General features: G+C 50.2%; 18 protein-coding genes across 18 annotated transcripts; 8 read left to right on the top strand and 10 right to left on the bottom strand.

Moving 5' to 3' along the window:
• Positions 1-722: 722 nt before the first annotated feature.
• PtA15_18A285 (uncharacterized protein) lies at positions 723-1,351 on the top strand (the record flags this gene model as incomplete). Its single annotated transcript, XM_053164809.1, has 2 exons — positions 723-871; positions 976-1,351. The coding sequence occupies 2 exons, from the start codon at positions 723-725 to the stop codon at positions 1,349-1,351; spliced, it is 525 nt and encodes a 174-aa protein (XP_053028782.1).
• A 326-nt stretch (positions 1,352-1,677) lies between these two features.
• On the bottom strand, positions 1,678-2,224 carry PtA15_18A286 (uncharacterized protein; the record flags this gene model as incomplete). The annotated part of the gene is made up of 2 exons (XM_053164810.1): positions 1,678-2,088; positions 2,159-2,224. 2 exons carry the CDS (start codon positions 2,222-2,224, stop codon positions 1,678-1,680), a joined length of 477 nt encoding a protein of 158 aa, XP_053028783.1.
• A 5,409-nt stretch (positions 2,225-7,633) lies between these two features.
• Positions 7,634-10,649, bottom strand: PtA15_18A287 (uncharacterized protein; the record flags this gene model as incomplete). The annotated part of the gene is made up of 5 exons (XM_053164811.1): positions 7,634-8,014; positions 8,090-8,218; positions 8,301-8,345; positions 10,365-10,453; positions 10,571-10,649. The coding sequence occupies 5 exons, from the start codon at positions 10,647-10,649 to the stop codon at positions 7,634-7,636; spliced, it is 723 nt and encodes a 240-aa protein (XP_053028784.1).
• Positions 10,650-11,369: 720 nt separating this feature from the next.
• PtA15_18A288 (uncharacterized protein) lies at positions 11,370-14,307 on the top strand (the record flags this gene model as incomplete). Its single annotated transcript, XM_053164812.1, has 2 exons — positions 11,370-11,731; positions 14,016-14,307. 2 exons carry the CDS (start codon positions 11,370-11,372, stop codon positions 14,305-14,307), a joined length of 654 nt encoding a protein of 217 aa, XP_053028785.1.
• A 1,377-nt stretch (positions 14,308-15,684) lies between these two features.
• PtA15_18A289 (uncharacterized protein) lies at positions 15,685-17,292 on the top strand (the record flags this gene model as incomplete). Its single annotated transcript, XM_053164813.1, has 7 exons — positions 15,685-15,724; positions 15,811-16,134; positions 16,221-16,404; positions 16,501-16,585; positions 16,655-16,770; positions 16,843-16,913; positions 17,054-17,292. 7 exons carry the CDS (start codon positions 15,685-15,687, stop codon positions 17,290-17,292), a joined length of 1,059 nt encoding a protein of 352 aa, XP_053028786.1.
• Positions 17,293-25,312: 8,020 nt separating this feature from the next.
• Positions 25,313-25,805, top strand: PtA15_18A290 (uncharacterized protein; the record flags this gene model as incomplete). The annotated part of the gene is made up of 2 exons (XM_053164815.1): positions 25,313-25,383; positions 25,586-25,805. The coding sequence occupies 2 exons, from the start codon at positions 25,313-25,315 to the stop codon at positions 25,803-25,805; spliced, it is 291 nt and encodes a 96-aa protein (XP_053028787.1).
• A 2,767-nt stretch (positions 25,806-28,572) lies between these two features.
• PtA15_18A291 (uncharacterized protein) lies at positions 28,573-29,962 on the top strand (the record flags this gene model as incomplete). The annotated part of the gene is made up of 8 exons (XM_053164816.1): positions 28,573-28,587; positions 28,659-28,669; positions 28,774-28,897; positions 28,986-29,089; positions 29,191-29,279; positions 29,373-29,443; positions 29,534-29,663; positions 29,745-29,962. The coding sequence occupies 8 exons, from the start codon at positions 28,573-28,575 to the stop codon at positions 29,960-29,962; spliced, it is 762 nt and encodes a 253-aa protein (XP_053028788.1).
• Positions 29,963-30,935: 973 nt separating this feature from the next.
• On the bottom strand, positions 30,936-35,288 carry PtA15_18A292 (uncharacterized protein; the record flags this gene model as incomplete). Its single annotated transcript, XM_053164817.1, has 17 exons — positions 30,936-31,424; positions 31,521-31,656; positions 31,746-31,962; positions 32,057-32,115; positions 32,201-32,231; positions 32,313-32,389; positions 32,476-32,543; positions 32,638-32,660; positions 32,747-32,966; positions 33,062-33,106; positions 33,204-33,258; positions 33,352-33,394; positions 33,491-33,646; positions 33,763-33,782; positions 33,895-34,120; positions 34,793-35,018; positions 35,103-35,288. The coding sequence occupies 17 exons, from the start codon at positions 35,286-35,288 to the stop codon at positions 30,936-30,938; spliced, it is 2,277 nt and encodes a 758-aa protein (XP_053028789.1).
• Positions 35,289-36,642: 1,354 nt separating this feature from the next.
• On the bottom strand, positions 36,643-37,212 carry PtA15_18A293 (uncharacterized protein; the record flags this gene model as incomplete). The annotated part of the gene is made up of 1 exon (XM_053164818.1): positions 36,643-37,212. The coding sequence occupies one exon, from the start codon at positions 37,210-37,212 to the stop codon at positions 36,643-36,645; it is 570 nt and encodes a 189-aa protein (XP_053028790.1).
• Positions 37,213-37,384: 172 nt separating this feature from the next.
• On the bottom strand, positions 37,385-39,739 carry PtA15_18A294 (uncharacterized protein; the record flags this gene model as incomplete). Its single annotated transcript, XM_053164819.1, has 4 exons — positions 37,385-38,420; positions 38,514-38,581; positions 38,651-39,041; positions 39,165-39,739. The coding sequence occupies 4 exons, from the start codon at positions 39,737-39,739 to the stop codon at positions 37,385-37,387; spliced, it is 2,070 nt and encodes a 689-aa protein (XP_053028791.1).
• A 582-nt stretch (positions 39,740-40,321) lies between these two features.
• PtA15_18A295 (uncharacterized protein) lies at positions 40,322-40,741 on the top strand (the record flags this gene model as incomplete). The annotated part of the gene is made up of 1 exon (XM_053164820.1): positions 40,322-40,741. One exon carries the CDS (start codon positions 40,322-40,324, stop codon positions 40,739-40,741), a length of 420 nt encoding a protein of 139 aa, XP_053028792.1.
• A 560-nt stretch (positions 40,742-41,301) lies between these two features.
• Positions 41,302-42,412, bottom strand: PtA15_18A296 (uncharacterized protein; the record flags this gene model as incomplete). The annotated part of the gene is made up of 6 exons (XM_053164821.1): positions 41,302-41,413; positions 41,477-41,785; positions 41,924-42,031; positions 42,106-42,120; positions 42,186-42,278; positions 42,348-42,412. 6 exons carry the CDS (start codon positions 42,410-42,412, stop codon positions 41,302-41,304), a joined length of 702 nt encoding a protein of 233 aa, XP_053028793.1.
• A 1,114-nt stretch (positions 42,413-43,526) lies between these two features.
• On the bottom strand, positions 43,527-44,006 carry PtA15_18A297 (uncharacterized protein; the record flags this gene model as incomplete). The annotated part of the gene is made up of 2 exons (XM_053164822.1): positions 43,527-43,732; positions 43,856-44,006. 2 exons carry the CDS (start codon positions 44,004-44,006, stop codon positions 43,527-43,529), a joined length of 357 nt encoding a protein of 118 aa, XP_053028794.1.
• A 408-nt stretch (positions 44,007-44,414) lies between these two features.
• On the bottom strand, positions 44,415-44,719 carry PtA15_18A298 (uncharacterized protein; the record flags this gene model as incomplete). Its single annotated transcript, XM_053164823.1, has 2 exons — positions 44,415-44,447; positions 44,531-44,719. 2 exons carry the CDS (start codon positions 44,717-44,719, stop codon positions 44,415-44,417), a joined length of 222 nt encoding a protein of 73 aa, XP_053028795.1.
• An 83-nt stretch (positions 44,720-44,802) lies between these two features.
• Positions 44,803-45,229, bottom strand: PtA15_18A299 (uncharacterized protein; the record flags this gene model as incomplete). The annotated part of the gene is made up of 2 exons (XM_053164824.1): positions 44,803-45,008; positions 45,067-45,229. 2 exons carry the CDS (start codon positions 45,227-45,229, stop codon positions 44,803-44,805), a joined length of 369 nt encoding a protein of 122 aa, XP_053028796.1.
• Positions 45,230-48,249: 3,020 nt separating this feature from the next.
• PtA15_18A300 (uncharacterized protein) lies at positions 48,250-49,384 on the bottom strand (the record flags this gene model as incomplete). The annotated part of the gene is made up of 4 exons (XM_053164827.1): positions 48,250-48,324; positions 48,630-48,667; positions 48,882-48,908; positions 49,222-49,384. The coding sequence occupies 4 exons, from the start codon at positions 49,382-49,384 to the stop codon at positions 48,250-48,252; spliced, it is 303 nt and encodes a 100-aa protein (XP_053028797.1).
• A 197-nt stretch (positions 49,385-49,581) lies between these two features.
• PtA15_18A301 (uncharacterized protein) lies at positions 49,582-51,103 on the top strand (the record flags this gene model as incomplete). Its single annotated transcript, XM_053164828.1, has 4 exons — positions 49,582-49,702; positions 49,810-49,933; positions 50,042-50,166; positions 50,253-51,103. 4 exons carry the CDS (start codon positions 49,582-49,584, stop codon positions 51,101-51,103), a joined length of 1,221 nt encoding a protein of 406 aa, XP_053028798.1.
• A 1,854-nt stretch (positions 51,104-52,957) lies between these two features.
• On the top strand, positions 52,958-53,664 carry PtA15_18A302 (uncharacterized protein; the record flags this gene model as incomplete). Its single annotated transcript, XM_053164829.1, has 4 exons — positions 52,958-53,074; positions 53,161-53,289; positions 53,350-53,457; positions 53,527-53,664. The coding sequence occupies 4 exons, from the start codon at positions 52,958-52,960 to the stop codon at positions 53,662-53,664; spliced, it is 492 nt and encodes a 163-aa protein (XP_053028799.1).
• Positions 53,665-67,816: the final 14,152 nt, after the last annotated feature.

The following is a 67,816-nucleotide window of genomic DNA, read 5'->3' on the forward strand; positions in this document are numbered from 1 at the left end:
AGTTCATGATTGAGGCGGAGGCGGGCGGTTTGTTAAAATGGGTCGGTTATATCATGAACAACAATGTATATCCAAAGTCTCGCCCGATCACCCTTGATACCGAGGACGCCTTCGCCTTATTTGCCGCGCGGGCCGAGAAGGTTCACAAGTCTCCCTGTCATGTCTCGGTCTCCATGGCCAATCCAGAGAAGGGCAAGAAGGACGAGGCCACTGTAAGCTGCTTGAGTGTTTTATATTTGCATAAACCTTGGAAACAGTTTCTGATCCGGTCGCTTGCACTTAGAATACCGAGTGCGACGATATTCTACAAATGCAGTATGGGACTGCTGAAGAGCGGAAGCAAGCGGAGCATTTAATGCGGCGCAAAGAAGTTAATGTAAGTCTTATTTGACCGTTGCTTTGGGGGCCATTTCTGATATGGTTTGACCTGCAGCCCAAGGCGGTCTCGGCGTCCAACAGGCAGACGCTCTGCATGCAGATCCGGGAATCGTGCCTACAGCATCCGAATTCCGCCGCCGAGGGCCTCACTTTTACCTGCCAAGATAATCCAACGTTGTACATGGTCATTGGCAATGATCGGATTTGGAACTGGACCGACGCGCTGGAGCGAGGGGATGCAGGAGTCGACCTGACCCATCCGCCTGAGGAAGAGGACGACCCAATTTTTATCTGGCTGGAAAAGAAAACCAACCAGCCTCGACCCCCAAGACAAGCTCTGCGGGATGCTGCCACACCAACCGGTCGACGAGGTGGTCGAGGTGGGGGCAGGATTGCTCCGACCCCATCAGGTCGATCTCACAGCTCCTTCCGAACTCCACTGGCGGCCGGCTCCTTCCGAACTCCACCGGCGTCCCGCCAATCACCCCATTCAGTATCTTCGTCATTGTCATCTATCCCTCCGACGTCATCCCCACTGTCGTCAGTGTCTTTGGTTCCTCCATCCTCCTCAATGGGAGGATGGGTTTCTCATACTAGTCCCGGTACCGGTCGTCACAAAAACCCGCGATTGGAATTGGTATCCCCCTCCCAATGTAGCACCGCTTGCGAGTGGTGTCAAGAGCTCCTCCCCCTCCTCCCAGTCCTTGGTGTCGAACATTTGGGCACGTTAGACCAGTACCTTGGCATCTGCCAAATTGGTGTACATGACCATCATACCCGGATCCTCCTCGAGCACTACAAGATAACGCACTGGACGTATTTTCGCCGCGTCCATCCGGATACACTACTCATGTTGAAGTTTGCCGAAGGGCCTGCTCAACAGTTGTGTGATGGCATGGCCCTATGGGTGGCCACCCTCCAGAAGAACCGGCGAGAAATCGAAAACGAAGTCGAATACGCCTCCAATAGATAGTCTGTGATCTCTCCATAATCACACCACATTGATTGTTCTTTTCTTATTTCTTTCTTATTTTACCCGCCAATCTCTCCATGTTTTCTTATTTATTATTTTCCCCTCCAAACTCGTGTTTTTATTGGTATCCTATACATATTTTGTTGTTATTCTTGTGGCGGTTAGATGTACATAGTCTAGCCAGTATTTGATAGAAACAAACAAGCAAGCAAAAGTATGTGTGATGCCTGAATATTGAGTTCAAGTGAGGTTCGTCCGACGTTCTCGGGCCTCAACCATACTCCAAGAAGGATCGCGGAGCTCAACCCTTCTCCAAAATGGGTTGCTCATCTGCCTGCTATATGGATCGTACGGTCGGAGCAAATCTTGAGCTCAAGTGACCGGGTTCCTACGGTGATTGCGCTCGTCAACCAGTCGTCGAAATTGCCCCAGTAGGACAATTGGAAGTCATCATCAAAGTCCATATCCTCGCAGCCAGGGATGATGGCATTCCAGAAGACCAGCTGTCCTACCCGGCCCATCGAGTTGAAGGAGTCCATGAGAACCGCCCCAGCCCCAGGTGAGATTTCGTCGCAAGCGGCCGCCACGTCCGCAACAAAGTCCTCGAACTGTGTCTCTTTCGCTACTACATCTAGCGTCACTGCATGTGGCAAAAATACTCGGGTCCACCATGGCCCTCGTCCAGTTGAATTAGGGATGTAAATGTCTAATGATGTGTTGATCGTGCATCGGTGTCCCTACATTTTGAATTAATCAATAAGGCTGAATGATCTGCGCAATCAAACACACTGTTAATCATTAACATACCGCTCTGATGGTCATACCATCCTCATCTTCCAGAATTGGAGAACGGGTGCGGAACTGAGGCGGCATTGCTATTGAGCGGTTGGGAGTTTGGCGGCACCATCCTACAAGCGATGGCCCTTTATATTTCATGTCATGACTGATCAGCAGCTGCTCTCGTCCCGAGGCTACCAAGCAGGAGATCCTCAGATCCAACAGCTGATTGATTAACAGATCTATTGCGCTGATCAGTTAACTCACTTAACTCACAAAAAATCACACTAATAAAGTAAAAGTAAATTGAAACAAAATTATATACAAGAAAGGACCAGGTAAAGTAAAAATAACATAATATATACGAGGAGCAACAGTAAATTTGACTAGTGAAATACCATCTAAAAAGACAAGTGACCGCAATCGAGGTACAGAGATCGCATTAAGTTGGGGGTCGCCAACGTGCGCAGGTAATTGCTGATGATGTCGGCATCGCGGGCCTTTCCGGTTAAAACCCGATCCCGTTTGAGATGCATCTTGAGGACCGCAAACAGCTTCTCAATCGGATTAAAGTCGGGCGAGTAAGGTGGGAGGTAAATTACTACCACTCGTCGATGGTTGCATATCTTCTGAATTGTCCCGTGGTGTATTTTTGCGTTATCGAGGATGAGGACGCTATTTTTCGCAGGAAACAGAGACATCGTCGGTATCTGATCATTTTATTAGTCGTAATCAAAGCCACATGAGTATCAATACATATGTCAAGTAGATAAACAAAATACAAACATACCAATATATTAATCAGGAAAAACTCAAAGTCCAGGCGAGTGATTGAACCCTCCTGTATAATGCTGCCCAAGACACCGAAATCTAGAGATATCGCCGGCAGGACACTGTATCGTGTTGAGTTGCGGACCTTGCGAATCCGTTTTGAGCGAAATCCCTTTTTCGTCCAGCAAAATCAACGCTGCTGTACCTCCAAGCAGACCGCACTTTCATCTGGAGAGAGAAGAAGAGAAGAAATGAAATTCAGATTGATCAGTGTTGGAAAACAGGGCCATCAAAAACTAAAAACGACTCACCAGTAAAGACGAGGTAGTCGGCGGGTAGTCTGCCTACATCCAAGCAAAACTGAGCTTGCTTGACCGGACATTGAGCTGGGTTGACGGTGCGTGCAACTACACGTGAAAGACCCAACCTCGTGGTTAACTCCCGGTGAATAGTAGTGATACAGACGTTGATCCCTTCTTGAGCCAAACCGGATTGAATTTCATCAAGATACATAGTTGGATCGCCCAGGATCATCTCCCATACAAACTCGCTTTGCTCTGGAGAGAGCCGGAAAGGTCGACCGCGCGCTAGGTATTCAGATGGATCCCGCACGACCGCTCAAGTCAAGATGAAGAGCGCCTTCCACCGTTCGAATGATCGACTAGATATTTGATAGCCAATCGTAAGGTTGATTTGCTTGGGGGTGTATCCTTTCATCAGCAGGCGTACGCAAACGGCCTTGATTTCTGGTGCATACGTAACAAATCCCATGGCGACGGCGGGTTGAGATGGATTGGGATTCGAATGGCTGGCGGGAAGTGGACGAGAATGAATATTCGGTCGGTTGGTGGCAGCGGTTGGGGGGGAGGGGGGGGGGTACCTGGCAGGAAGCGAAGCCAGTAGTCGATGGCCTTCGATGGCTCATTTGCGTATGGGAGCCGGCCGGGGCTGAATTTTCAGGATTGCAAGTAGCGTCCGATATCTGCAGCCCCACAGTTAATATGCAGGCGCATGCACGACCTGCAGGCTCTGCTTTTTGGTTTTTGGTTTTTGGTTTTTGGGATCCACCGACATCCTTTTCCAAAAGTGTTGTACATCTGTACTCATCAGCTGATTGGAAGACCTCGATATGTTCAAACAACATTGGAAATTGGCCGTCAAACATTTCACCACCGATCAACTCGTCGACGTTGTCCAAAGTAAGTTTCTTGATATTCTTTGTGATCATGCGCGCATGTTTGATGGTGAAGTAGATGTCTGCTGAATATGGTCCATAGTCATTCATTCCAGCATCAAAGAATTCGTTAAAGTACCGAACCAAGTTCTGCGCAAAGGTCTCAAGAATCTGGTGCAATGGTTTTTTGCCAGATTCTTCAACCCAGTCCACTTGATCATTGAGCACATGTTTTGCTTGACTAATTGGATGCAACTCGGCTATGTCTTCTGGTGAGTCCGATATAAAGGAATCAAAGTTATCGATGTTTGCTCTTTTCAGGTTGCTGATCACCCATTTACTGCTTTCGGGTTCACATGTGGAACAGCTGCATTTGCCAAACTTCTCGACTTGACGTGCAGCTTCTTTCTTGTAGTTCGGATCGTCAAAGGACAAAGGAACATATCCTATTCTACAGTAAAAATTCAAGTAAGTGTTCAATCCATCTAATTTAGTTTGGAACTCAACATACAAATTATCAACCAAATAGGCAACCTGCAGGCAAACAGGTGTAATCGCTAATGCGTCCATCCTATCATTGTCGTTTTGGAACTCGACATTGGTGAAATCGCTGACAGAGTTCTTTCCGTTCTTGCGATGGGCCTCAACAAGCATTATTGCAAGGCACTTTTTACCATCTCTCCCGCAGCGTCCCAGAATTTGACATATAGACGCTGGGTCTCCTTGGCCGATATGGATGACAGATCGAACTCTCTTCCAGTTTTGGCCCAAGCCAAGCGCCATCGTCGAAGATACTACAGGAAAGACTCCTTTTGTGAAGTCGCCGGTGACATCGGCTTTATCCAAATCGCCAGTAACAGAGTGGTAGCGGCGAGAAAAGGTTCTGGAAGCATCACCCTCTTGATTTGACTCACGCGCGCAGTTGAGGACGTGCAGGACTTGTCTGGTAAGGTTTCTTGTAGTAGAATATATCAAAGTTGGTATTATTTTACTATCGGGTGTTTGTTCTTGGGTGCTGTACAGACCAGCCAGGTCCTCCGAAGACGCAAGGGAATATTCCATGTTGATCCGCAACATGCGAATCTCAGGTCGGGTGAGTTTGGCTCGGACAAATTCAACCATGTTCTCGGTGAGCTTGAGCGATTCGAGAATCTTTTTGATTGCAATAGGGCGACAAGTGGCGGACATCATAAGCAGCGGAGTTCCATTGGTTGCCATCAGCCTACCACCCATACCACCGTATCCTGGCCGAAAGCATCCGCGCTCCATATGTTTTAAATGGGATGCAAGCCCTTTCGATTCGCCACTGGCAACAAGGCCCCACACATTCACCATATGCGCTTCATCCACGACAACCAAGGACAGGCGGCTTTGAAATTTTGGATTGAATTATATGTCACGGAAGATTTCACTATTAAGAAAGGCTTCTGGGCTCTGTCAACGGGAAAGTCAATTGGGGTCAGTATCGATTCCTCTGGAGTCCTCTCCTTTGCCTCTTTAGATTCCTTGGAATGTAAATTTTGCACAGAGATGGATATCTTACCAGGTACACAAATTCAAACTCCCTGGCAACAATTTTTTTAGCCACTTTTGCATTCAAGACATTGCTTGTCAGGTTGATCGCTGTGATATGTCTACCATCTACGCCAACTGATTTTTTTTCTTCAACCTGTCCAGATGATGAACAAAAGCAATCAATGTAAAATAGGGTCATGAACCAAGGACACTGTATTTGTCAGAAATGCAAACCTGATTGTCTCCAAGTGAATCCAAAGGATTCAAGACCAGAACGATGGACTTTTGATAGGGCTGGAATAGATTATGATACATCTCAGCTATGCAAGTCTTTCCGAAACCGGTACCCGCAAGAACAAAGGTGTGCCGGTCATGGACTAAGGCAGCTACGGCGTCGACTTGTTCATCCTTGGCCTCATCTCCGTAGAGTTTTCTGGACTCGAATCGAATATGCTGTTTGAGGTCTTCATGGCTGAGCTTCAGGATACTTTGGGGCAACGTGATTCTTTACCTTGAAGCATCTTTCACTTTCAAACCGGCCAACTCATCGGGAAGAGATTCTCCATCATTAAGAGCATTGATATCAGCAGCGAACGGAGGCTCCGGCAAATTCCGGGTGGAAACTGAATTTTCCTGGTGGCTCGGAATCGGATCTCTCTGATTGGGAATGGGACGTTCCGCATTGCCACCATTTAGCTCGCCGTCGTGAACAGCAGGTCCCCTGTTGACGTTTGTGCTTGATTCCTCGGGTTCAGGGTCCATTTTTAAGATTCTAACGGGGCTGATGGTGATCTTTGATGACCAAGAATACACCTCTTTGCTATCCAAGGGCTCTGACCAACAACTGTATTTGCATTTTAAACAGTCAAGTCGTTGTGTTATACATTATGATGGCATTGTACATGATTGTGATTTGCTTATTAATTAGAAATCGAAGGACTGAAAAAAACTGTAAGAAGCGGGGCCAGCTAACTTAGAACTGGTAACTCGGGATGGAAACCAAGGGTTTTCAAAAATCATTATTAAAATAATGAGCAATGGGGAAAAACACTACATAACACGAAAACAAAGACAAGAAGCAGGCCTTCATTGTCTGGTAAGGAAATTAGGTGGATGTCATCAAGGAAGCGGCTACAGGAGGAAGAAGACGAAATATACAGTTTTCCCGCGAAATCGGGAAACTCATCACGCGGGAATTCCGACTTAAGGTATAGGCCTCCACTGGCGTGGACAGCTCCGCTGCTCGCTACACCCGGGGAGTCCATCCACGGGGAAATCACGCGGATTCCACGAGGACTCCACGTGGTAGCCGCGCGCGAGGTCGGACCAGCGGCTGGAGGTCCAGGGAATCACGGGGTCACCACTGGGAGGATCACCCGTGGATTCCACGGCAGCTTTCGGCTCCGCGTGGAATCCCCGTGGATTCCCTGTGATCACGACGTGAAGGTCGGGCCCACGGGTGGATCACGGGTCCTTCAACCGTGGACTCCCCGTGGATTCGCCGTGATACCCACGGGCGGGTCAAGCCCACAACAGGCAATCCGGACACCAGCTATAAAAACTGGATTGTTTTGCAGCAATTCATATTCATCTGGAGTACAGGGTAGCATATGCTGCATTCCATGGATTTAAAAAAGAAAAACAACAATAGATCCTATTTTACAACAGGAGAGAGAATAAAAATAGAGCCAAGAAAATAAGGCAATCATTGCCAAATCTCAACAATCACCACTAGTCCACCAGACTCCTGAAGAGACATCAGTGAGCGCGACGATCAACCAGTTGACACCGCAATGATGACCGCGGGTGGGAGTACAGGGGAGTACCCGGCACAATCTCCGGCGTGCTTGGCGTCTGTCTTCTGCTATTCTCGCTTGTCGTCCGATGATTGCTGTTGTATTTGTCAGACAAAGAGTGCTTGGGACGAGAGGTGGCTCAGAGGCCAAGTAACCCTCGGACAACCTCCTGGCCCATCTTGTCGTGCAGAGCTGCTCTGAAAGCAGCGTTGTTCAAGAAGCTCGGCTTGTTTTCCAAGAGCTCGGTCTCTATCGCAATGAAGACCTAGTTGAGTAAAGCGGGAAACCAGGGCAGGAAGGGAAGAGAGAGGCATCGAAGGCAGAGGGAAGGATCATGCGGCGGCTGCGATCACAGGGGCGGGCTTGGTGGCCGCCTGCGAGACCTCGGGCGTAGTGTTGGCAGGAATCTGCGGGGCGGCGTTGGAGACGGGCGCGGGCCAATGGTGCGGAAGAAAGCTGCTCAGCAACAGCGCCTCTGGCAGAGGGGGATAGTGTGCTTACCTCAGCGGGGGCTGCCGATTCGGCCTCTTCTTCCTGTGTGGGCTCGGGCTTCTTTGTGGGCTCTTTCTTTTTCTTGCCGACAGCGCCAAACAAGCGGCTGCTGAACTGTTGGGCCAGCTTGGCCAAGTCCTGCACCAAAAGAAGCATGAAGAGATGAGTGGACAGCTCTGGGAGAGAGAGAGAGAGGAAGATGGATCGGCTGACTTTGGGGGACTTTTCCTTCTTCTCAACTTTTGCCTCCTCTGGTGTCTCCGCGGGAGCAGCAGCGGCCTTGGCCGGTGAGGCTTTGACAGCCTCGACGGCGGGCGCTTGAGGGGATGCAGGAGCAGCGTCCTGGGCAGGCAACGTCAGCGTGCAGTCTGATCGGACCCAACAGATGCGGGGGGGGGGGGGGGTTGGGGGAAACAAGACATACTTCTGCAGGTTGGGGGTCGGTGGTTGGCTCAGCAGCAACAGGGGCCTTGGGCTCGCTGGCACAAGTCCCTTGTTGCCCTGGGTCATCCAGAGTAATCAAGCCGGACCGGAAGTTTGAGCCGCGGCGGTTATCATCAAATTAGCCCTAATCTCCCGGTGAGCTGCATTCTTGTTGGTTCCACCGGCAATGCAGGGCCAGCCGTGGGTTCCCCGTTGTTGAGAACGACGAGGAATCCACGGCTGCCCCTGCATGTTGTGTGCTCGTGGGCTCCACTGCGATCCCACAGGCGGCCGTGGAATCCTTGTCACTCTTGACGTGGAAATCCCAGGCGGGTGGAGATGACGGGCTTTCCCGTTGTCTCCACGCATTTTCCACGGGAGGGTGGAGATGACGGGGGGAGCAGTGAATTCCACGTGGGTTTCACGTATCCAGTGATCCCGTCGTCTCCACAAACCGGCGGGCCAGGAAGCACCCCCGCCGTGTAGCGCTCCCGCCCGGAGGCCTAGTTAAGCTCGGGCGGGCAAGTTTTGGCGGTGTCAGCCTGAACTTGGAGCATCTCCACCCTGGGCCAAAAGTCGGGGGAAACTTAGTCACCCGGGCGGCGGGCCCAGTTTTAGTCCCTCCCCCGGTGGTGCGCCGTGCGATGCGCCGATGGTGGCCGGCAGCATCAACAAATTCTGGAACACCTCCGAAGTCACCCTCGATCGCGAAGCAGTTTGAAGGCCATTTGGTCACTAGGTTGATATCCGCTCCCCCGAGCCAGCATCCTCGGTGATATTATCCTTTCTTTTGTTACAGCTAACGCGGAAAAGCTTGCGGCCAGCTTTTGGACCGCTGATTTCAGCCTCCAAGCCTGTATGGCTCCTGTACGTCAGGAATGCCATCAGAAGAAAAAACCTATCTGCTTTGTTTTCCACTTTGGGGCCTCGAGGGCCCCACCATTGGATTCCTGGAGCGATGTGACGTCGATCCGGCCCTCCACCGCTCTTGTCTCCCTGACCCCTCAACCGGCCCGGCACCCATGTCAAGCTAAACCAGCCGGCCGAACGGGTTTTGACTGCCTGTACAGTGAAGCTGTACAGGCCTGTGGCTGAAATGCAGAAGTCATTTCAGCCACAAAATTTGGCAAGCTTTTCCGCGTTAGCTGTATGAGGCAAACGGGTCGGATTCTGATTGAGACCCTTTCGCGCCAGCAGCCGAGCGGCATGCCAGCTTGATCCAAGATCCCAGCGTTCTACAAGATACATACCAGCTATTGACATACACGCTAAGCGCCGTGATCGGCCGGGTAAAAGAAGGATCCGCGCCCGCCGCCGGTCAGGTTCCGCATGACGATCGGCAGGCCGATAAAAGGAAGCAAAACTCGCGCCGCTGGCCCGCCAGATCGGCGTGTACCATCAGGTGGATGGCCTTCTCAGGCCATTGCGAAAAACATCCTCAGGAACGCGCATGTATGTCCTGCCACAAATCGTCTTCAACATTTTGGCCAAGTCCTAATTCAGCGATGGTACAACATAGACTGCGAGTCCCGGGAAGCTCTCTCGATCTCAAGACGGCACGTGTGTGAACTCGCGCTCAAATTAATACTGCTGTTGTCCCAGTTATTGGCCCAGCTGGTCCAGGGTGAAGCTATCAATCTTTCATATCATTACAAACCCTGGACAATTACATGCAAAATGCATTTCTTGTAAACAAACAAATTGGCTGAAGACACGTACGAAAATAAAGACCACATGATTGTTTTGCTTTCGTTGTATCCATTCCGGAGTACCTTCTATGGCAGCCTACCCGGATGATTGTTGAAATATTCATTTCTAACTTTTTACTGCTTCTTTGAAATTCAACCACATCTCAACGATTGCAAATGACTTGCGTGAACTTCCATTTCACTCACTGAGAAATTCTACTCCTCCAAGCCTCGCCCTGGAGCCGGGACAAAAGAAGAAAGTATTTTGAGCGCGACGCGCCTGTCCTGGGATGCCTTGGCGCGTGTTCAATTGCACCTATCTTCAAGTACTTCGTCGTGAATAAAAGAGCATACCGGACCACGGTGCAAAAACAAACCATACATTTCCTGTCGCCATTCCGTCCCCCCGCTCCGTTGAAGTCTTGGGACTTCGGGAGATGGAATTGTGCCAGGGCACCCTTTTTCCCTTTTTGGATCAGGATCAAATTTGAAATTATATGTGCAGATGAATCTCGAGACGCTACGAGGTAAAGATTCATTGGGCGTCTAAGGAAGTCCGCCGAGGTGCAGTGCCACCTCGTACCAAAAGGTGCGCCAGGGAAGAATATTAAAGCAGCAGGTGCTGCGGCGATGTGATACATCTGGAAGAGCCCAATCGGCATTGCGGCCGGTCTGTCCTTACCAAGCTCTAGAATTGGCGGCCTTTTTCTATGTTGACGCTCGAGTTTAAGCATGACCCTGGAATAACTGGCCCGAACAGGCTTTCTGCGACCTAGAACATCCGCCAGAGCTAGCAATATACAGTTTTGGTTTGACTACTTCATTCTGACCCCTCTATCCTTACCAAGATCCAGATTTGGTGGCATTTGTCTACATTGATGATGGGGATGGGGCATGGCCCTAAAATAACTAGCCGCTGTAGCCTTTCTGCGACGTGAAACACCTCCAAGGGCGAGCAACGGCGAATTCTGGTTTGGTGTTTCAATTCTGTTTAAGCAAGAAATCATCGAATTTTAGGCCTGAAGAATTGATAGGACTACGGCGAGAAGTAGAAAAAGTGTCTTCCAGACAAAGGGCCCCGCCGTTGGGCAGTTGGCAGGTAGTTGTACGCGACCCCTTTGAAACCTTAAAACCTTAATAAACCGCGACGATATGTGCTCTCTATTTGGTAGAGGCTGAGCACTCAGTTTGTGACTCTGCTGCACCGCGATTCTTCTTATTTGACCCAATTGATTCCCCCCAGGAGAATTGTTTGACCCCCTTTCATACCTAGCGGAGAACAGCACACTCTTGAACCGCAAAAATCTTTTAGTTGTCTCAATAACCACTTACTACTTATCCTCTAGCGCTTTACTATACATCCATAAGTACTATTCAAAACAATGCCTCTCCTCAAGGGGAAGATGCGCCAGGAGGAAGACTCCGACTCGGACGAATCCTTCCACTGCTGTGGAAGACCAGAGGACCTCCTTGAAGATTTCCGATCCTCGATGGAAGCTCCCAAACCGGATGGGAATGAAATATGTGTCCCCGAAGATCAAGAGTACTACCTCTACTCCGCCGGCCTTGAACGCCAGAAATCCCCTGGCAATGGACCAAACCGCGGCTCATGTTCCTCCATTCACGCCATCCCACGCTGCTCAACTGTCTATTCCTCTGATTCCGACCGCACTCGGGTCGCAAGCCCTCTCCTCATCATCAAGACCGGTGAGACGGTCTTGCCATCATCTTCACCCGACATCAGGTGAGTGAAAACATTGATCCTCCGGCCTTCCTGGCGCCTACTCCACTACGAAAACTTCCAGATATTAATCATTTCATTTGGGTATGTAGGAACAATCGAGTCCAATCAGGCCAACCTAGCGCGGCTCCCAAGCCAAAGAAGAAGCAAAAATGGAAGATCCCCATCCGTCCCCCCCAGAGCTTTCTCCGAATGGCCATCAGCCCGAGCGAAGATTGCCCGCCAAGCCCTGAGCTTCCAACTGCCGAAGCCTCAGCTCTTCACGGCCCTCCACCATCAACATCTTCTCGTCGTCGACGAGGACTCGTTTTTACTCCAAGCAGCCTTCCTCAGGAACTCAAGGAATTGGCCGAGACCCAAGATTCAGATGGAAGTGGCACTTGAACACATGGCCCAGGAGAATTTTTACAATCTTTCATCATTCCCGCCCGGTTAACACCATCCCACTTTTTCATACTTTGATTTTATGTTCTACTCTCCTTCACATCCATATGAAAGTTTTCCTTGTATTACCGCTACTTTATCAAATCTATCCATAATATCTGTATGTATACCTTGAAACAAATTATGTACCCATTCAAAAGGAATAAAAACTGGCACCCATCTTGTACTTCCAAATTCTATTTCGATTGAATCAAGAGCAGAAGTCCGGTGAATTTGATTGGGCTTCTCGAAAACTCCCAATATTAATGATAATGAAGGTGAGGGAGATTTGCTCGAGCAAAAACAAATAAACAAAAGGGCAAAACAAAAAAATTCCCCCATGGTGCAATTTGCCAGGAAGCGCAATCAACGATGTTGAAGTGCGGAACCAGAGGAGTAATTACTTTGATAGTTGAATAGTCTGAGTCAGCACATTCCAATCAGTCAAATTGATAAATGCATTTCAATGTCCAAGAAACCGTCAATCATTATACCCAGTGTCAGCTAAACCCTTTTGGTTGCTTTGATGGTTGCTTGTGGGTAGTGAGTGGGCCGAAGTAAAAAAAATAAAAATAAATAACTCAGATCAAGTGGATTATCAAGAAAATTCACGGCTTGGTATTACCTGGTATGTTGCTCACAGGCTCAGCAGTGGCCCAGAATCAAAATATGAGATTTGATCACGACATCATCATGCTGAAACTGGGGGGAGCACTTTTCTTGTCCTTCTTAGTTTCTCTGCACCGGGGAGAGGCACTAAAAGGCCAATTCGATAGGTGTATACAAGTTTGCCAGCGCGAAGTGCCTTTCCAAGAAATGAGCCGGATAAAAATTCTGAAAAGCAAGTGCTAGCGGCGACATAATGTATTCACATGAGCCGCGACGGGAGGCAACTGGGTTTTTCTTACTAAGATTCACAATAATTGATATTTCTCCATACGCTCAAGTTTGGGAATGACCCTGGCATAGATGGCCCAAGGATCCTTATTGCGACATAACATCCCGAAGAGCTGGCAATAGCAGCTCCTGGAGCGGTGATTGAAATCGCTTTCAGCTAGCAATCAACCAATTTTTGTTTCAATTAATTGATAGAAGTACGGCGAGAAGTAGAAAAACTGTCTTTCAGACAAAGGGCCCCGCCGGTAGGCGGTTGGCAGGTAGTTGTACCCGACCCCTTTGAAAACCTCAAAACCTTAATAAAACGCGACGATATGTGCTCTCTATTTGGTAGAGCACTCAGTTTGTGACTCTGCTGTACCGCGATTCTTCTTATTTGACCCAATTGCTTTCCCAGAGGAGAATTGCCCCCCCCCCCTTTCATCCCTAGAGCAAAACAGTACACTCTAGAACCGCAACGATTCTTTAGTTGTCTCAATAGCCACGTACTACTTATACTCTACCGCTTCACTACATCCATAAACACTATTCAAAAAAATGCCTCTCATCAAGGGGAAGATGCGCCAGGAGGAAGACTCCGACTCGGATGAATCCTTCCACTGCTGCGGAAGGCCAGAGGACCTCCTTGAAGATTTCCGATCCTCGATGGAAGCTCCCAAACCGGATGGGAATGAAATATGTGTCCCCGAAGATCAAGAGTACTACCTCTACTCCGCCGGTCTTGAACGCCAGAAATCCCCTGGCAATGGACCAAACCGCCTCATGTTCCTCCATTCACGCCATCCCACGCTGCTCAACCGTCTATTCCTCTGATTCCGACCGCACTCGGGTCGCAAGCCCTCTCCTCATCATCAAGACCGGCGAGGCGGTCTTGCCATCCTCTTCACCCGACATCAGGTGACTGCCTCCCTGGCCCTACTCCACAATGAAAGATTCCATATACTAATTGTTTCATTTGGTTATGTAGGAACATTAGAGTTCAATCGGGCCAACCTAGCGCGGCTCCCAAGCCAAAGAAGAAGCAAAAATGGAAGATCCTCATCCGTCCCCCCCAGAGCTTTCTCCGAATGGCCATCAGCCCGAGCGAAGATTGCCCGCCAAGCCCTGAGCTTCCAACTGCCGAAGCCTCAGCTCTTCACGGCCCTCCACCATCAACATCTTCTCGTCGTCGACGGGGACTGGTTTTCACTCCGAGCAGCCTTCCTCAGGAACTCAAGGAATTGGCCAAGACTGAAGATTCAGATGGAAGTGGAACTTGAATTAACAACCTGCTCTTTGTAATATTTAATCACTCCCCCCGACTATCAATCTTGTATTAAACCATGACACTCTTTCACACTTTGTTTTTCTGTCCTGCTCCCCCTCACATCCATGTAAAGCTGTCACTCCCTTGTAGTGTTATTGTTTTTACTCATTGGATCTGTGTAGCTCGAAACAGCTTATGTACCGTTAAACGCATTCAGAAATCATACCAATCTTGTATCCCTCAAAGCAACACTATCATTAAATACAAAGTAATTGAAAGATACATATGATTATGTTAAGCTTTGAAATTGAAGTAACCAGCCGCCAAAACCTGCCATCCCCAACGCAGCTGTTGCCACTGATTCTTTTTTGGTGATGTGCTGAAGGTGATTTCCAAACAAAAAGCCAATCTAACAGTCCGTCAAGAGAAGTATTGGTCTCATACCTCTGGATCACCAATGGACGACAGGCCATGTATCCCAGCCAAGCAGCCATGGGGGCACGGTACTTCCTGCCTGGTTGAGGTGCATTCTTTCCTGGCAACCAAGCTCCTGATATTGTAGCATGACGAAGCCTCTTGATCAAACGGTCTAGGGCCGACCATGTGTGCTCAAGGCACACTTTTAAATCCTCTCATCCCAGTGGCAGGAGGTGGCCTGTTTTTCACACACTCACATAGCAAGAATTATGCTTCTCCGAGAGACTTTGTACGGCCAGAATTCTGGTTGCTAGGCGACTTGGTGTTGATTGAGGAAGGATTGCCTGGCGCCCTCAAAGCGTATCACAAAGGATGGCCATCTTTAGCCGAGTCTTATTACACCGCCGGGACAGTATCCCTTAGCCCCGGACCGATACGACAGACCGGTCCTAGGTGGAAGAGGATAAAAGGACTTCCTTCCTCCATCTCGGGCCGGACTAGACGTATCGGCCGGAGAGGAGGAAGCTGGGAGCTCCTCTCGGACCCATCTGATAGACCGGTCCGAGGGGAAGGATGCGAGAACTCCTCTTGGACCAATCTTTTGTAGCGGTCCGAGACGGCAAAGTGGTGAGTAGATGTCGCCCCTGGAGTAAAACCAAAGATGAAAGTGCTGAAATGGATGTGCAGATATCAACTGCGATGGGAGATGTTTTTGGCCTCATATGGAGGTTGAGCAGGTGCTTGTCCAAGACAGCTTGACACAGGTCCCGAATCGCGCCCAGTAGTCAGGGAGGGGAGGGGAGGGACTAGCGTGAAGTTTGATTCCACAGGGGCGCATACATCCCCTTACATACATACCCATGAGAAGAGTGCGGCGTGGGAAGTTGGCAGGGTGACAAGCATCATCCTCATCGAACGCCATGCAACTCCAACCACCTCGTCCCCGTCCCCCGCACTTCCAGCCCGCTTATCGATGGACTCCGCTGAACTCAAGCACACCCTTCGCTCGATAAGTAAGTGTCCTCCGCCCTTGCTCTGGATCCCGGGATCTGGCATGAACGGAGGCTAACCCGATCTTCTCTCGTGGGGATCATGGCAGACATAGATGTTCTATGGACGGTGAGCGAGCGGACGTTCCTGTCGCCCTTCTTCGCGTGCTGGATCCCGCTGATCGCGCTGGGCCAGAGTGCGCCGGTGTTCTACTACTGGTCGGTCCGCTTCCTGGCCTTCGTGCTCCTCCGCACGCTCGTCTGCTGGAGCTCGCAAGCCTGGCGGAACCGGCGCTGGGCGCGCGGCCGGATCGACTGGAACGACCAGGTCGTCCTCGTCACCGGCGGCAGCGAGGGTCTCGGCAGGGTGCTCGTGGAGACCTTGCTGCTCAAACACATCTCCGTCGTCGTCCTCGACATCAAACCTTACAGTGGTTCGCCCCCCCTCTTCTTCCCCTACCGAATCTCTCCTTCTCTCTCTCTCTCTCGCTGGCTTAACTAGCATCTCTTCTGCTAATAGATCGCGACGAGGAAGAAGAGGGGGACCTCAAGTTCTATCAATGCGATGTCTCCGATCCCGTGGCTGTCGCAGCAGCAGCCGACCGGATCCGGGAAGAGGTCGGCTCCCCCACGATCATTTTCAACAATGCAGGCATTGTACACGGCAAACCCATCCTCGAACTGGAGCCCGACGAGCTGAAAAAGTGCGTTTCCATCGGACCGACCCGATCAGCCGGGTCTCAGACAAGCTTCAAGCTAACCCACCATCTCAATGTTTTTCTGTGCATGTTCTGATACAGGACCTTCGGCGTGAACGTCTTTGCGCACTTCTATATCTACAAGGCCTTCCTGCCGGACATGATCAAGCGGAACTCTGGCCACATCGTACGTTTCAATGCGCTCGAAACAATGCTGACTAACTGAAGACAAATTTCTGTGGGGCGGCTTTAACAGGTCACGATGGCCTCGGTCCTTGGCCATGTCGGCGTGGCCCGAGTGGCGGACTACTGCGCGTCCAAAGCCGCCGCGATCCTTTTACACCAGTCCCTCAGAGAAGAGTTAACCTCAATGCGAGTCTCCCTCGGTGGGACCATCACGATCGTCTTTCGCTGACTAGATTGGCTGCTCGTTCCATGCTGTAGATACCATGCTCCTGGAGTTCGGACCACGCTGGTTTGTCCGGGATTGATGACTACCAAAATGTTCGAAGATGGTACGCCGAATTGCCCAAAATAACTTGCGTATATTAAAACGGATAGGAAATCGAAGGCAGCTGACTTCTCTCCCCTTCCCTCTCCCCACACGCACGCCTCTTCTCTGTCGTTTGCATCGGACCTTGCCCGAAAACCGAAGTGCAAACGTGGAACGAGTTCTTATTCCCCAAGCTCTCGCCGCACGAGATAATGAAGAAGATCATCCAGACGATCGACAACGAAGACTCGTCGGAGATCTACCTGCCCCTGTATACCAAATTCAACTTCATCTTCAACCTCTCTGACTTCTTCTTGGTCCCCTCCTGGTTGCTCAGCTTTCTGCATTGGTTCGTCGGCTCCAATCGCGCTTATATTGGCTCCTCAAAGAAGGGTAAATAGCACCAGCAATTGTTTTTCCCCACCCGAATAGCGGTATGCAACTGTTGCCTTGCCGAAACGAGCCCCGTGGATATGATGAACAAAAATATATATTTCCTGTTGCGAGAAGTCCGGCAAAGCACGAGTGTTTAGTTTGCTTTGAGGGGGGTTGACTCTTGTAATCGATCAGAGCGGACTTTCAAGCACCCTCTTGAAAAGAGTTCCAATCCATCGATCAATGCGCGGCTTTTCCCTAGTGTGACATAATGGCACCTGAAGTGACGTGTCATAACAGGGTCAACGAGCTCATGGGAACAAAGCGCCAGAAGAGGCTCATGCTTATCATTCTACCCACCCTGTGTATTCGGCAAAATTATAATTGTTTTGCAACCAATTTAAAATTCAGTTGCATGCATCCAAGGCAATCTGCACCCAAGTTAATGGCGGGGGCCAGCAATGCTGCGGAGCAGCCAAGCCAAAAAGGGCATGCTGTGGTGAGCAAACTTGTGGGGGCCGTGGTGTGCTCAAAATCAGGCATTTCTCAGCTCAGTCATGGTGGATCCAGGATCATTATCACGTCCTCATCAAGACCCCCGTCAAGAAACCTCAAGATCAACCAGCGCGGCGCGTGCACAAGGCTCAAGAAGTTTCAGGACTTCCTTGCCCGCGCACAGTGTCACGTCAGTGTGGCTGTTGTCCTTTCTCTTGCTGCTTGTTTTATCTCTTCCCTTTCTTTCTTGTTTTGTTTTGTCTTTTCTTATATGTGTGCTTTTGGATGGAGCTGTATGTGGTGGGTTGGTGTTGTGTTGTGTTGTTTATTTTGTTTTGGTTTTGTCTCCTGTTGTTGTTGTTGTGCGCGTGGGTGTATGGCGACCGAACTTAGCACAAGTCCCTCGCCTGCCGGGGGGCAGGGGCGCGAAGCGCCTCGCACGAAGTGCGACCTCCCGTCAGGGAGGGACTTGCGTGCAATCCACGATTCCTGGCGTGAGAGCCCCGCGTGCAGTTGGTGTTTTTTGCAGGTGGCCAACTTTGTGCCCCCAAATCCCCCACTTCCCAGAGGGCATGTTGCCCGCCTCTTGAACCGGTGAAAGACCTGCATCTCCTCTTCAAATTGGTGGTAGGCCTGCCACCATTGCCCTCCTCCCATGAGCTGGAGATTGGCTCAAAGGAGCTCACTTTCTGAGAATCCTTTGAGATGACTAATAGAGTTGTACAGTTCTGTACAGTAAATCTCACTCCCTACACGGCCACTTTTCCTCCATGATTGGAATTTTCAACCGGGAGGATCAGGCCTTATATTGGGAGCTACAAGGCTCAAATTGCATCAAAAGAAGCGCAATGCCAAGCACTCCTTAAGTCCCAAGGGGCGACTTCAACAGATGAACGGTTGATTTTTAAAAAAGGAAAATGTGAAAAAAAGCCTAATACAGGCGGATATTCCTGGGGCTGTGAGACAGAGACCCTGCGGGGCTGCCCCTTTGGGGCTCTCACAGTGAGGCTTTGTTAAGCTCGTATGGCGACCTGTCCATTCATGTCACAAACCTTAAAGTCTGAGCTCAGCTTGAACTCAGATGATGGGTTGGCATGGGCATCATCTAAACCCTTTTCTTTTGGCTTCTCAGATCATTCATCAAGATCGTGCTCCAAATCTTAAGTTTATTGATCCCAAATCCCGCACGCAAGCTTCTGAGGTTCCGCTCTCAGTCCGCACTGATCCCTTTACTCAAATCCTCATTTTGATCACATCTTCTGGACCTCTTTGCCGGGCTTCCCCCACAACAACAAACTACCGCCAATGGAAATCTCCTTTCTGTTGTCTCTCAACAAATCCCCACTCCAACTTCTGCTATCTCAAATCCTCAGACCTCATTGGACCACTGTGAAGGCAGCGCTCAGACACAACATCCTTTCCAGTAACTGCCAATGAACCAGCACCAGTCAGAGTTCCACATTGCTGTCTGACCAATGATGCCAATTCTTTGGTAAGTGGTCAGCTGGGTCAATCTTGGCTGCCACCAACCAAGTACTGGAAGCTTGGTTGACAGTTCAACCCAGCTTTCACATGATTTGACATCCACAGCCAATCACTCTGTGGTTGGTTGTGCACTGTGAGGCACTGCACTCCCCTTGGGTTTCACAAAGGTTACATGTGACTATCCATTGATTACATCCACTCTAATCTGTATAGTCTGCACTTCCCTCCTTCCCACCTAGCTCAGTAGAGACCCCGGACTGATCCCTCTTTCACTGAGCTAGCTTCATGAAATAAAGCCCCAAGATTGTTTCTAGAATCACTCCAAGGCCTCACTGCCTCCAAACAGTGAAGGGACTCCCAACCTTCACCCACCAAGGAAAATGAACCTTGCAAGTACTGAAACCAGTCATTTTGAAATCATCAGCCGTTGGCTCATCCAAGGAAATTGGGCTGGCCACTGAGCCAAACTTGAGCTCTCAGCTGCCTCTCTGTAAATATTCTTTGGAAAACCTCTCTAGAACAAAACCTCCTTGTATTTCTCTCGGGAGAAACCTGTAAAGCCCACATGTACAGAAGACTTCACAGAGATTTTGCATCCCCTTTCACATCTACATCCTCTGCCAAAAGCATATCTTTCACCTTTCCTTGCCTATTGCAGCAGAGAACCATTGATCTCCCTCCAACACAAGCAATAACAGAAACCCCGTGGAGCTAAAGGATTAGTGCCCATTCCCTGTGCCACTTGGGACACCTTAGTGAGGAATCTCTGTAGTCCTTACAAAACCCCCCAGAGAAGTTAGCTTCACCGGGCAGAAGACCTCTTAAACAAACTGTCACACTCCGGTGGTTCTCTGGGGAGAAGTCCTCTTTGGAGAACCAGGGCTCTATGATCTGGTTACTGGTCAAAATGGTACCAGATCACCAAGGACTTTTCTGCTCATTTCTCCTCAACCACCTGTTCCAACTGAGACCACATATCCAAGGATGTATACTCCTTCTCAGTGGCACATGTGCCTGTGTTCTGATATAAGCTGAATCATATTGAAAGGAAGGGTTCCTCCTTTGTGGTTTGGTATATGATGTTACAGGTTGCCAAAAAGGTCTCCTCAGCTTTTACAGATTGTACCTACCAGTTCTCCAAGGAGGGCTTTGGCAAACTGGCACATCTTGTACATAACCATGTAGGAGGAATCCTCCTTGGAAATCAGGTACAGCTTGAAGCTACACATAAATATCAGATTGCTAATGAGGAAAGCTGTGCTGTGTCTGACTTGTGATTTATTGGTTGATCCCATGTAAAGTTCAAACAGATCTCCAGGGATTAAAAATCCAAGACCATCCCCCAAAGGCAGTCTGCCCTCCTGGTTCTCAGCAGGAATCTGGTTTTCAAGCCTGACTAGCTGATCAAGCATTGTGGCAAGGCCAGGCTCTTGAGTCTCAAAAAAAACTTGGCCAGAAGCCAAGGCATGGATCCAGTAGTGTGAGGGAAAACCCATAAACATTGAATGTGTCCTTGGCACCTCAGATTTCAGCCAGGCTATCATTACAGAAGCCCACAGATGTAATTGATAAGTAAAATAACTTAGCTGCGGAAGCGCAGCTAAGAGATAAAATGGTAGCCGCAATGTTTACCATAATGCACAAACAGGCAGCAGATAAATATAATACCCAGCAGTATTAAATGGGGAAAAACATATGAATAATATGTACATGTAAAAAATATAACAAGGGGCTTAACTGACAGACTCCCTAAAATTTGACTTTCAGCTCTCCAACAAACCGGATGTCCAGAAGACCAAATATTGATGTCCTTCCCTGGTCCCCAGGACCAAAAATTGACCCAGGGCAAATTTGGGAGTCCAAAGTTGAATTATTCAACATAGTCTCCGAGTTGGGATTTAACTTTTCCAAATAATAACAGAAATAAACAACAATTTATATCAACCTCTTTGGAGTTCAAGTTTGATTCTGTATGAGGGGTCAAATGGTCTTGTTGATTTCCAGAAGGATCATAATCCTTTTTAAAATGTAAGAATGTGACTTATTGTGCACTATGAGAAAATTGAGATAACTTGGAAAGCAGAATTGTGAACCAGGCTAGTAGGTATGACATGGAACAGCATCAAAGTTGGTTTGCATGATTTTATGCATGCATAAATCATAAAATCATAAAATCTTTTTTGCAGGGGATATGACTGTCTGATTATGTAATACAAAATTTCCTCACCAAAATATTTTTATGATTTTATGATTTATGCATGCATAAAATTATGCAAACCAAATTTGAACACCATAAGTGTCCAAATCTAAGTTTATTAAAACCACAGTTTTGCCAAAAAAAAAATCAAGGGTTCCCCCTATATACAAGCAATCAAAAAAAAAAAAAAGGTAAAACAAGCTAAATTAATGAACAAACAAACAAAAGAAATCTTAATTGAAACATATCTACAAAAAAAGCAAAGGATTTAACAAACTCCCAGCCTTTGACATGCCACAGGTGAAAAGAGACCGGTTTTAACCCGCTCAGCCTGGCGCAAGTGCGTGGGGCAAAAGTCGGGGCTGGAAACCCCTCAGCCAATTGCAAGCGCAATTAGGGAGGGGGAGGATCACCACCAGTGCTCCGCAAATGCAAGAGCAGGGAGGATCACCTGGGGCATAAACCTCGGTGCAGAAGATGCCCCCTTATATACTGAAGAGGCTGCGATTGCAGAGCGCTCCATCATCACCTTGGCCCAGGATGGCCCAGAAAGCCACAAGCCACTGTGCCCGTTGCCAGGTGAATACGGCAATTCCTTGCTTGTATGTACAGCCGCTTTCACTACCCCTGAAGCCTACATAAGCCAGTGCCACGGCAATCAAAAAGGTACGTACCAATCTGGCAGGGAGTTGAGCGCTTTGGGAGTCTTGCCAACTGCTCTTTCAATTTTCTTTGCCTAATACAACCGGCCTAATTTGTGGCCTTCAATCTAAAGACGCCTGCAACCACCACCTCTGCAATGCAATCCGCGCCCGCAACATATTCCCCTCTGCTGCCAATTTCAACTAGGCCCATCCCGCCGTTCTTGTCAAGACCTCTCTCAGGGTATCGAAAATTCTTTGCACTCCATTGACCACTTGCTTGGCATCCCAACCAAAAACCCACCCGGCCCATCAACTTGTCCGAGTTGTTGCAGAGGATATCAATCTCAACTAGCTCAGCTCCATTGGCACTGGCACAGCTGCTGCTTTCATATCTTGTCATTAAGTCTCTAGAGGCCTTTGATAGGTTGATCTTGTCGGTTTGGGTGGGGTACAAGATCTCAAAATGAAGCTAATTCACCCTTTGTAGGATCGCTTTGGTCTTGAGCGGCCGGCCAGCTTCCCAGTCGAGCAGCATCAAGGGCTTGATGGTCGCCCACTCACCGGCGCGCTCCATCAACCGCAAGATCTGCTCTATGCTTGCAAACTTGGCCGGGAAATCCGCGAGCCCAAAGATCTTCAAAGCTGCCCCAAACACCTCCCCCATGCATCCCGCTCAATGCTCCAACAGGCCTCCGTCTTTCACCATCTCTGAGGACGCCATTCCACCGAACAGGATCAAGGTTGGGTTCATGGAAGTACTGCATTTAGTTTTTTTATGTTACATCTTCTTGTCAGTCCCATGTGATCTCCTCCTAGATCTGCGAAGGGGTCTGATGGACTGACTTGATTGTTAGTTTATGCCAACGAAGGATCTGGAGCTCTCTTTTGCCATAGATCTCAGCGTTGTTGATCTGGCCGTTCCGAAAGAGTTTGGCAAGGAGCTCGAGCCGAGTTTGCGAATGGAGTGCAAGTTGAGAGGCAACTGGAGGATGGGGATGGTCAAGATAGTGCCCAATGCTGATCCGCGTCCATTGGTTATGTCTGACTCAGACCGGCTGCAGCTGTTCAGCATTGACAACAGTCACGGCGCTGAGAATGGGGACCTGGGGGTGTCTCTGACAGTGCCAGTGGGCATCCTTGAAGCCTATGCCGTTTTGGATGAGCACCAATGTCGGAGGATGGCGGCCGTTGTTGGGTGTTTTCAAGAGAGGTGCAAGGAGAGCAGGGTCATTGACCGGTCGGGCAACACCTTTGTGCTGAAAAACACAAAGTCCCAGCCGGATCTGCGTCCGGTTCCAGTTCCACTAGCGGGCCGAGCTCGGCGGCCCGCTTGACCGACTCAAACACTCGCGTTGGCCGGACCCTGTACGTGCCATATGTTTGGCTTGAGATCTTGATGCCCTCCGTCTGAAAGGCTTCTTAGTTTGACCGGCAGACAAACAACACCTTCCCCCCCGCCTCGGGCCCGTGTAGACGCGATCCGTAGAATGCACCCACTGCTCCCGCGCTAACTGCGTATAATAAACAGTGTGTGAGCCTGTGTCTCTTATGTGACAGCAGGACACAAGAAAAATGGGTGGGCACTGCTTGGATTTCTTGGGATAAAGAAATAACAAACAGTAAGAGAAAAAGAGAGAGAGAGAAAGAGATGATCTGAGAGATGATATTCAAGGTTCTGTTGACCTGTAGGTGGGAACTAACATCCACTAGCAATGCTACTCCTTAAGGGAGTGCTGCCAAGCTGTGCCAGAGATTGCAACAGCCTCTTCTCACAATGGAAACATGGAAGGTATCTGAATTAGACAAGTCTAATCAGCCACAATTTTTTAGACTTCTCTGTGGATAGCCAAGGTTCTTTAAAGGGAAACCTATGTGGTTTGTTACTGACAAAAACCACAGAAAAAGAAGGATATGAAGTGATTTGATCCTTGAGAGTAGATGTCTAGAGGTATATGTACCTGTGATCAAAGAGGAAAAAACAAACAAGAGAGGAGAGAAAGCAGTCAAAGAGACAGAGAGGAACTCCTCTGAGATAATCAAGGTTCAATGAAAAGGGTACTAACTGTCAATATTCCTGTTGGTGATACTGGGAGTGTAGTTGCCTTGTTCTGGTGATCCTGGGTTGTCTGGAGGTGTGGTTCTGGTCTGCTGAAGTCTGTAGATCCTCCTCAGGCAAGGGGGATCCTGACTTCGAAAATGTTCACAGTTTTCTTATGTAATTACATATGTACATGTGTTTTGGCACGCCTGGTAGCGCTGACACGTCACAACTGCGCATGCGCGCCACAACTCAAGAACTCAGGGAAGGAGTAGAGTTACAGAGAATTGGTAAGTTTTAACTAGGTTTAAAATTGCATGAGGAAACAGAATATGAAGTCAAAACAAGGATATCTCTTAAGATGAAAAAGATATGAAGTAATTCATATGTAAAAAGTAGAAAAAGGCAGACTTTAGGTCAGCTGTGTTGACTCTAAGGCTGACACAGTGTGTGTGTAAACTGACCTATGAGTATATTAGTCTGAAAAGCTAAAATGATCCACTGGAAAACATTCCAGGCCGAATATTTCCTTTTGCCTACCCTTTACAATCTATCTCAAACCCAATTCATCCGACTTCAATTCCCATAAACTCAACGTAAAAAATATCTCATATTGTGATATTCAAGTCAAGAACCATCAAGGCAGCATCAACTGGAACAAAAGTGACAAGTGGACAACCAAATCTGCAAAATCAAGGGCATTGAGAACCCCTACCTGGTCATCCTCTTCAACTTGAGCGGAACGATCCAAAAGAAAGCAAAGTTGGTAAACCAAGATGATCCAAACCGAGTGTTGCTGCAAATTCATGGTCTGAGAAACATTGGTTGCCTCACCAACAAGATATCTGAAGCCTTGACCGAATTTAAAAATGCCAAACCAGACCTGGAGCAAATGCATAAGCAAGATCCCAAAGCGGCAGAGTGGATCAGTGCAATCAATCCGTGTGCCTATCCGGAAAATGCGGAGTAGGAGATTGATTCTACTTTTCACATTCATCATTTGGTTGTTGCAAGCTTGTACCACCTCTCCGTTGTGTGCACAATATACAGAATTTCTCCAATGTCATAATGAGATATTTACAGTTTAGTTTTCATCTGATTTATGTACACTAGAGGCCAAGGCGGCTTCACCGCCGCAACCATAGGACAAACGCGGCAGGCCCCCAAGGAACTCCAAGCTCCACAGCATGAAGCCCCCCCCCTCCCCCAAGCCAAGACCAAGCTCTCCTGCCCAACCCCAAATTCAAGGATCCAAAACGTCCGTGCAGCAAGTACACAGCCAAATTACAGCCATACCCCGCCAGACACCTGATAGAAAAACCAGCCTGTCTCTCTGCCCCGCCCACCAGAAGACCCCTCACCAGACAACAAACCAACGGCAGGCCCCTACACCAGAATCAAACAACAACAGTGCAGACGCTGCCCCCCCCCCCCCCCCCTTGGTATGCCCACACTTACAGCTTGCGCACCGCACCCGCGGCCACCCAACCATCCACAACCCTCACCTCACATTCAACCCCTGCCCCCCCCAACAGCACCCTGCGCAACCGCGGCACACCCCGGGGGTTTCAATTTTACACAAGCTTGAAATCATCCAGGATAATCATCACCTCTTACAATTCCCCTAAACTTTCATCTCATATTCTTGATGGATCATCTCAGCAATCAAAAAGTTTGTAGCAGATAAATCAAGCAAATTGACTTCTATGTTTTTTTTCAAGAGAGATGATTTTCTGCATTTTATTTCCCTGGACTCCGAATTTTTTTTCTATAATAGCATACACTGAATGTAGAGCAAATTATGAATCATATTGGACTTAAAATCATGATTTAACTGTCACACATAATTAAACAGAGGATTATGTGGAATGAAAATTTGCTTTTCAGAAGCAAAGCCTCCTTGAAGGCTAGTGTTTATAAGAATTCCAGCCATTGCTTATTTTCTGCCTGCCCTCAGGGTTACAATCTATCCAAAAGTGATAGTCAATGAGTGGCAAGGGCATTTGGTCACACTGACCAGCAAAGACTGCTGAATCCAGCTAGCTTGGTGCAATCCCCTTGTTTCAGAGACCGGGGGACCCAGCACAACAAAGGTGCCTTTTGAATTGGGCCTTTGAAAGAGAGGCTTTTGAGTAAAGTCCCTGCAATTTCGTGAGAGCTGTGGATTGCTGTGGCTTTTTTGGCCTCTTGGCAACTCAGACACTTGCATTAGAAGTGTCTGAGTTGTAACTCCCAAAACTTCAGGCAAATTGAAATGCCATGAACTTTGGCATGTAGTCAAGCATCTTGGTTTTGTGACCATAAATCTTTTTGAAACATTTGAAGCAAATAATATCCATTCTATTGGATGCTAGCAAGAGTACATCTGGTAGGCTCCTTTTTCAATTTTTAGTGGGGCCATAGAAGCAACATCTCCATACAGCTTCTCAGACAATACCAACAAATCAAAATGGATATCTTGATAATTTATTGCCAGTGAAGTAGAAAACCCCTGCCCATCTGTTGAGCACAGAAAGATGCAGAAAAATCAGGCCTTTTTGGTGGTTCATCTGGCTGAATGGATTTCCTCTGGGAAGGTGGAGCAACTGAGAGTGCAATTGATTCCCTGCCACAACAACCCAAGCTCTCAGTTCAGTTTTGGGACATTAGTCCTAAGTTCCTCCTTTAGAGGCTTGCGCTTTGTGTGCCCAAGGGGCGCTTTGCACCAGCCCAGGCTGTGGCAGGGCCCTCTGAAGCAAGGGACTTATGTTAAGTTAGAGCATCTCCACTGCAGGTGCTAAACTGCACTGCCAAATCTTTGAGTTTGGCGACTGGGGCACAGTTGTAAGGGGAGAAGGTGAGAGTATCACATGAGAGATGGGTGATACTTGCAAGGGTGGGGTGCTATCCTGTTTACAAATTTGAAAACAGGATAGCTCCCAAGAGGCAAGTTTGCAGATTTGATGTGTATTTGGCACCTGTGGTGGTGTTGCTAAAGCGGGTTTGAGGTGCTATATCTAATTTAACAACCTGGTTTAGCACCCACGGTGGAGATGCTCTTAGTGGAGGACTGTAAGGCCTCTGTGAAGTCCTTCACCAAATGTTGTCAAAGAGGCACAAGGGACCAGGCTGAAGCAGCTAAAAGCTTCTAGTACCAATGTGGGGGGCTGGATTACATTGAGCTATCACTGGGAGAGTTAACATAATGGACCAGTAACCCCTCATGCAAGTACAACCAGTAGTAGGAAAGGGGGAAAGTCTAAAGGAAAGAAGGGACAAGTGAACTTAGCACCAGGAGAGAGTATAATGTACCATTATTCTCTGCCGGGTTAGGAAGGGTGTGGAGGCAAATGGAAGTCCTCTTTAGCTTAAACTGTGACAGGGCTTGTGAGCTATTCTGCTGAGTCCAGGAGAAGCGCTCACAAGGACTTCCTGTCAATCTGGAAACCCAGATTTTCTTAGATTTTGCAGGGAAATCTAGGAATATCTAGGATTTGGGATAATCAAGCCCATATTTCTGTGTGAAAGCTGGAAAAATCCAAACTTAACACAAGTCCCTCCCGTGCTTGCGGGGTGTGAGCACCCTCCCGGCAGGGAGGGGCTTGCCTGTAATGTCAAGGTTCTTGCGTGACAAATACCAGCCAAATGGCTGGAAAGACCACAAAACCCCACAGATGACCCCCAACCCCTCTGAAATTTGAGAAGCCAATGACACCATTGGAATCCTCAGGACTTCCTACATGTTCTGAACTGTTGAACCCTTTAAAAAAAGCTGCTGTTGTGTTTGAAACCATTTGTAAAGCTGGCCAGAAGCCAATCATCTGTCACAGTAATTACAGATTGGTTGCCAGGGCAAAACACTATCACACCCCTTTCACACCCCTCAGAGCCCTTAAAATGGCTTTCTTGAAACACATGTAGAAACCTCAACAATGTCACTTTTGACATGGTTTTTTTTTTTTGGAAATCATAGGCAAGAGGGTAGGCTCCACTTCCCTCATTTTGATTCTTTGTTGGGGTGCTCAGTTGTAGGTGCTACAGGATCTTGAAACCAAAATAAAACAAAATATCACAAAAACCCCGATCTTGTCAGGCCGCGCCTGCGACTTTACCAGTAAGCCTCTCCTTCGGAGACGCTTCGCACCTCCTCGGAGAGGCTTTAGTTAAGCTCGGGAAAAATCTGAGTTCTCAGATTGACATGAAGTTCTCCAGTGAATCCAGCTGCTGACTGCTGCGTGACCGGACCGGGTGCGGACGACGCGGTGGAGACCGATGACGTACAATGGTGTGTGATTACGTAATCTTCCAGCCCGCACGTCCGATCGAAAGAGACGAGCAGGGACAAGACAAACATTTTGGCCTCTTCAAGTTCAAGCAAACCTTCAACAAACAAACACACGTTTGCTCACGATTTCGAAAGTTGAGTCGATCGTGGAAAAATTGAGAGTTCTGATCACCAAACCGCGTCATGTTCAGGAATAACGTCAGTTCACCCCTTTCAGCTGGAAATCACCGACACAGTCTAACATTCCTCAAATCTCTTTATTGGTCTAGTACGATTCAGAGTTCAGTCTTCCTTGATGATAGGCGCACAATTACAGGAAATAATAGCGATTACTGTCAATCAGCCAACTAACCTACAAACTATCCTATCCGCAATCTTAATTAGTAATACGGTCTTCTCACCTCAGGGTCGACTTCACCAAGTAGAATATGCACTCGAGGCGGTCAAGCAAGGCTCAGCTTCGGTCGGATTGAGAAACAAGACTCACGTCTTGCTTCTAGCTCTCAAAGTACACTGATTACTCCTTTCCATTTCACTCGCCTGATGGATGGACACTAATAACGTCTTTCTTTCAACTCTTGCTCTCTTTCAAACAGCGATCAACCGGAGAACTAGCCTCCTATCAGAAAAAGCTGATCCGAATCGATGATCATATCGGGATTGCGATCGCCGGATTAACTAGCGATGCTAGAGTACTATCGTCAGTCCTAAACTAGTCTTCGAGCTCCCTGCTTTTGCAACGGGGAAGTCTCAGGAAACGACCGCAAGAGATTGATAATCCATGCATACCTGGGGTTGCAGCAACTTCATGAGACAGCAATCTATGACGTCTAGGTTATTGCACAATCGACCATTGCCACTTTCTCGATCAGTAATGGCAATTGCCGATAGTAAGCGATCTTTCTTGAAACTGCTTTTCGGGATTTCTGTTTGTTTAGAAGCATTCCATTAATACTCGATCGCATGCGGTTTGGATTCAAAAGAGGCTCAGGTTAATACACAGGAGTACGGGCGCAGACCCTACGGAGTTGGATTTTTGATTGGAGGACATGACGTGAATGAAACCCTGGTCTCACTTGATCCCTTTTGGGAAATTTAGCAAACCTTCAAACACTTTACTGAAGTCTGCTGGTTCTTGCTGTAGGAAACTGGCCCTCATCTTTACGAATTCAGCCCCTCTGGAAACTGTCTGGAATATTACGCGATGTCAATTGGTGCTCGGTCTCAATCAGCCAAGACCTATTTAGAGAAGCATTTCGAGAAGTTTTTGGATTGTAAGTAATTTGGTTGATCATTCTCTGCCGCGAATCGAAGGGATTGGGATCTGACGTAGCTTTCTCTTTTATGCATGAAAGGTGGTCTGGATGAGCTGATCAAACATGGCTTACATGCGCTCCGAGACACACTACAACAAGACAAGGAGTTGACGACGTTGAATACTTCACTAGGAATCGTTGGGCCCGACCACAAGTTTGAAATCATTGAAGGCGATGCCCTGGCTCCCTATTTGGCTCAAATGGACCCTAAGGATGATGGAAGTACTCAGGCTGCTCCTATGGAGACTGATCCCTGAACGCCCTTCTTGCTCATGCCTCAGGCTAACCAAAAATAGCTCCGGCTGGTGAAAACTGCTTCAAGGATTACCCTTTCTTTCTCCATACTCGTCCGATTATTTTGTTGTTACTATCTCACCAACTGGTTCCTTTTTTTTTCTGAACCCACAATAAAATCTCAAAATTCAGAGCTCTTTCTGGATTTCATTCTTAGGCGGCACATCGTTGTCAATATTCCCTATTTCTTTTATTGTTGTAAAAACAGAAAAGATGGCCTGGAAAGGGAACAAAGATGGTAGGTTAGGAGCATTTGCGGTGGAAGACACCCTCAGGCTATCGCGATTTGAGAAAAAAATCTGCTTGGCTAACAGTTTTTCTGAAAGACATACGGAAGTCTTTCAGACGGCGTTGACGCGAATGTGGGCTGAAACTACATAGAAGAAGCGCTGATACCGTCCGTCAGGCCCTAGAAGCTCGCCCATTGACCAAATTTCTCTTCAACTCCAGATAAAGATTTCAACGACTCTCAAGATGCGTTGGTTCCCAATGCATTGGCTGATATTGCCTGACATCGCACCTCTCACCTCTGCCGGCATCCATTCATAAGTTTTGCATACAACCTAATAAGAGTTTATACATGTTCATTGGATTTTGTATGACTGGCCACTGCGACCAACATCACGCCTGAAAATGACACCAAAAAAAGAGATGAACAGATCAGAGAGAAGATATTAGCTTTTGCTTGTATGATAAAAATGTAATACAATTCTGTTCTGTTTTTCAACTTTGGGGCATAAAGCCTAGTATAAAGAAAGTACAGAACGCCAACTAACAAACAATTGAAATTCCGTTTATTATGTTTTTAGAAATTTAAACAATTGGGTAGAATACATACTACATAAAATTATTGGAGATGGCTTCAAGAAAGTAGATAGCCTAACGACTTGGGAAACGTCGCAATTTTCTGCGAAAATCTGTCTAGATCAAATTTTATCATTCCTTGGGATGCCAGTTGAACCAATTGGACTTGAGGAAGACAGCCCTAGAGCGTTTTCCGGGCACGCCGTCGGAGTTAACTCCTCGGACGGAATACCAGCCGCCTTCCAAGGCACGCTTTCGGGTTGATGAAGAGCTGGGCAACATCGAAGGTAGGAGCTGGTAGCGTGGGTTGGTGGAGGGCTGTGAGAGTGGATTGATGTGGAACTTGGATTGTTTTGAGCTGATGGGAGGAAAATCGGCGGCAGTAGTGTTGTTCTTGGGTTTGTCGAACAGGTGAGTTGCTTTCCAGCATACCGAGCCCGGGACACACCACTTCATGTCCACCCAGCCTCGGTGCGACTCGTGTGGTTTCGGCCTTCCCGGTCGGACCGTAAGCAACTTGGTTGGTTGGTGGGGATCTAGTGGGACAAATACTTCGCCCGAACCGACGTTATCCTGCACTTGGCTCGAAAGAACGTTGAAGGACAAGCCCTGTAGATGACCCTGTCTCGCAAACCCCGCCGGAAGTCGTCTTCAGACCAAACTTTCGGCGCTCTTCATGTACATAAAGACATTAAAAGGATGGCTGGTGCCACTTACCCCAAATATCTCGTAACGATCTGCCCAGGTGGCGCCTCTCCATGAAAGACCAGCATGAGTTCCGTTGGTGAGGAAAAAGGGGTGTGGCGTCCCTGGGACCGGTTTCGGTGGTGGGTTGAGTCCCAGGATGGCATAGCTTTTTTTTGGTAATAAGATGGTATTAGTTGTATCCAGAATCGATGGAAACTGATCACAGAGGGTAAAGGCACAAGAAAACAGACATACCTAGCATTGTATGTCGCAGAGATCACACTGCTTTCTTGAGTGTCAAAGGCCTTTGAGGTCTGATTCTGCCAACCGGGTGCATGGTAGCTGTAGATGTTGTTGCCCTCTCCATGGGTATCAAAACCACTCTTTTCGGAGTGCCCTCTTAAGGACCATATTAGCGCGCCAGCACAATCAAAGTTTTTGTACACTTCATTGTAGGTGGCGATGTTGGAATCTGATTGAATAAAAATTGACAAACATATCAGTAGAAGGCATTCTCTGGGACGATTGGATTGGGACATGGTCATGTATAACGATTCTCAACTTACAAAATCCATGTTCACCAATGATCAATGTTTTTCCGTAAGCGCGTACTTCGTCATGTAGACTATTGAGAGACATATGAATTTGTTCAGGTTAGTCTCGATAAAACTCAACACATGAGATTGAAACATCATTTTAGTTCCACTCACGCAGCGTAGGAGTTAAGATCGTTTTCCCCATCTTTTGCCGTCGCAATTCGAAGAAAACCCATTTATTCCTTTGATTGTGAAGAATGATGTGACTGAAGAAAGAAGACCTTACAGAGGTGATAATCAAACAGGTCTACGTATTCGGATTCCAACACGGCTTTTTCCCAAAAAGAACTATTCTTCCGTGAACTTGGAAAGGAAAAAATGCATGACAAGCGATAAGTCAGGAAGGGTTTTACTCGCGTAAATTGAAGGATTGGCGATTTTCCACTAACTAACTACCATCCATCACAAGTGTTCTAGGTGCCAGGGATTTGATGTGCTTGGCAATCTCAAGTGTCCACTGAATTTCGAATCATAATCAGCGAAATCTGGGGCACTTTCAGAGAGTTTGAAATGAATGACACTCTTCAATGAAATAGGTCAACACCACAAACCTTTGCTGGAGGAGCCCTTTGGACTTGATAAAAAATAAAACTTCAGCTAAGCCCATGCGCGACGTCCGGAAGCTCTTGAAGCTATCAGTCCATGGAGCTTGAGACATACAGATGATTTTTTTGGAGTCCCCCCAATTGAGTTCATTTCCTGTCTCAACAGCCAAGATGGTGTCGTCGTCACCGTATCGGATACCATTTACAGTGTTGACACGGTTCAAAAGGAAAGAGATCAACTTCTTAAAGCTGTCTATCATCCTCCGGTCTGTGAACCAGTCCACTGCCCTGTTCGCCGAGTTGTATTGGGGTATATTGTATCTATGACGGATCAACTTCAAACAAACAACCCATAACCAAGCACCAATGCATCATCAGTGGTCGGACGGTCATAGGTTTTCTTACACAGACGAGATACCAATGAGCATACATCATTATAGTTTCCTACGTAGTTTGTTTCATTTGTTCCATAATCCTACAGACAAGTGCCGAGAGTATAGTGTGTTACTATTTGACCAGCACGTTTGATCAAAAGAGTAAATGGGAAAATCAAACCAGTCTAGAAAAACTACCTGGTTGATGATTGGGATTATGAGCTTGACCCCATATTCCCGGGCCAGATCAAGCCTTCGAAGTATCAGGATTAGATGCACTTTAGTTATAAGCTGGGCTCGCGGGGAAGATAGCAGGCACCGGATCTAATCAATTGAGGATACTCACACATTATCCATCTGTTCCCAGACAGTTTGATTGTACTTCCAATCTTTATTCAAAGAGATACAAGAATAACCATCAGCAATTGAGGACGAGATTGAAGAAGGGAAAAAGCCAACAGGAGGCATGCTCGCAAAGAAATTACCATTTGAAGACTTATCCCATCCAATCACGTGAGCCTCGGAGGGAGGCATGGTGCCTTGGAATTTTGTGTTGGCAATTTGTAAGGTATAGGTCCGAGTAACTGGTGTCCCAAAGCCAGCAACAGTCTGCAGTAGATCCCGTACTTCGAAATCGGTCCCTATGGAAAGAAAAGATTTCGTTTGAACCATTCAATCGTATCCAAATTCGGAAAGATGCCTTTTCGAGGGTATTTTCTTTTCTATAATTATTTACTGAAGGAATTGTGATGCCTACTTTGAAACAGTGTAGGAGTACTTTAAAAATTCATTATAACATCATCGAGTTAGATTTTGCAAATGACACTTGATACAAATGTGTGCTTTCTCACTACCGCACATGAACTATGTTATAAGAAACGCAACCTACTTGAAAGCTCTGAAATCGTAGAGATCACCGTATAGGTAAAGATGGCCATCTCCCGGCGCAGAGACGAACTCCGTCTGAGCATCCGGTTCTTGATAGCCGCTCCCGCGATAGCTAGAGGATAGTTCGGTCGACGGCGAAGAGTCTACTTGCGCTCTCTGGGAGCTTTTCCCTCTATCCCGCAGGACTTGGATGCCGGAAGTCAAAGAAATGGCCAGCGTGGACCATACTAGAAAGCGTATTTGTAAGCGCATCTCACAAAGTAAAATGCGCAACTGCTCGGTTTTATCTTTTGAGGCTGGGGTTGAGTTGTGTGGGGTGGGGAGAGAAGGAGGTAATTGAGAAAAATGGCACAACGGCTGGTTCGATCAACGACTATAAAAACACTTGACAAAGGTGCTTAGTTTGTCTCTGAGGGGACGTGGTGCACAGTAAGAGCAACAGGAATTTTCCAATCTTGCGAAATCTCTCCGTACCTAAAAAAACAACGGTCAACCCTAGCTGTTTTTTCTCGCTAGATGCACTTTTGAGTATTTTTGGTGGGTGCACGACGACAGGCTGAATAGTTGGATAGCCTGGGTGATGAAGTAAGGCAGGCGGGGGAGGAAACGCCTGAGGTTTTTGACAGCGGTGACAAATCCAACGAGGTGGCTCTGATTTGAGTCGAATGGAGCCATCATGCGGAGGGAAGCGAGGTGAATGATCGCCGGACATGAGCTCCAAGATTTGTGATTTCAACCAAGGTACTGATCACACGCTTATCCGTCGTCCTCGTCGTAGGTAACAGTATCAGCCGAGGACTAGGGGTACTGGCAGCTGAAGATCCAATCGGAAAAGGAACTCGCGAGGATGTGTCTTCAAGATCGTTGCCGTCTCTCCTGAGATAACGGTCTCGACAAACTCAGAAAAGCGGTCTTCAAGTTCCAACCGAGGAACACGGAGGACGCTCGGCGCGGCTCTTCAGCAACACGTTGGATGAAGGGAAGGAGGCGTGGAAAGCTTGAGGGTGGGATCTCAAGCTCTGATTCGATACTGCAGGACTCTTCGAGCCTGGGTGCAAACCGTTCCATCAAGCCGCATGCTGTGATTGCAATGAGCGAGGCCGTTCGGCCGACGGATATTGTGCCCTCACGGTCAGGAACAAGAAGAAAGTCACAATCCCAAGAGAGGAGAGCCAGCCGTCTTAGAGAGGCTGCAAGACCTCAAGAGACCGCTCGGGCAAACCCCGGAGGCTGATTAGGGCCAAGTGTGCGTAGGAACCGTTGGACAGGAGCAAGAGGTCCATAGTTATGGATGCCTACATGTCCGCGGACATAGGTGCTGAGCTCGCCAGCTTGCCTGTTGGACGGATGATTCTGGCGGATAGTATCGCCCGTAAGGAAGCAGGGGTACCACATGGTGAATACTCACGCCGCCGACTGCCTGCCTGCGGGCCACTCACTGTTCTGCTTCCGTCGGCTGGCACGACGCGTGTTGGATTGATGACAGACTCAGAGGGATGGACAATGTGATTGGCCAGCTCGGAATTCCGCATCACCCTCGAGCGCAACCCGGTCTGGTTTAACCCTGAATGCTGCATCCCTCTAGAGCCTGAGGCGTTCTCATTGCTGGGTTGGGATAGGTTGGGATGACACTGCTGCTCGACACCTTCTAAACCCTCTCTTCGGCAGTCACTAGTGAAACGAGCAGCTTGCACAGAATCATCTCACGAAGGAGTCTCTAAATAGAAAAGTACAAGCAAAATAAAGTGGCATTTTAGGAAAAAATCAACGCCTTGAATTGGCGCAGGGGAGAATGCATACTCTTGGTGAATGGGGACTTGATTATCCCGACGTCGCGAGCCTCGCGTGCTCACCTCTCAAACGCCTCGAAAGTCCTTGACACACTAGGACGCACTGGTTTTCCCAATTTTTTTTTTAAAAAAAGTGTTACATTCGGGAGATGCGAAGAGAGGCCCTTGCAGAGCTCCTCAAGAGTTATTATCCCGCCGATGAGGAGCAGACATCCTACTCGCCGGGTAGTTGCTGTGTGTACCGATCAGCTGCTGAGGCACCGATGAGGATTCTTGTTGGCGGGGGGAGGGTCCGATGTGGATTCCTCCTTGCCGGGCACTGGGCCACTGTCGCCTCAAGCCGGTCGCAACACGCTGCCCGCCGGCGAGGAGTGCGCATTAGCCCGTCTCTCAGACGCACAGAGTCCAGACTGTACACGCCGAGGAAGGTCCTCATTGGCCGGTCGGTACAATCTGTGCCTGCCCGCCGAGACAGATTGGCTGGGCGGCACTGACTCAAGCACCCGCGGAGGAGGATTCCCGCCGGGTCGGTACCGACTGGACCTACCTGCCAGGGCGATTCCTCATTGGCTGGGTACCTCTATCCGCAGAGGAGGACTCGTCATAGGTTGCTAGTACTAAAGATTGCACATATGTACCCATCCCTGAGAATTCTCGCGGGCGCACACTATAACAGGCCAGAAAACCGGACGAAGGTCGAAAGACCCAGGCAAAGTGATCCACAACAATAGACACACCATACACCCCCAATGACCCGCCCAAAGAAAACACAAAACGTGCGCCGGAAAGCGAGGAGACCGCGCACGTGCGCCTGTCCAGAGCCTCAAACGACGGCTGACGAAGAGGGAACGAGGGAAACATGAGGCGTGGATGTTTTCAGCCAGGTTGCTGGAAAGGAGCGCTCTGAAGGACGCGAGCGAGGCCTGACACAGTGAGAGCAGCCGAGCGTCGACGAGAGCTCAACAACAACGCTGGGAGAGAGAGGCAGCGTGAGGAAGGGAGGGCGCGGGGCCGGAGATGGCGGATGGGAGAGCGACCGTGGCCGAGAGCCGCGCGCCAGCCCGTGGACCACAGGACAAAAGGCGGGCTTCCGGTCCCGGCTCCGAGTCAGCGGCGGCCTCTGGGGCCCACCGGCGCCCCGACACACCCGCCCATCCAGGGTACCTCAGCCGCTTGCGGCGGCCGAGGGGGTCCCCAATACTGCGACACACGCTGCCACACTCTGCCGCCTCCGGGCCCACATCTATGATCGGGCGGCCGGGGAGACGTTGGCCCGAGGCCTGCACGCGCGGATCTCTCTTGGGCGCCGGGGTCCCACACAGACCCTCACACAGACCCACTGTGCTCACTGTGCTCACACAGGCTTGCGGCTGAGGGAAGGGCCATGCCGCGTCGGGAGGGCCCGGGCGGGCCTGGACGGACCAGCGCGGAGAGCGCTGGCCGAGAGTGGCACGGGGGGCCAGGCTGAGCCCTGCGAGGAAGCCCGGGGGCCGGGGCGAGGGACAGGCCCTGGTCCTGGCGAGGCTCATTGGCCCCCGCTCCCACACGAGCCAAGCACACACACACACTGGGGGCACGAAGAGCAAGAGGGCCACATACATACATCGAGCGAGAGAGAGCAGAACGGGGGGACACACGGCGGCGGGAGGGGGCGCAGGCGGGCGCGGCGCTGGACATAACAAGAGGAGGGCGCAGGGGGTCTCAGAGGTCGACGAAGCCGTGGGCGAAGGCCCAATAGTACAAGCAGACGATGTCGAGACAGGCGTCGAAGTGGGTCTGGGGCGATCCGAAGGCGTCGAGGGCGAGGACGGCGGCGGCGGCGGCGGGGGCGTCGGTTGCGGGGGGGCCAAGGGTCGGGCCGGCGTGGTGTTGGAGGGAGGGGTCGATTTCCTGGGCTTGGTGGGGGGCCGACGGGGCGGGGGAAGCGTCGGGATGGGGGAGATGGACGGGGATGGAGGGGGCGTCGGAGGAGGCGGGCCGGGCGGAGACGATGATGTCGTGCTCGACCCCCGGCCCCGACAGCTGGAGGAACCCGGCCGGGGGATGGTGGATCCTCAACGGGCGCGGGTCGGCCGGGGCGGCGGTGGGGTATGGGGCCGGGGAGGAAGACGGGGGGCGGACGGCGGGCGAGTCGCGCGCGTGGCTGGCGGCCGCGTCGGCCGACGACGAAGGCTCGCCGGGAGCCTCCAGAGACGGGCCCGCAAGAAAGGCCTCCAGGACCTGGCCCAGCCGCTCGCAGCTCGCAAACGCCATCCCGGCGGACGCCTGGACGGCCAGGAAGTCCTTCGACATCAGCGACAGCGACGGGAACTTGGCCCTGTGGGCGCTCCAGTACTCCAGCGGCACACAGGTCGACTCCTCGCACTCCACCTCCAGGTAGTTCGCGATCTCGTCCTTCAGCCCGATCATCAGCTTGGGCTTCTTCTTGAAGATCCGCGGCTTTCCCGACGAGTAGTCCGAGTCCGAGTCCGAGTCGTCCGGATCGTTCTGCGGACGATAGTCGTCGTTGTCGCGGGGTCTTTTGGTCATGTGATGGCCACTTTGTGGTTGTTGTTGTTGGGGATGAGGATGGTCGATTTCGAGACGGTCGGAGGACGCGGGGGCGGGGGCGGATGGATCGACTATCACATCACTGCCTCCTTGGCCGTGGGTCCTGAAGGTCGGATAGAGGCTGTACGGTCTGCTGGACTCGTAGAACGCCTTCTGGATCTCGGCGATCCTGCCCGGGGTGGCCGAGCTGCCGTCTTCTTCAAAGTTGCTCATCTTGATTCGCGGGTCCAGGATCATCGCAAAGATGTGGACGGCCTTGTTCTGGGTGTGTTCTTGATACGAGCTCAGTCGGTCGAGCATCTCTTTGACCGGCTCCAGTAACTCTCTCCCCTCGTAGTTCCTCCTCACCTACAAAAGCAACAGGTAAGTCCAATGAACAGAAGAGGGGGGGGGGAGACAAGACGAGAGAGAGTTTACTTTATTGAGTCTGCGAAGCAGCCAGCAGAAGGTGGGTGTAGCCGTGATCATATCGCACGGCTTATCGGACGAGATCTCGTTCGCGGCGGTGTTCATGGGTTTGAGGAAGTCGCAGAGCTGTCTGACGATGTCCCACTCCTGGTCGAGGATGAGGAACTGGGCGAAGCCGACCTCCTTGAGACAGAAGATCTGGATGGCCTCCTTGAGCTGATAGGCGCGGGCGAGGACGAGGTAGGTGGCGTTCCAGCGGGAGGTGTTGGCCGGGGTGAGCAGGCCGGGGGGCTGGGAGTCGCTGCTGGTGACTGCGGCGACGATGCGGGCGAACGAGTCGGACTTCTGTGGCGACTGGCGGAGGAGGAGGGTGAGGTTTTGGAGCCGACTGATGATCGTGCTGGGATGGAGGGTCTGCTGCTGCTGCTGCTGCTGCTGCTGAGGGGCGGTGGGCAGGGGATCTGTGGGCCCACTTGTTGTTGTTGTTGTTGTTGAGGGTGAGTCGTTGTTGTTGTTGTCAGACGGGAAGAGGTCTCGGAGGAGCAGCTCGGCAGATCGGTTGATGAGGGAGCCCATGCATCCGATGAGCTGACTCTCGGGCTTGAAGCCGGGGATGAGTGTGGCGAGGATGCGGCCGAAGTGGTGGAGATCGGGAACGTGGTCGATGGTGAGGGAGAAGATGCGATGCTGGAGGTCGTAGTCGGCAAGTATTTTGAGGATGGCCTGGGCGATGTTGCGGGGGGAGGGTTTGCGGCTGAGCTGGAGGAGGCCGAGGGGCACGCTCCTGAGCGCCGGTTTGTGGTCGGGGGCGAGCCAGTGGACGACGAGGCCGAGGAGGGAGTGGTTGCGGTCGGCGGGGGTGGATCGGGAGCAGGAGAAGCTGAGGGTGGGCGGGCTGATCTTGGCGAGTCTGAGCTTGAGGGCCTGCTTGGCCAGCAGGGCTTTCTGGTGGATGAACTGGGTGAGCGTGTTGGGGGTGAAGAGCAGGGAGCGGGTGATGAGCGGGTTGCAGAGGTGGAGGAGCTCGATGAACTGGTGCTCGTCGATCGTCTGTGGGGGCAGGTTGGAGCAGACGAAGAAGCGGGCGATCGCGGCCATGAGGGTGTCCCTGTTGAGTCTGCGCTTGGAGGGCCCGAGTGGGCCGGCGGGGGGGATGCCGGCGGGGGGGGCGAGCGAGACGGTGATCGGGCTGGGCGGGGGCGGGTCGGACTTGGAGAGGCGGTGCTTGCGCTCGAGGTGGTTGCCCATGCTCTTCGTTCCGCCGGACTTGTCGGGGATCATCCGCTTGAGACACAGCTCGTTTGATCCTGGGGCGATGGGAGCATGGCAGACGTTGTAGCGGACGCCTGCGATTTCGGTTGGTTTGAAGTAGGCCCAGACCCAGCTGAGTGGTTTGGTTCTCTCATGCTGCTTGTGTTGCTGATGTTGATGTTGATGTTGATGTTGATGTTGCTGTTGTTGTTGATGTTGTTGTTGTTGCTGTTGTTGTTGTTCGTTCATGGTTTTGGTTGGATGTTGCTGGCTTCCCGCTGGCTGGGTCTGTCTGGGTTTGAGGCTGGGCAGAAAACCAGTCAGAAACTGGCAGAAACCCATTCATTCCAGCCATACGTCATCGCCACTATGTACTCGTCTCCTGGAAAAGAAGGAAAGGAAAGAACAAGAACAAGAACAACGACGACGATGGCATCGACAGGAACGCGCTGGCCGGCGATCGAGCTCCCGGCCGCCGGCACGAATGCGCTGGCCACCTCGGCCTTTGCGACCTACGTGCTCTCGCTGGTCGGATACGCCGTCTACCTGCTCCACGCCCTCCTGCCCGCCGCCAGCCTGCACAGCTACTTCCCCAGCCAGGCCTGGCCCGTCCTCCTGCCCGCCTGGACCACCGTCGCCGTCTGGTTCCTCTTCCTCAGCTACTTCGCCACCAACCTCGCCTACTCCCCCCCCACCGACGGCCCCCACGCACTCGCCGCCCTCACCGATCGCCACGCCCTCATCATCCCCCACCCCTCTCATCCGCCCCCTGCCTCCGAGCACGATCTGCCCGTCCCCGTCCTGCGCGACTTGCCCTGCCAGCTCGTCAACCAGTTCTACTTCAACTGAGTATTCCCCTCTTCGCTGACTGACTATCAGTCGTGCTGGAACTGAGCCAACCCCTCTTTGTAGGCTTACAAGCTGCGCAGAAAACCAACCCTCTCCGGACGGACGGGTAACACACTGTCTGGGGACATAATCCAATGAGTGATGTGCTCAGCAAACAAGATCCTCCCAGCGTTGTCTGCACATGAGTCCCCTGCCCCAACAGCTCAGCAACACTGCCTCCCTTGTCAACCCCCCCTGCACACGATTAATTGTCGTGAAAAGATATGCCGGACAGGTCAAGCGGAAAAGAGCGGCCCGCATCTCCCACATATTGTCTGCAGAACACACACACACAGGGATGTCGATTACAAGTACACAGCACATCCGTTTACAACGTCCACAGCAAATGAAACCATCACGCTTCGCGCGCACTCTCTTTTCGGGTGTTTGATATCTGAGCGCCATATCGAAGACAGTGAAACCCACTCACTTAACATACAAAAGAAAAAGAAAAACCTAGAATGCTTCACAGAAAAGGACACAGTCGAAGAAAGGATGAGCAGGTGGGGATGGAGGGGGGATCAGAACTGGTGGTCGAGCCCGTCGGGGCCGGCCGGCTCCGCGACGGGGGTGTCGGGACGAGGGTGGGGGAGGTTCTGCCACTGGCAGCGGGCCTCGTTGGCCACGTCGAACCTGCGGACCCACAGAGGTCAGTCCTGTGAGCGGGGGGGAGGGGCACAGGGGGGGCCAACGGACCTGCTCTTCCGGGCGGCCTTCTTGGACCCGCCGAGCCCGAGCCGCTGGGACAGCGAGCGGGCGGCCGCCGGAGGGTCGCCGGGCTTGGGGTGGGCGGAGGAGGGGGCGTGGATGGAGGCGGCGCGGCGGACGAAGTACGGGTCGTCCTGAGCGCCCCGGGAGGAGGAGGGGATGTGGACGGTCTGGCTGGTTTTGCGGCGGGCGACGGGCGCCGAGGGCCCCAGGACGGCGGGCAGGGTGTGGCGATGCGGGTGGGGATCGTGCCGGGTGCTGGGCCGGCTGCTGGCGACGGAGCGGTCGTCGGGAGAGCTCGAGCTCGCGGTTTCGATGAACCGTTCGGGCTCGAGCAGCCCCGGGCCCGCCGCCCGGGCCGCCGCCGGCCGCTCGTCGTCGTCCTGGTAGCCGTCGGCCCGGGTCGGCGTGCGCTCGTCGTACCGGTTCGCCCACTGCGTCTTTGCCCGCCGCGCCGCCGAATGGTCCTTCACTAGCCCCGCCTTGGTCGCCCACTTCGGCGTCCGCTTCTGGTTCTCGTTGTTCCGGATGTTCTGCAGATAGCTGCAGGCGCCGATCGGCGTCAGTCGCTTCTTCGGCCCCGGTCGGGCTGCTGGCGGGCGGGGGGGAGGACTCACAAGTTGTGGCCGTGGCTGTGGGCATGAAGCGGGGACGGTTAGCGAGCGAAGGTCGGTGTGCGGAGGGGACGGCGACTCACCCTGGTATGTAGCCGCACAGAGTGAGCAGGATGTTGAGCAAGAAGTCCGTCCCGAAGCCGAACCTGAGCAAGACGGCCACGGGCGGCAGTACCCTGTGGATGCGGGGTGTGAGGTCAGTACATCCGCTGAAACGCCACACACATCTGGAGGCCGCGGCAAACCATCCGACGACCATGACGAGGACGTAGAAGCCGTGTCTGCGATGGATCTTGATCCCGTCGGCCATCGCGTGTCGAGTGTCTCGGCAGGCCGTGCGTGTCTTGTCGAGAGAGGGGGTGCTGGGTTGGGAGAGTGCAGGTCAAGAAGGAGGGGCGAGGAGGGAGACGGCTGGCTGTGGCAGCGCGGCCCCTGCAGCCGGGTCCCACGGGGTGTGTGCTTACAGGCAGTCGGTGGCTCTCACCTGATCAGGATCAACAGGGATCATCCATTCACAAAAAAACAAGGAAGTGCCCAGCCAACAGCTGGCAATCGTCTGTGATTTTTGCCATCCTTTCTTGCTGGCCAGAGGCTAAAGGCTAGTCCGGCGAACCTGCCAAACTTGTGTCTATCCCGGAGTCGAATCAGACCATGAGGACCGCAAGGCCCGCTGCAAGCCAGCCCACGGGGCATCTGACGACCCCTCCGGAGAATCCTGTATTGGGTGCAGATTTCGGAGGCTGGGCAGTCTGGCCCCACACCCGGCCTCGCCGTTGTTCAACCGTTTCCTGGAACGCCAACTGGCAAAAAACGTCCAGGAAGGCTTCAGGCCGGACCAAGTACAATTATGGGTGGCATTCACTCCAGTGGTCATGATCTGGCTTGAATGGCGACTTGCAAAAGGGCATGCAAGTGGCACCTGCACAGCCCCGAAAGCCCATGTTCATCGAACATAGCACAACTCCCTCGCCTGCCGGGCGAAGCGCCCTGCACGAAGTGCGGCCTCCTGAGACGCGGGCCGGCGGCAGTGGCGGGGGAGGCGGGCCTTGTGTGTGCCGCTTTGATGGGGAACAGCGGCACCGCTTGCTGGTTCGTGATCTTGGGCTGGGAGAGTCCCGGATCACTCGCAATCAATCAACTGTCTCTCTATCAAAAAAAATGAGAAAAGAAGAAGAAGCTACATACATAACTTGAGAAAGTCGGAAAACGAGAGAAGAACAATAGAGATATGGACAATAAAGAAGAGGAAAGGAGAGATAGAGGACTACAACAGATATAATAATGTAGAGAGGAGGGAAAGGGGAAGGATGCACTACACACACCCAGGAGAAGGAAAATGATAGCCACAGACCGGGCACAAGACGAAAAAGAGGGAGACACAGACTTGTAGACTTTTGTTTGTTTTGGTTGGGGTTAACAGATGGCTAGCAAACGAAGAAGTGATCAATGCCGCGAGGTACTAGAGTAAGGACTGAGAGGAAGAGATTTCGAGCTTCGGCGAGAGAAAGCGAGAGGAGGGGAAGCACGCATGGATGAGACTCTCGCGGCGTCGCTCTGGCGCGCAGGGACACTGCCCGCTCACTCTGGACATCCGCCTCGTCTTCCTTCCTCGACAAGCCGCGAGACGTTGCTGCCCAGACCATGAGCGAACATTCGTCTCAACGGATGGAGCTGTGTGCCTCTCGCCACCCTTATTCATCTGCAAGACGCAGAGAGATCACCAGCCAGCCATGCCTGAAAGCACCAAGCGGACAGGACGATCCAACAAGAGCATGGGCATGCCTGGCTGAGCTCTTGTCACTCTTGTCGGACAAGGTTGTGCGATTTGGAGCCGCCGGGCAGAGCAGATACACCCGCATGCTAGGCTGCCTGGAGGGACAGGTAGTCGAGCTCCGGGCGGACATGGCTGTCCTGTCCAATGACAAGAGAGCGGGAAGGCACATCGGAGCTGCCTTTCCAATCAGCTGGGGCCGGGATGTGGGTCTGGTTTGCCGCTTGAGGGACCAGCGACTCAACCTGCTATGTGGCCCGTTCATTATCATGGTACCACTTGCAATGAACTGCCACCCTCTCAGAAAAAGGAATATACATATCAAGCTACAAAACTCACAGAAATTGAAAGATGAGAAAAGATGAAAATAGAGAGAGAGATAAAGAAGAGAAAATGAAACACTACACAAGCCCAGAGAGAAAAGAGATTTGTAGCAACAGACCAAGAGGAAGGAGAAGAAAAGGCACAGACTTATAGACTTTTGAGTTATTTTTTTAGAGGAAAACAGACTGCCATTAGAAGAGATGATCAATCTGAAGTACTAGAACGGGGAGTGGTAGTAAGAGATTTCGAGCTATGACGAGAGAAAGTGAGAGAACGGAGCCGAGAACGAGAGAGAAACTTGGGCGAGACAGCCTTAGGAAGTTTAGCGCAAACGACGGAGATCTTTTTGAATACTTGATTGGCTTTGGATCGCAGAGACATTGACACTTCATCACTCTCGTCATCGTCTTCGAAGACTGAGGGAAGGACGTTTGATTGGCATGGGGGGCACGCGGGGGCTGCCTGCTTGGGCATCAAATAGACGGAGAAATCGTTGATTGCGTACATTCCTATGGCAGACATCCTATAACAAATGAAAAAAGCCGTGCAGAAAACAATAACTGGGTTGGGGTGGGGGGATTGGATGGGGATGAAGGTCAGTTAGTTTAGCGGTCTAGCGGGGTTTGGTCAGTTTTTTGGGGGGTGGCTTGTTTGGGGAGGAGGTTGGAGGGATGGGGGCAGCTGTTGCGGTGCAATGTGGTGGAAGATGGGGATGAAGGAATCAGGCCGAGGGGGAAAGACAGGCGCCCTTTATGGGCAGCGGCGGCGAGGATCCGGAACGCCATATTCTGAATCGGACCGACTCCCGCCACTTTCCGGTTAGAAACGCGGCCCAGTCTGTGTCACAATACCGGCTCACACAGACTCACTAGGATTTGGGATTCTGATGTGGGCCGGCTCCCGCCGCCTGATGGTCAGTCTGCATTTGGGATTCTGATGTGGGCCGGCTCCCGCCGCCTGATGGTCAGTCTGCATCGCAATCCGAGCTATCGCCGTGGTGCCCGGGAGGACGCAATTGCCGTGCCGGGCCATTTCCAAATCGATTCATTCCGTCTGGGCTCAGTGTGCCGGTCTGTGTCAGAATCTGGGCTTGCACAGGCTCACGGGACTGTGAGTTCGGCCGCGTCGCGCTGCCTGAGGGTCAGTCTGCATCGAAGTCCCCGCGATCGCCCACCAGATATGCCGGCCTGGGCCTCTTCCGAATCGACTCATGTATAAGGCCTTCAGCACCGATATAGGGCTGGCCAGTCTGTTTCTGAATGAATTAGAATGTACCGGACGGGTCGGTCCGAGAGGCACTGCCTCCATTTACGCTCGGAGTCGGCGGGCCAATGTGCACACTGTGATCATACGCCCGCAGGCTTCACCAGGCAGTCGAGATGCGGTGACCACATCATGTCCGCCCGCGTACGACCCTTCATTTTCTGGGGGGGGGGGGGGGGGGGGTTCTGCTTGCGGCTTGAGTTCCTAGGACAGCTGCGCTGGTCCTTGCGCCGGGACTATGGCTGTTCAGTGTTGAGTGAACATGGCAATGTCGGGATTCGGGAAAGAAGTCTCGCCGGTGGGTGAGGCCGGCGACCGGCGCATGACAACGTAGGTACAGCAGCCTGCGCGTGGATTTTGTCGGTCAAGAACAAAGTCCACAAAGTCTCATTTGATGCTGGACCTTCCTCATCGGCAAAAGGGACCTTCCTCGGCAAGGCGCATGACCTTGTTGACCAGACCAAGGGCGAAGATTCTTCACAACGGATGGAGCTGTGTGCCTCTCGGCACCCCCGTTCGTCTGCAATACGCAGAGAGATCACCAGCCCATGCACCCATGCCTGAAAGCACCACGCGGACAGGAAGATCCAACAAGAGCATGGTCATGCCTGGTCGAACTCTTGTCACTCGTGTCGGACAAGGTCGTCCAAGTTAGAGCCGCCACGCTGAGCAGATCCACCCGCCTGCTACTGCTAGTCTACCTGGAGGAACAGGTAGGCGAGCTCCTGGCGGACATGGCTGTCCCGTCCGATGACAAGAGATCGGGAAGGCACATCGGACCTGCCTTTCCAATCAGTCACTTGGTCTGTGCTTCTGGCAGCGTGGTGCCGGGATGTGGGTTTGTTTGCCGCTTCGTGGAACAACGACTCCACCTGCTATGTGGCCCGTTCATTATCGTGATACCACTCGCAATGAACTGCCACCCTCTCAGAAAAAAGAATAAACATATCAAGCTACAAAACTCACAGAAATTGAAAGATGAGAGAATATAAAAAAAAAAAAAGAGAGAGAGAGAGAGAGAGAGAGAGAGAGAGAGAGAGAGAGAGAGAGAGAGAGAGAGAGAGAGAGAGAGAGAGAGAGAGAGAGAGAGAGAGAGAGAGAGAGAGAGAGAGAGAGAGAGAGAGAGAGAGAGAGAGATAAAGCAGAGAAAATGAAGCACTAGACAAGCCCGGAGAGAAACAAAATTGCAAGCAACAGACCAAGCAGAAGAAGAAAAAAAGAAAGACACAGACTTATAGACTTTTGATGATTTTTTGAGGAGAAAACATATTGCCAAAAGAAGAGACGATCAATCTGAAGTACTTGAACGAGGGGTGGTAGTAAGAGATTTCGAGCTATGACGAGAGAAAGTGAGAGAACGGAGCCGAGAACGAGAGAGAAACTTGGGAGAGACAGCCTTAGGAAGTTTAGCGCGAACGATGGAGATCTTTTTGAATACTTGATTGGCTTTGGATAGCAGAGACATTGACACTTCATCACCCTCATCATCGTCTTCGAAGACTGAGTGAAGGATGTTTGATTGGCATGGGGGGCACGCGGGGGCTGCCTGCTTGGGCATCAAGTAGGCGGAGAAATCGTTGATTGCGTACATTCCTATGGTAGACATCCTATAACAAATCAAAAAAGCCGTGCAGAAAACAATAACTGGGTTGGGGTCGGGGGATTGGATGGGGATGAAGGTCAGTTAGTTTAGCGGTCTAGCGGGGTTTGGTCAGTTTTTTGGGGGGTGGCTTGTTTGGGGAGTGGGTTGGAGGGATGGGGGCAGCTGTTGCGGTGCGATGAGGTGCAAGATCGGGATGAAGGAATCAGGCCGAGTGGGAAAGATAGGCGCCCTTTATAGGCAGCGGCGGCGAGGATCCGGAACGCCTGATTCTCATTCGGACCGACTCCCGCCACTTTCCGGTTAGAAACGCGGCCCAGTCTGTGTCATAATCCCGGCTCGCACGGACTCACTAGGATCTGGGATTCTGATGTGAGCCGGCTCCCGCCGCCTGATGGTCAGTCTGCATCGCAATCTTAGCTATCGCCGTGGTGCCCGGGAGGACGAAATCGCCGTGCCGGGCCTTTTCCGAATAGGCTAACTGGGTCTGGGCTCAGGATTCCCTCAGCGGACGCCGGGCTTGTCTTCCAGGCGATGAAGGCCATTTCAATTCACCTGGGGGTCACGGTCGGCTTCCGAATTGAAAAATATCAGATCGATCACGCGGACGGGCCGGTGCCGACCCCTCCGGAAAAGCAACCATTGTCCTCAGTGGGTTATCTCGCTCATTGTCACCATTGCCCCGCATGATTAATCTACGAACTTCAACAAGCCCCCCTTCTTGCCACTTGTGCAAGCAACAGTCCAAACCGAAGCAGGGACTTGCTCCTCACATTGCGCAGAGGCCCGCGCATTGCGACTGCGAGGTAGGGCGAGGTTTGGCGAGGCCTGAAGATCACGCTCTGACAGACCGTAAATAACAAGGGGGCATCATTGGCCGTCTGACAAACACAAGAAAAGATAAACAGGGAGGTAAGGTGAATTGCCAAGGATTAGAAGGTTGGAGTCGGGTGCAAGGGTATGTATGCCCGCAGCAGACATTAGTTACATGAAAGTTCCTTGATCAACAGGGTGTAAATAATGATTTCTGAGCGGGAACACTGAAAGTGGCTCTAGCCAGCTAGTTTAGCGAAACGATGTGTGGAATGAACTCGAGGGCCCCCGAGTTCCGACACGTTCTGCAGATAAAATTGGCGGTTGGGTGGGTATGTAAAGGGACGCAACAGAACGAGGCGCCGGAGGGCTTTTTTCAAAGGGCTATTTGGACGTTGAGCATTACGAATGGCATGGGCGATAACAACTGCAAAACACCGAAGATCTGTGACTAACAAATGGCAAGAGCAAGCGCAAGGTCAGTTGTGAAAATAGAAACGTAGAAATCTTAGGATAGATGTTGTGGCAATGGGAGATTGGAGATTCAGAAGACCGAACAAAAAAATATCGACAGATAGTTACATCCAGCCAGCAGTTTTAAATTTTGTACACTTTAGAATCTGCAGCCTTTATATTGATGCAACGATTTATGTCCGCCCGTCGGAGAAAGTATCATCATTAAGAGAGAGGGCAAGAGGCCCAAGTGAAGAGTGGCGAAGGAGGGAAGAAAGTTATGTATTAGGGGAGGCGACTTACAAGTAGTTTACATCTGAAAAGCGGGACGGGGGCGGTAACTGATGGGATGAAAGCAGAAAATGGGAAGTCAGCATTTGATGATCATCAATCGCAGGAATGAATATCGTGAAATGGTGAGAAGGGTCAGACAAGGCTGAAACTTAAAAAAATTAGTGTCGTCATTAAATTTCCGAAAGACTAATCGATTTGTAATTATGTCATCACACCGTAAGGGAGAAAGGAGAGAGCAAAAATGCTGCGAAGGACACTAACCATGGTAAGATGAAGCTTCGGCGTGACCTAGTTGGCAAATCAAGAGAATACCCGTCGAGAGTGAAGTCAGTACAGGGTGCATAGAATGGAAGGCACTGGGAGGTGATATTGAAGGCTAGTGTCAGTTCAAGTGTAGACTAGGTCCTCAAGCTCGACCCAATGCTTGTATGGCATGGTTCAAGCGGGATGGTTTAGGAGTTGGATTGTTCATTCTATTCTGTTTGATCATCATTCGGTATGAAGTCTGATAGTGGTGGATAGGTTTCGGTAATCAGAGGGATCGAGCAGGTAGGCGAGGGATGATGGTAGTCGTGGGGGCAGAATGAAACTGGTTACTTACGGCTACATGGCGCCGGCCGGACGGTGCGGCCGAGTCGGCGGGGGGGATGGGGGAAGCCAGGCCGTCTTGAGTGGAAGGCTTTATACCCAAAATGATCCGCGGGCCAACTTGTGGGTTCCAAATGGTTAGGTTTCAACTCGGAAAGCAATTTTTTTGGCTTCATCTGCCAGAAACAGAAATCCCGACCTCTATTCAACACTTCCTCCGAGAATTCGACAGACAGCTCCTACCCGAACAAGATGCCAAGCTTTAGTTGTGATGGGCAAGTCCGGATTCACATCATTCTGGTACCGTTGGCCGCGTACTGATTATAGTGTTTCCTACAACATTGATTAAATTTCTTTAAACTCAGCTGCGGTGATGTGTAAGTGGACGATCGGTTCTTCGAAGAAACATTCTTCTCAGCATGGGCCCCAGCTGACCTTCATGACCACCTTCTGGGCATCTAAAAACACCACGCAACAGTATCAAGAAACCCAAGGTAAGCATCCGGATCGTAATTTCTACGCCGTAGTATCTCGATTTTGCACAACGGACTATTAACATGTGAATATTAACTATACCCCCGAAAACTTCTGACGCAGTTAGACTCTCATTCTATGCGATGCAGGGCTAGTGTGACTTGTTTGGATTGTTCGACCACTTTCAATGGACCGGCTAGTTGGAAACCTCATACGACTTGCATCTCCGAAGCGGAGAAGTATCAGAAATCGTGCGTCTGTTCTTGCATGCAGTCTTCAGCCACTCTGTAGATTTTCAGTGGCTAATTTCTGGTGTAACGTCCTCCCTTCTAAATATCGCAAAATCGACCGGGAAACAGAGTCTACCAAGCCCCCAAAAATAAGAAGTCCAATGCCCATCAGCAGCAAATTCCTCCGAAACCCGATTCGAAGGCTCCTCCCCCACCCGCTGCACCCGTCAACCTGCAATCAACCGAACCGACAAGCGAGTTTTTGTCTTCCATTCAGTCCTTATGTGTCAATCTTGATCGCTGATCGATTTCCGCGTGCTGAAATCATCGGGTACAGCAGTAGCCGGATCTCCCGCTATCGCCTGTGAAAAACCCCCCAGTAACGTCGGAGAAGCGGGCCCCAAAGAGCAGAAAGAAAAACGGAGCAAGAAAGAGAAAAAGCCGAAACCAAACGGTCACTCAGACACAGCAGCCGGATGCCCCGTTGCCGCGCCCGAAAAACCTCCCAGTAATGTCGAACAGCCCGTTACCGCCTCTGAAAAGACTTCTAGCAATCTCGAACAAGTCGGCCCCCAAGAGCTGAAAGAAAAACGGAGTAAGAAAGATAAGAAGCGGAAAACAAACGGGCACCCAGATACAGTAGCCGAATCGCCCGTTATCGCCTCTGAAAACGCTCTTAGCAAGGTCGCACAAGCCGGCCCTGAAGAACCAAAAGAAAAGCGGAGTAAAAAGGATAAGAAGCGGAAATCAAACAGCCACCCAGACGAAACAGCCGAACCCCCCGTTACCGTCTCTGAGCAACTTCCCAGCACTGTCGAAAAAGCCGACCCTCAAGAGCCTCCACAAAAACGGAGTAAGAAGGATAAGAAGCGCAAATTGAATAGTCTCCCAGATGCAGCAGCCGAATCCCCCGTTCCAGCGTCAGAAAAGCCTTCGAGCAACGTCGAACAACCCGTCGCCGCCTGTGAGGAACCTCCGAGCAAAGTCAAAGAAGCCGGGTCCGAAGAGCATACCGAAAAACGGAGTAAGAAAGATAAGAAACGAAAATCAGACAGTCGCCCCCATGAAGCAGCCGCATCTCCCGCTGCCGCCTCGGAGAAACCTCCCAGCAATGTCGACCAAGCCGCCCCCAAAGAGTCGAAAGAAAAACGGGGCAAGAAGGACAAGAAGCGCAAATTGAACGGTCAGTAGTTTGGCTATTGACGCCGCTTGGGAAAATGTGCGCGCTAGCCGCCGCCTGCAAACCGCCAGAGGTGGCTCCAAGTTCCTTTTGTACATAATACGATGAAATGAGTTTTTTTTTTTGTTCATTTAGAAATGATATTTTTAATGAAGTGAATTCAGGCAGAAAAGCTTGAAAAGGTGAGTTGCACATTCTACGCACTTTAGGGCTAATTGCCAAGTCCGCCGTGCGCTGAGGGAATCCTGAGCCCAGACCCAGTTAGCCTATTCGGAAAAGGCCCGGCACAGCAATTGCGTCCTCCCGGGCACCACGGCAATAGCTAGGATTGCGATGCAGACTGACCATCAAGCCGCGGGAGCCGGCCCACGTCAGAATCCCAGATCCTAGTGAGTCTGTGCGAGCCGGTATTGTGACACAGACTGGGCCGCGTTTCGAACCAGAAAGTGGCGGCAGTCGGTCCGATTGAGAATCTGGCATTCCGGATCCTCGCCGCCGCTGCCCATAAAAGGCTCCTGTGTTTCCCACTCGGCCTGATTCCTTCATCCCCATCTTCCACCTCATCGCACTGCAACAGCTGCTCCCATCCCTCCAACCCACTCCCCAAACAATCCACCCCCCAAAAAAACTGACCAAACCCCGCTAGACCGCTTAACTAACAGACCTTCACACCATCCGATCCCCCCACCCCAACCCATCCCGCGAATTTTTGTTTTCTGCACGACTTTTCTTGTCTTGTTATAGGATGTCTGCCATAGGAATGTACGCAATCGATGATTTCAAGGTCTATTTGATGCCCAAGCAGGCAGCCCCCGCGTGCCCCCCATGCCAATCAAACGTCCTTCACTCGGTCTTTGAAGACGATGATGAGGGTGATGAAGTGTCAATGTCTCTGCTATCCAAAGTCAATCAAGTATTCAAAAAGATCTCCGTCGTTCGCGCTAAACTTCCTAAGGCTGTCTCTCCCAAGTTTCTCTCTCGTTCGCGGCTCCGTTCTCTCACTTTCTCTCGTCATAGCTCGAAATCTCTTACTACCAGTTCTCGTTCTAGTACTTCCGATTGATCATCTCTTCTTTTGGCAGTCTGTTTTCCTCTGAAAAAATCATCAAAAGTCTATAAGTCTGTGTCTTCCTTTTTTTCTTCTTCTGCTTGGTCTGTTGCTACCAATCTCTTTTCTCTCTGGGCTTGTGTAGTGTTTCAGAATCATTTTCCCTGCTTTATCTCTCTCTCTCTATTTATCTTCTCTCATGTTTCAATTTCTGTGAGATTTGTAGCTTGATTTGCATATTCTTTTTTCTGAGAGGGTGCCAGTTACGTGAGTGGTATCGTGATAATGAACACGCCACATAGCTGGGTGAGTCGCTGTTCCCTTAAGCGGCAAACAAGACCCACATCCCGGCATCACGCTGTCAGAAACACAGACCAAGTCACTGATTGGAAAGGCAGCTCCTATGTGCCTTCCCAATCCCATGTCATCGGGCGGACAGCCCTGGCCGCCCGGAGCTCAAACAACTTGTCCCTCCAGGTAGACTAGCAGTAGCAGGCGGGTGTATCTGCTCAGCGCGGCGGCTCTAACTTGGACGACCCTTGTCCGAAAAGAGTGACAAGAGTTCGGTCAGGAATGTCAAGGCTGAAACGCTGCGCTGCGCTACAAAAAAGCGGTCTTTTAGCGCAGCGCAGCGGGGGACCGCTGCGCGGTCAGCCTAAAAAGCGGTAGCGCAGCGCCAGTCCCGCTGCGCTACACCGTGGGCGCAAACCGCCCCACCTCAGCCAACTTGGGGATGCGACTGCTCCGCAGCCGTCACGCAAGCTGGGCAGCCGTCCCTGGGCTGCCATGAGATCAGCACAATGGGTAACCGTTGCGAATGGCCTATCAAATTGCCACCCCTGCTCCACAGCTGCCCACTTGCCTTGGGCAGCAGCAGCTGACCGTTTCCGAGGCAGGAAATGGGCGTAGATCCGATGCTCCTGCAGCAGCAAGAGTCAGATAACCCAGAAACAGCAAAATTGTGCGACTGGGCTACCCCCACATATACTTGGAAAGGTCTACCTCGTCCACCTCAAACAGAACTCCGCAGGCCCTGACGAGCTCGGAAACTTCCTCCCGCCGAAGCCTGAGAGACTGTTTGCTATGAAGGTCCTTAATAAGAAGGAGATGATCCAGCAGCATAGGATCAAGCGCGCTCTTGCTGAACAGGTCTGTCGCCACTCACTCAACTCATACACTCACTCACTCACTCACAAACCCACTTTATAGGGTATCCTCGCCGCATCCAACCATCCGTTCAGTGTCACCCTCTACCACTCCTTCCAATCCGAAGACTACCTCCACTTCTGCATGGAGTACTGCATGGGCGGCGAGTTTGTACGTCTTCCCTCCCCCTCCCTCCCCGTCTCCCAAGCGAGAGGCTGACCAAGTGTGAGCGGTTGACAGTTCCGGATGCTGCAGACCCAGCCCGACAAGCGGCTGCCCGAGGCCGACACCTGGTTCTATGCCGCCAAAGTCATCTCCGCGCTCAAGTATAGATGGACTCGGCAAGCATTGCTTTGCCAACCAAGGAGCAGATACTAGCTCGCATGGAAGCCAACAAATCAACCAACAAACCGGCTTTACAAGACAACACAGCTGATTTTTGACCGCGGGAAATAGTTTCCCGTCGGATTTTTTGTACATATTTTTCATTGTAAATTCTTTTTTTTCTATCTCATTTTGCCTATTGCGCCAGCGCAATCAAACTTGTCTCTTGTTCTTTTGTGACCTTGGTGGTCAGGACAAGCGCGTTCCTCACCATTGGTTGCTTCCTGGCAAGCAGAGCTGCCGCTCTGCTGGCCCTTTTGCAGCCAGTCTGCTGGGTGGTGTGCAGTACAAGTACGCCCTGGGGATGCATCCAAGCCAACCATGCATGCTACTGGGCAGTCCACGAGGTGTGGTGCAAATGTCCCAGTGCTGTGGCAGGGCCGCATCGTCTGGCCGGGGATGTTTGGTTGCTGGGAATTGGACAGACATGGGCCATTCAGGCCACGTGCGTGGTTAGCAGCCTTCATGCCGCGGAATGGCAGTAGGGTACTGTTGATCCAGCCCCAGGCTGTATACTCAAGCCGTTTCAGTGACGGTAGGTAGGGCCGTCTCTGTGATGATCATTTAAATTTGGATGAGCATGCCCCTGGGATGGGCTGTGGAGTATATTGTGCCGTCCTGGGGTCATCCCACAGAGGGCTGTCCTTGGGACAGCTTAGTGCACCCATGGTGTACCGCTGAAAGTAGCGGGGACCGAACTTAACTAAGTCCCTCGAGACTTCGGGCCCCCGGGGGGTAGGCTGAACTCGCGAAGCGAGCCTCCGTCAGGAGGGACTTAGAGCATCTCCAGCAGAGCGGGGATGAAACCCGCTACCTATAGCCGGCTGGGACCACCTTTCACACACCTGTCTCAGCTGTTCAACAGCAGCTCCACAGCAGACTGGCAATCACGCCGGGGGTGGATAGCTAGATTGCCATGCAGGACAACACAACTGCAATGGAATTCGATATCTCCCGCATGGATTTGGTTGATTTACTCAACTTCATTGTTATATTTTTATTTTTTCTCTCACTCACTCACAATCTATTCAATTTTCAGATTTCACAGTTAAATTTTCAGAGCACAAAAAAGCAAGTGAAATGTGAGATAAATAAGCAAAAGCGAGTGAAATGTGAGATAAATAAGCTTCACAATAGACAAAAGATCACACAAGATTTTGATGAGCTTAAGAGTCGGAGGGAATCAAGCCAAGACGTTTGGCAACCTCTTCTTTTTTAGCGGTGTAGAAAGAATGAGAAATAGGATCCAAATTTGAGAGATCAGCAGCAGTACGTAGCGGTAGCGGTAGCAGTTGTAGCGGTAGCAGTAGCAGTTGTAGCGGTAGCAGTAGCAGTCCCAGCAGTGGATTTTTTCGGCCTTGATGTTCTCTTTTTTGCAGGTCCGTTCCTTTCTTTGGTGGGTTGAAGCGGTTGAATTTCTGGAGAGGGTGTTCTCGGTGGCGGACTACAAGCAAGATCTTCAAGCATTGGGTCGATCATGTTTTTGGCGCGGTGGTGACGAGTGGCGAGTAGGTGATGGCGAAGTGGCGAGTAGGTGATGTGTGGTGTGTAGCAGCCTCTGTCGCGGGTGGCGATGGGATGGGGAAAGTAGCCGGCCGCGGTCTGGGATGGGATGGACTTGGATCAATCAAAGGTCGTTTAGGGGGTCTGCTGGACCCCGGAAATGTTGAGCGACCTGCCAAACCAGTCCAAAACTCGCGCGGTCCAAGCTCTGCTGGAGATGCTCTTACACCGTACCTCCCCTTTCTGGCGCACGAAGAATGCGTTTTTGATGCCTCTTTTCACTTTTCCCTTTGTACATCACTCATACCACAATTTTTTTTTGTTTTTTTTTGCTCCAGATCAGCCCAACATGCTACGGCTGAGACTTGCATTTTTTCTTCTTTTTGTACTGATACTAGTATGTCTTGAAAAATTAAACAACACAAAAAAAACCTAAGACTGTTACTGAGTCGATAACCCAGATTTACAGAAATTAATCACAACATGAGAGCACAGACTCCCTGGTTAACACATAGCTAGTTTGAGGGACTGTGCTCGCTAGTGACTAGGTAGCTCGTACGCTTTCGGCTGATAGTAAAACATCAAAAGTTGTACATACTGAGTCAAGCTTTTGCTATACAGGATCTATGCCTCGAAAATCTAACACGTGTCTCAGCCTGGCAAGTAGATACAGGCAAGTTGGGAGGAAGAACTCGAGTTCCCTGGAGTTGGTCAGAGTTGGTCGCCTCCTTGGCTCAACTATCTACCCCCGCCGCTTCCCCATTTCTTACTACGTATTATTAACATCTTAGCTTTTTGGGTTGGTCGGAATAGACAACATACCAAGTTGGTTGGAATAGACAACACACAAGCTCAGATCTTTAGCAGACCCAAAAAACCATCCGCAAGCGCCTAGTCTCCAGGACCGCCGATTGCCTGATAGCAACAGTGGACAATCATCACCGTCATGTCTGACAGCGAATCGGCTTCAGATGTTGCTGGAGAGCGCAGGCCAACAAGGGATGAACCAGATCCGTGGCCGGCTCCTTCAAACGGAAAAAAGACGGCCCTTACTCTTCCTAAGCGGATCACCAAGCTCAGTGATGTTGACTTGCACGCGTTGATCAAGCGCCGTGCAAAAGATCGTTATGGTGACAATGCCAAAGACATACAGATTTCAGCCGTTATGGACTTGGTGAAGAGGAGAAACTCTTTTGTCCTTGCAGGCACGGGATTTGGGAAAACGCGAATCGCCGAGATGTACTGGGATTTGTTTCCCAAATATAAGAAGTCGATTGTCTTATGTCTGAACCCATTAGATTCCTTTGGGGACAATCAAGTAAGAGTCTGTCTGGTACACATCCGCGTCAACAGGCAAGCTAAAAATAAATATCATTCCTTGTTAAACATAAAACATCAGGTAGAGGAAAAGAACAAGGCAAAGAAGCCCATAAGCGCGGTAAATCTGACAAAAATGAACCTTACCGTCGAGGTTGTAAAGGATATAATGGAAGGGGAATATTCATTCATCTATCTGGTGGGTTTTTTGAAAGTTTCTTGTGGAGTAGAAATAAAGTAACACTAACAACAAGCTTTGTTAAAAAAAATCTAGAGTCCCGAGGTCCTCTTAAACAATGCACTTTTCCACGAACTATTCTTCGATCACAATTTTCAAGACCAACTGATCTCGACCGTGGTTGATGAGGCCCACATGGTGTACATGTGGGGGTTGGTTGCTTCGGGCAAGGCAAAGAAGATAATTTCACATTTGAAGCATCAAGACCGGGCCATCTTTCGCCCATCTTATGGGAAGCTCGGTAGTAAATTGGTGTTGACGAATGGTGTACCACTGCTACTTCTGTCAGCAACGTGCAGACCCGTAGCAGTAACCGGGATTCTGAAAATTGCTGAGGGACTTGGGGACTAGTGAAGAAGTTTGTCGCAGACTCTTCGACTCCTAGGAGACAGAGAACAATATAAAAGGTGGGCCTTTGAGCGAGTGAACTAGGCCCCCCAGAATCGTCAACCACTTCATCGCACTGCCAGCCTCGACCCCGTCTACTCAAGACTTGTTCGCCCGCTAGCTCTCCGCTGAAAACCTGACCCAATTCCCTGTTCTTTTCCTAAGGATTCCCTCCATTGAGTGAGAGCATCTCCAGCAGAGCTTGGACCGCGCGAGTTTTGGACTGGTTTGGCAGGTCGCTCAACATTTCCGGGGTCCAGCAGACCCCCTAAACGACCTTTGATTGATCCAAGTCCATCCCATCCCAGACCGCGGCCGGCTACTTTCCCCATCCCATCGCCACCCGCGACAGAGGCTGCTACACACCACACATCACCTACTTGCCACTCCGCCATCACCTACTCGCCACTCATCACCACCGCGCCAAAAACATGATCGACCCAATGCTGGAAGATCTTGCTCGTAGTCCGCCACCGAGAACACCCTCTCCAGAAATTCAACCGCTTCAACCCACCAAAGGAAGGAACGGACCTGCAAAAAAGAGAACATCAAGGCCGAAAAAATCCGCTGCTGGGACTGCTACCGCTACCGCTACGACTGCTACCGCTACCGCTACGACTGCTACCTCTACTGCTGCTACAACTGCTACCGCTACGACTGCTACCACTACTGGCAAATCTGAAAAAAACGAAAACAACAACACAAACGAAGAGAAAGAAAAACGAACAAAGAATCCAAATTGGAGAGTTGAAGAAGATAAACATTTATGCATCTCTTGGCTCAACACAAGCAAGGATGCCGATATTGGAACGGGTCAGAAACTCTCGGCTTTTTGGGAACGGATCCATCAATGCTTCCTCGACATGATGAAAGAATATGTTGAGGAACATGAGAACGACAAGAACTTCAAACCTTTTCCAACCCGACTCCAAGGGGCCCTTGAAAGTAGATGGGGTATCATCCTCCATCGAGTTAACAAGTATTGCGGATGCTTTTTACAAGCCGAACGCCGACTCGGAAGTGGCAAGACCCGCGATGAAATTGTGTGTTTTTTTGGTTGCCTCACTGATTTGATTGTTTCTAACATTTTTTTATGATTGATTATTAGGCCGTCGACGCGAAAGAGATGTTCAAAGCTGAGATGGGCTTTGCGTTCACCCTTGATCACTGCTGGCTCATTCTTCATCATTCACCGAAGTGGCAAGACACCATGGACGAGATCACGGTGCGATCGAAGAAAGAAAAACAACCTCCCAGTTCAATTGCAGCCTCTGAGCCCACAAGTGTCAAAGGAGGTGAGGGAGATGACGAAGGAAATGAACACGAATTTGAGTCAATTGGATCTTCGCGACCTGAAGGACGAAAGGCGGCCAAAAAAAGAAAATATGAAGAAAGCGAGGCCCCCGAAGCACAAAAAGAGCTCATCAAGATTTCTCGTGAAAAGATGGCCGCCATGCAAACTGTTGCTGATCATGTAGTTATGTCAAAAGATCTCTCGAACTTGGATCCTATTTCTCGTTCTTTCTACACCGCTAAAAAAGAAGAGGTTGCCAAACGTCTTGGCTTGATTCCCTCCGACTCTTAAGCTCATCAAAATCTCGCGTGATCTTTTGTCTATTGTGAAGCTTATTTATCTCATATTTCACTCGCTTTTGCTTATTCATCTCACTTTTCACTCACTTTTTTGTGCTCTGAAAATTTAACTGTGAAATCTGAAAATTGAGATTGTGAGTGAGTGAGGGAATAAATGAAAATATAACAAAGATAACAAAAAACAAAACAAAGAGATTCATTGCCACTCGGAGATTGATTGAGCCACATGTGAGAGATATTGGAAACAGAAGTAAGTAAATAAGTAAATATCAATGAAAAATTTACAAAGAGGCCGAGTTCAATCTTCATTGTTGTCATCAGAACTGTCGGAGCTTAAATCAACCGGAAGATCTCCAAGCGCCCTTCTTAATCTGACTCGCTTCTCATGTAAAGTCCATTGAAGCTCAATGAGGTCGTCCTTCAGCTGATTGTGTCTTGATTGGTTTTGTATCGCTTGATATTGCTCGAGGAAGCAACAAAAGTCTGATTCGCTGGTTTCGGTCGAAGTCACCTCGGTGGCATTTTCTGGCTGTTCATACTCCTGATCATCTTCATCCGGAGTATCTCGTTCGTCTTTGACAATCATATTGTGAAGAATTATGCATGTCTTCATGATATAGGCGAGATCCTCGTGCTTCCAAAGTCGGCCAGGTTGCTTGACAATCCCCCAGCGAGCCTGCAAAATCCCAAACGCCCGTTCCACATCTTTTCGATAAGCTTCTTGATGTTTAGCAAAAAAATTTTCCTTCTTCCCCCTTGGGAAGCTAATCGTTTGCATCAAAGTCGCCCATTTGGGGTATATTCCGTCCGATAAATAGTATCCCATCGAGTAGTTGTTTGATCCAATTTTAAAATTGACCTCCGGTGCCACTCCGTCTTGAAGATTTTGGAATAGAGGCGATCGATCGAGAACATTCACATCGTTTAAGGTTCCAGGCAAGCCAAAAAAAGCATGCCAGATCCACGTATCGTAGGAGGCGACAGCTTCAAGTATGATCGTAGGTTCTTTTTCTTTTCCGCTATATTGACCCGCATGCGCTGTTGGACAGTTTTTCCATGTCCAATGCATACAGTCTAGCGAGCCTAACATTCCCGGAAACCCTCGCTTCTTTGCAACATGGAGTAGGCGCGAAAGGTCCTCGTGGTTTGGACTCCGTAGATATTCTTCCAAAAAGACATTCACCACCGCTTGACAGAATCGCTTGAGACTTTCGAGGGTTGTTGATTCACCTATTGAATTGTGGTTTGTCAAAAAAATGCATTCCAATTCATACTTGAAAAGAATAACTCACCCATTCTAAAATACTCGTCAAGAGAGTCAGCACTACAGCCATAAGCGAGCATCCTCAGAGCGCAGGATATCTTTTGATATGGGGACAGCCCAAGCTTCCCAGCAGCGTTCCTCTTCTGGACAAAATAGTTATCGTGTGCCTCGACCACGTTGATAATTCGGACAAACAAACTTTTGTGCATTCGGAATTGTTGACAAAACAGCTTCTCTGGATATGACGAGTTTTCGGAAAAGTAGTCCTTGCGTAGCTGGAGTTCACCTTGAAGGTGTTCACGATTGATAGTTTTTCGGCCAACGGTAGATCCTCCTCCCCTTCGAGATTCATCACAGTTGCTTGAAATAATCCGGTCGAACGTTTGGTAGGCAATGTGATCATCGTTGTCGTCCATGAAGTTGAGTAAATCAACCGAATCCATGCTGGAGATATCAAATTCCATTGCAGTCGTGTCGTCCAGCATGGCAATCTAGCTATCCACCCCCGGCGTGATCGCCAGTCTGCTGTGGAGCTGCTGTTGAACAGCTGAGACAGGTGTGTGAAAGGTGGTCCCGGCCGGCTATAGGTAGCGGGTCTCATCCCCGCTCTGCTGGAGATGCTCTGAGTCCTTTGTTTCTTTTATTCTCTATTGGAGCAATCTCCAATACTCCTGGGAACTGTATAGTTCAAATACCCCTGCTTCGCAGGCCCCAGACGTACAGGCACCTAAGCACCCCTGCCCAGCAGGCCCTGTAGCACTCCGGAGGGCACTTAAATACCCCACGCGCTCGTGGCCCCTCCGTTAAACACCATCTAAAAATAATAATATTATTTTTTTGTATCTTGCGCTCCTCTGAGCGCTACGGAACGCCGTCGCCGGTGTAGCTAGAAGAGAAGTATTTCTCTTGGCATCACCCGAGCCTGACACTACGACTGCAAGTATTGGGAGTACCTTTCTTAGCCCGAGATTATCATCATTCAATCCAGGCCTTTGAAGCGAGTGTGCAAGGTCAAAAAGGGTCAGAGACGGATAGGAAGTTGAACGGCCCAAGGACTGGTGCGGTCAAGCCAAGTAGGAGGGTTAGAAACTGATTGCGACGACTCCGTAGGTGGATAGAAGTCTGGAGGTCACCGTCGGAGGGTCCGTGGTCCATGGACGAGTCTAGTAGATTTGGCTAGAGACCATTGAGCCCTCCACAGTGGGAGAGCCCGTATTCGGTACATATTAGCGTTGGACTGAGGGCTTCCAAGATGGTCTAGGACATATGTCATTTCTCTTTGGAAGACCTGTCTAGTGCAGGAGTGGTCTCGCAACCAGGTGTTTGTTCCTTGCTTCCTAGGGATGCCCGTCAAAATTAATGGGAATGAATTTGCAACTATGTGCATCTTACCTTGCACGGGGCCAAAATTGGGCCTATTGGCGATAACACCCATCCCCCAATTTTGGTATGTGTTGCTTTTGGATGGATGTGATTCCATTTGGTGCTTTGTCTTGTACATGTGTATGGCATTTGATTGCGAGAGATATTGGCCCATCTACTTGAGCCTCAAATGGTGTTATTGCTCGTTATTGACTGCTCTTTTGGGACAATCTTTCCTCTGGGTACCTCAGGTTTTACCTTACCAGGGCCAGGTTCCTTCAGAGAATTAAAGTGTTTCTTTTTGTGTTTGGCTCTGAATTTGTTCATGTCATTGCACTGGATTCACCTTTGGTTTTACAAGAGTACTATTCATAAATCTTGGGTAAACTGAGTGTTATCTATGGTATTTGCAATTGAGGGTTATGGTACCTAGCAATCTGGGTGACCACCGGTATAAGGGATACTGTGATGATAACTTGACCTGGTTTGGACACACCTGGAGGGTACACTGTTGGCACGTCTTTCCTTTGGTGTGTTGTGTAATTGGGAAGTAAGTATTTGAGCATTTTCCAATGCTGCAACTATGTACGGAGATACAAATGTCCTGCAGTGCACACGTGACCAAACACTGTGTTGGATTAGAGAAGGGATGTGGTGGAGATCAGGAAGAGGGCAAGAAGGGTCTTCAGGGTGAGGACAGAGTGGGGATATGAGAAGAGGATAAATTTTGAGAATTCTAGTTACCTTAAGAGAGCGAGGTAAAAAAACAAATTGAGGGGGGTGCAAGGGATATGAACTGAAGAGAGAGATATGGAGGTGTCTTCAAAAGACAATTCTGTCTAGAAGTTGGAATGAAACCAGGAGAATTTCAAATTTCATGGTGCCTTTGCCACCGTTTAGGCTATGGAGTCTGGATTGCCGCCCATTGGGCCTTTGGCTAACAACCTTGGGGCTATGTTGACTTGAATTTGGGGACACTGAGGTTCTGTGGCAAAACTTGGAACATTTGATTTGCGCTCTGTTTGGTCACGGCGCCAAAGCGAACGTTCCTTGTTGGGACTTAAAGGTTTAGGCCATTGGATCTTGGTTGGATCCTGGCAATGGGATGATTTAAACATGTACTGTGTTTGGTTGTGTTACCAAAGGAATAATCTCTTGTCAAGACTGATAGATTTGGGCTGTTAGATCCTGGTTGGGTCTCAGCAATATGTGGATTCTAACTTGTGCTCTACCTTGGTCATGGCGCCGAGGCGACCATTCCTTGTCTATACTCATATAGAGGCTTGGGCTGATGGATCTTGGTTGGATCTATTCTCACCTCTGAGGTGATTTGACCTAAGCCCTGTTTTGGTCGCGGAGCCGAAGCAACCATTCCTTGTTGGGAGTTAGAGGTTTTTAGTGCCATTGGACCCAGCTATAAGATGAGTTTATCTATGCTCAGGGGATAATTTAACTTGTACTCTGTTTTGGTCGCGGTGCCGAGGCAACCATTCCTTGTTGAGACGTGGAGGGAGAACATTGGGCTGTTGGATCTTGGTTGGATCTCAGCTGTGAGATGATTCTAACTTATGCCCTGTTTTGGTCATGGCGCCGAGGCGACCGTTCCTTGTTGGGAGTTGGAGGTTTTGGGTTTGTGGATCTTGGTCGGATCTTAGCCATGGGATAATTTAACTTGTACTCTGTTCTGGTCGCGGCGCCGAGGCAACCGTTCCTTGTCAAGACATGGAGGGAGAGCGTAGCATTCAAGTATTATGTAGGATGGTGTGTGGTTGCTTATGACTGGATGGGTAACTATACACTACTTGGGATTGGCAGAAAGATCGTAGAATCCAGCGGGAATTTGGAGATGAATTAGGGGTAGGATCAAGAGCCGGTGAAGGAAGGTGCCAAATGTTTTGAGAAAAGGAACGGTCTCTGCTGGGGCTGCTGAAAGGGGCCATGTCAGTAGGTGCGCTGGCGAAGAAAGAAAGATTCTTGTTGGGGATGGAGAAAGAGGCCAGGTTAGGAGAGACACTGGCAAGGAAGGAGAGGATGAGCTTTCAAGGCGGCTTGGCTGGGGAGGAATGGATGAGTCTGAGGAAGAGAGCTCCTTGAGGGAAGTTCCCAAGGAGCATGCTTGGAGCTCGACCTCCTATACTGCCCTGTAAGCGCCTGCCTTCGGGCTGAAGCATGTGTCAAGATAAATTGCCTCATCTTAAGTGTTCGGCGGCTTGGCGTGTACAGGGGTTGCCTAGGCGTGTGAGGATCCACCTACTACTCAGTTCGCTATGAGGCTATGAAACTTACCCAAGAGGGAAGTTCGCCGAATGCTTGAATAGTAGATATAAGATTCAGTAGATTCCGAGTGTTATAAAGTTTCTTATGAATAAGATTTTGATGGTTTTTGGTTTCCGAGAGTGAATTACGCGGATAGATAACAATATAAATGATGAGGAAAACTATGACAAATAATATCCCGATAGGGAAGAGAGGAAAAGGAGAAGAACAGGACAAATTAAAAGAGCACAACATAAGTCGAATCGTAACAACTCCGATGACATCATCGAGAACAGGAATACGTCATTATCATTAATCATGCGGATCGGAAATCATCATCACCATTGTCCAGGAACACCGCATCGCCGATCAACCTAGAAAAGGCTTAGTAAGGAAAGCAAAACAATTAGCCCTTTCTTGCGTAACAATCGACCGCATGTCGTAACAATAAGAAATAAGTCGTTACATAGGCGGTCTCTATGGACTCCACCCACCTCCCGCTGCGCTCCCGGTAACACAACATCATTCTTGACGTGGAAATCCCAGGCGGGTGGAGACGACGGGCTTTCCCGTTGTCTCCACGCATTTTCCACGGGAGGGTGGAGACGACGGGGGGAGCAGTGAATTCCACGTGGGTTTCACGTATCCAGTGATCCCGTCGTCTCCACAAACCGGCGGGCCAGGAAGCACTCCCGCCGTGTACTCGTGTAAGCTAGCAAGACACATCATTAACTCGGTTTTGTTTACATCATTAACTCGATTTTGTTTGAGATGAGGTTGAGATGGGATCAAATAAATCTTCCGGCTGGTTGGCCATGTGGACAGATTTGAATGTCCCTTGAAGATGTCCATCAAGACTGGGAACCGAGCCAACGACCGCTCGATATGTGCATTTTAAGGATCATGATCGCTGCACGCGCTAATGCAAGCGCTGTTAGGCTAGTGGTAAACCGGGGTCATACTACCGTGCCCATTCCTGAAGGCGGAAAACCCACGTCTCCCGGATGATGGGGCCGTGACTGGTCTGTACAGACTGTGTCCGGAGTAAGCACCCTCCCTCCGGATTGCGCCCGACACTTGGTATTCCGGGGACCCTCTCAAGTTTAATGACCGTCATGAATTCAGTAACCTTGAGGTGGCCCCCAGGATACCGCCGGCGGGAAGTCAATCCGGAGCCGGTGTGATCAAAGGGCAAGCCCGTCAGGATGGAGTACACTTAAAATGAACCTATCAGGGGTTCAAATCCCCTACAGCGCGTCTACCTCTTTGCAAAAACAAAAGAAAATGGAGGGGTTCACGATAACAATTTTTGCTTCCCGCGGCTTCACATTCGGTTACTCGCGGGCGACATGCTCGCTGCGAGAAACCCCCTCAAGCAACGTTATAGTGATAAATATGTACTTCTCCTCACTCAATCATAGAGATCCTTTGCACAATCAGTGCTCCTACTTTTATCGCCCCTTCATTCCTCTGGTCCTCCATCACAAGTCTTCCGTAGACACGGATCGAGTCCGTCCCGTCAGCCTCCGCGCCCCACCCGGCTGAGCCACGAAGCGGCAAGCGGTCGTCGTCGGCGCCATCCCTGTCGTCGATGGGTGGACTTGGAACAAGCGCAGCGGGCTCGGCGCGCGCTTTCCCTTTCCGGTCCGCGGTCGTCGTCGGGGCAGAATACCCAGCAGGGGGGCGGGAGCTGCGGACGGACAGCCTTGGAGGGGCGTCCGTGGGTGTTAAAGACGGGCGACGGCTCGGGCCTGCGGGTGGGCCTGGCCGGCGAGTCTCTAGAGGGCAAGCTCGAGCTTCAGCCGCCCCAGTCGCGCCTCGTCCTCGTCTTCCCCTTCTTCTTCCTCGGCGATAGTGGGTGCAGCGAGGTCGTGTAGATGATCAGGACGAGGAGTCGCGGGTGCGTCTGGGGACAGATGGGGGTGGATGGCGGGAGACTCGAGGAGCTGGATGAGCCGGGCGACGTCTTTGGTCCGTGCGCTCTCGTCCTCTGGCGGTCTGGTGGGCGGTCGTAAGGGGTCGTCGGCGACGGCGACCACGGCGGACGAGCAGGCCTGGCCGAAGGAGCGCTAGTGGCGCGAGGAGTAGCGCCGCATCATCGGCTGGTCCGACGTGGGTCCATGCGCTCTGAAGTGGATGATCGAGTGGCGGTAGACAGTTGGGGGTTCGATGGTGGTGGTGGGTGGGGTTAGCTTGAGTGACCAGCGTTCGAGGAAGATGTTCTTGTGGGGCTTGGGGGATGTTCTGCTGGGATGGATTTCGATGCCCTGATGTAAAGGACGCGGCCTTTTTCCCTTCAAAACCCTAGAACTTTTACTCTTTTCTGTGTTTTAGACTTTTATCTGTTTCTTAACTTCTGACGTGTAACTTGAGATAACTTATATTTATAGCAAAGATTTTGTGATGATAAGGAAAAATAACAAAATAAATCTCTTAAAGAAAAAGGGAAATTACAACGATTCTTTTGACGATATATATATGAAAATAAGTTTAGAGTTTGAGAGAACATCTTTAAGGTGTAGAAACTATAACAATGATTGATCCTTTGTTGTCGTCTAATGAGCGCATCCCTTGATCCGTGCGCGTTGCGTAGAACTTTCGTAGATAATAGAACCTTTTATCTTGATTTTTTGAACTTTTTGTTTCATGGTTTCTGACCTGAGTTTGACAAAATGGCCTGCCATATACCCTAAATTTTGATCTTGATGAATTTATTCGAGGGCAATATAATCGGCGCGATCCCGAATTTGTCGTGAAATGTCTTCAAATATTCGAGCATGTTTTCCGCAAAATGTCCTGCCCGTATCCATGAGTTGTCTGCCGTAGTACCATGTCGCCAAGTCACCAAATATTCATGCCTATTCTGTATCAATCTGCAATACCCAATGATGGATTCTATATCAGACTTGTCATAAAACCGTTCCGGATCCCCTTTGTGCAACTTGGGTGGTGGAGGGCCCTTCCTGCCCGGGAAAGATCGTGGATTAACATAAGCTACTAATAACAAAGAATGGAAAACTGGGTGAATACGACGCAGTTCTTGAGGAAGTGATAGATGAAAAGCCTCATTTCCTATCTGTTGTGTGATCCTAAACGGCCCTAGTTTTTTGAAATCTGATTTCCCCGAAGGTCTCTTTGTGGCGATGTTGCAACGCAGCAGCCAAACCCAATCTCCTTCTTTAAAACTTGGTCCTTCACGAGCCCGTTTATCGAAATATTCCTTCTGTATTTCTTTTGCCCTGGTCATATATTTTTTCAAGGAGTGATGAATGTCAGCCAGCTTCTCAATTAAATCATCTGCCACGGGCACCAAAGATCCTCCAGTGAGAGTATTCACCCTTGGGTGAAAAGAGAATTGTGCAAAAAATGGCGAATATCCAGTTGATGCTGCAACCAAGGTGTTAAAAACTAATTCTGCCATGGGAAGCAAAGATGCCCAATCATCCTGTCGATCTGAAACAAAGTGACAAATATAAGTTTCCATTGTTTGATTTGTTCGCTCTGTTTGACCATCTGTTCTTGGATGCCATGCAGTTGAAGGAGCCGGTCTGATACAAAGCAGCCTCTGAACCTCTTTCCAAAACTTTGACACAAAAATAGCTCCTCGATCTGAAACTATCTTATCCGGCAATCCATGATATCTAATAAAACGGTCCAAAAATACGTAAGCAAATTCTTCCGCTGTCCAAGTTTTGCAAGCTGGAATAAAATGCGCTGCTTTTGAAAAATGGTCTACTATAACCAATATTGAATCAAAGCTTTTTGAAATTGGGAGTTTGACCACAAAGTTGATTCCGATTATACTCCACGGTCGTTCTGGGATTGACAATGAAACCATCAATCCCGGCGGCTTTTGATTTGAATGCTTTGCCTTCTGACAAGATAAACAAGACTTGGTGTATTTCAATACGTCTGCTCTGATACCCTGACAATTAAATGACCACGTGATATTCTGGAGAGTTTTCAACGATCCTACATGTCCCGCCGAGATACAGCCAATCCGAAAAAGCTTGGCTTCTTTGGATGGAATTTCCGCTGGAAATTCCTTCTGGGTTTGCCAAAGCTGCGGGAACTGTGCAGATAGTATCTGCACAGTTCCCACAGGTTACATACGTACACTAGTCACGCAACGACCCTAGCGCCCTCCATCGCCAGCAAGCGCCAGGCCCCACGGCGTGGGTCTCTTCGATGGCGCCATCGCCCTCACCCCAGCCGGCCAAATCCGA

Source organism: Puccinia triticina, chromosome 18A (assembly GCF_026914185.1).
Source record: "Puccinia triticina chromosome 18A, complete sequence".
In the NCBI taxonomy this organism is placed as follows: Eukaryota; Fungi; Basidiomycota; class Pucciniomycetes; order Pucciniales; family Pucciniaceae; genus Puccinia; species Puccinia triticina.